Source organism: Somniosus microcephalus, unplaced genomic scaffold (assembly GCF_052327205.1).
Source record: "Somniosus microcephalus isolate GS21.2 unplaced genomic scaffold, FLI_Smic_1.0 unresolved_chr7, whole genome shotgun sequence".
NCBI classification, from domain to species: domain Eukaryota; kingdom Metazoa; phylum Chordata; class Chondrichthyes; order Squaliformes; family Somniosidae; genus Somniosus; species Somniosus microcephalus.
This window is the reverse complement of record NW_028225185.1, coordinates 161,275-231,660: the sequence shown is the minus strand read 5'-3', so window position 1 is coordinate 231,660 and position 70,386 is coordinate 161,275.

Sequence of the window (70,386 nt, the reverse complement as noted above, 5' to 3'; positions counted from 1 at the left end):
ATTCACCCTCCAGACTTCACCTTCACCTTCTCCTTCTTCTGCTTCTTCTGATTCACCCTCCAGACTTCACCTTCTCCTTCTCCTTCTTCTGCTTCTTCTGATTCACCCTCCAGACTTCACCTGCTCCTTCTCCTTCTTCTACTTCTTCTGATTCACCCTCCAGACTTCACCTTCTCCTTCTCCTTCTTCTGCTTCTTCTGATTCACCCTCCAGACTTCACCTTCTCCTTCTCCTTCTTCTGCTTCTTCTGATTCACCCTCCAGACTTCATCTTCTCCTTCTCCTTCTTCTACTTCTTCTGATTCACCCTCCAGACTTCACCTTCTCCTTCTCCTTCTTCTGCTTCTTCTGATTCACCCTCCTGACTTCACCTTCTCCTTCTCCTTCTTCTGCTTCTTCTGATTCACCCTCCTGACTTCACCTTCTCCTTCTCCTTCTTCTGCTTCTCCCTCCAGACTTCACCTTCTCCTTCTCCTTCTTCTGCCTCTTCTGATTCACCCTCCAGTCTTCACCTTCTCCTTCTCCTTCTTCTGCTTTTCTGATTCACCCTCCAGACTTCACCTTCTCCTTCTCCTTCTTCTATTTCTTCTGATTCACCCTCCAGACTTCACCTTCTCCTTCTCCTTCTTCTGCTTCTTCTGATTCACCCTCCAGACTTCACCTTCACCTTATCCTTCTTCTGCTTCTTCCGATTCACCCTCCTGACTTCACCTTCTCCTTCTCCTTCTTCTACTTCTTCTGCTTCTCCCTCCAGACTTCACCTTCTCCTTCTCCTTCTTCTGCTTCTTCTGATTCACCCTCCAGACTTCATCTTCTCCTTCTCCTTCTTCTACTTCTTCTGATTCACCCTCCAGACTTCACCTTCTCCTTCTCCTTCTTCTGCTTCTTCTGATTCACCCTCCTGACTTCACCTTCTCCTTCTCCTTCTTCTGCTTCTTCTGATTCACCCTCCTGACTTCACCTTCTCCTTCTCCTTCTTCTGCTTCTCCCTCCAGACTTCACCTTCTCCTTCTCCTTCTTCTGCTTCTTCTGATTCACCCTCCAGTCTTCACCTTCTCCTTCTCCTTCTTCTGCTTTTCTGATTCACCCTCCAGACTTCACCTTCTCCTTCTCCTTCTTCTACTTCTTCTGATTCACCCTCCAGACTTCACCTTCTCCTTCTCCTTCTTCTGCTACTTCTGATTCACCCTCCAGACTTCACCTTCTCCTTATCCTTCTTCTGCTTCTTCCGATTCACCCTCCTGACTTCACCTTCTCCTTCTCCTTCTTCTACTTCTTCTGCTTCTCCCTCCAGACTTCACCTTCTCCTTCTCCTTCTTCTGCTTCTTCTGATTCACCCTCCAGACTTCAGCTTCTCCTTCTCCTTCTTGTGCTTCTTCTGATTCACCCTCCTGACTTCACCTTCTCCTTCTCCTTCTTCTACTTCTTCTGCTTCACCCTCCAGACTTCACCTTCTCCTTCTCCTTCTTCTGCTTCTTCTAATTCACCCTCCTGACTTCACCTTCTCCTTCTCCTTCTTCTGCTTCTTCTGCTTCGCCCTCCAGACTTCACCTTCTACTTCTCCTGATTCTACTTCTTCTGATTCACCCTCCAGACTCCAACCTCTCCTTCTCCTTCTTCTGCTTCTTCTGATTCACCCTCCAGACTTCACCTTCTCCTTCTCCTTCTTCTGCTTCTTCTGATTCACCCTCCAGACTTCACCTTCTCCTTCTCCTTCTTCTGCATCCTCTGATTCACCCTCCAGACTTCTCCTTCTCCTTCTCCTTCTTCTGCTTCTTCTGCTTCACCCTCCAGACTTCACCTTCTCCTTCTCCTTCTTCTGCTTCTTCTGATTCACCCTCCAGAATTCACCTTCTCCTTCTCCTTCTTCTACTTCTTCTGATTCACCCTCCAGACTTCACCTTCTCCTTCTCCTTCTTCTGCTTCTTCTGCTTCACCCTCCAGACTTCACCTTCTCCTTCTCTTTCTTCTGCTTCTTCTGATTCACCCTCCAGACTTCAGCTTCTCCTTCTCCTTCTTCTGCTTCATCTGATTCACCCTCCAGACGTCACCTTCTCATTCTCCTTCTTCTGCTTCTTCTGATTCACCCTCCAGACTTCACCTTCTCCATCTCCTTCTTCTGCTCCTTCTCATTCACCCTCCTGACTTCACCTTCGCATTCTCCTTCTTCTGCTTCTTCTGATTCACCCTCCTAGACTTCCCCTTCTCCTTCTCCTTCTTCTGCTTCTTCTGATTCACCCTACAGACTTCACCTTCCCCTTCTCCTTCTTCTACTCCTGCAGCTTCACCCTCCAGACTTCACCTTCACCTTCTCCTTCATCTACTTCTTCTGCTTCACCCTCCTGACTTCACCTTCTCCTTCTCCTTCATCTGCTTCTTCTGATTCACCCTCCAGACTTCACCTTCTCCTTCTCCTTCTTCTGCTTCTTCTGCTTCAGCCTCCAGACTTCATCTTCGCCTTCTGCTTCTTCTGCTTCTTCTGCTTCACCCTCCAGACTTCACCTCCTCCTTCTCCTTCTTCTGCTTCTTCTGATTCACCCTCCAGACTTCACCTTCTCCTTCTCCTTCTTCTGTTTCTTCTGATTCACCCTCCAAACTTCACCTTCTCCTTCTCCTTCTTCTACTTCTTCTGCTTCACCCTCCTGACTTCACCTTCTCCTTCTCCTTCTTCTGCTTCTTCTGCTTCACCCTCCTGACTTCACCTTCTCCTTCTCCTTCTTCTGCTTCTTCTGATTCACCCTCCTGACTTCACCTTCTCCTTATCCTTCTTCTGCTTCTTCCGATTCACCCTCCTGACTTCACCTTCTCCTTCTCCTTCTTCTACTTCTTCTGCTTCTCCCTCCAGACTTCACCTTCTCCTTCTCCTTCTTCTGCTTCTTCTGATTCACCCTCCAGACTTCATCTTCTCCTTCTCCTTCTTCTACTTCTTCTGATTCACCCTCCAGACTTCACCTTCTCCTTCTCCTTCTTCTGCTTCTTCTGATTCACCCTCCTGACTTCACCTTCTCCTTCTCCTTCTTCTGCTTCTCCCTCCAGACTTCACCTTCTCCTTCTCCTTCTTCTGCTTCTTCTGATTCACCCTCCAGTCTTCACCTTCTCCTTCTCCTTCTTCTGCTTTTCTGATTCACCCTCCAGACTTCACCTTCTCCTTCTCCTTCTTCTATTTCTTCTGAGTCACCCTCCAGACTTCACCTTCTCCTTCTCCTTCTTCTGCTTCTTCTGATTCACCCTCCAGACTTCACCTTCTCCTTATCCTTCTTCTGCTTCTTCCGATTCACCCTCCTGACTTCACCTTCTCCTTCTCCTTCTTCTACTTCTTCTGCTTCTCCCTCCAGACTTCACCTTCTCCTTCTCCTTCTTCTGCTTCTTCTGATTCACCCTCCAGACTTCATCTTCTCCTTCTCCTTCTTCTACTTCTTCTGATTCACCCTCCAGACTTCACCTTCTCCTTCTCCTTCTTCTGCTTCTTCTGATTCACCCTCCTGACTTCACCTTCTCCTTCTCCTTCTTCTGCTTCTTCTGATTCACCCTCCTGACTTCACCTTCTCCTTCTCCTTCTTCTGCTTCTCCCTCCAGACTTCACCTTCTCCTTCTCCTTCTTCTGCTTCTTCTGATTCACCCTCCAGTCTTCACCTTCTCCTTCTCCTTCTTCTGCTTTTCTGATTCACCCTCCAGACTTCACCTTCTCCTTCTCCTTCTTCTACTTCTTCTGATTCACCCTCCAGACTTCACCTTCTCCTTCTCCTTCTTCTGCTACTTCTGATTCACCCTCCAGACTTCACCTTCTCCTTATCCTTCTTCTGCTTCTTCCGATTCACCCTCCTGACTTCACCTTCTCCTTCTCCTTCTTCTACTTCTTCTGCTCCTCCCTCCAGACTTCACCTTCTCCTTCTCCTTCTTCTGCTTCTTCTGATTCACCCTCCAGACTTCAGCTTCTCCTTCTCCTTCTTGTGCTTCTTCTGATTCACCCTCCTGACTTCACCTTCTCCTTCTCCTTCTTCTACTTCTTCTGCTTCACCCTCCAGACTTCACCTTCTCCTTCTCCTTCTTCTGCTTCTTCTGATTCACCCTCCTGACTTCACCTTCTCCTTCTCCTTCTTCTGCTTCTTCTGCTTCGCCCTCCAGACTTCACCTTCTCCTTCTCCTGATTCTACTTCTTCTGATTCACCCTCCAGACTCCAACCTCTCCTTCTCCTTCTTCTGCTTCTTCTGATTCACCCTCCAGACTTCACCTTCTCCTTCTCCTTCTTCTGCTTCTTCTGATTCACCCTCCAGACTTCACCTTCTCCTTCTCCTTCTTCTGCATCCTCTGATTCACCCTCCAGACTTATCCTTCTCCTTCTCCTTCTTCTGCTTCACCCTCCAGACTTCACCTTCTCCTTCTCCTTCTTCTGCTTCTTCTGATTCACCCTCCAGAATTCACCTTCTCCTTCTCCTTCTTCTACTTCTTCTGATTCACCCTCCAGACTTCACCTTCTCCTTCTCCTTCTTCTGCTTCTTCTGCTTCACCCTCCAGACTTCACCTTCTCCTTCTCTTTCTTCTGCTTCTTCTGATTCACCCTCCAGACTTCAGCTTCTCCTTCTCCTTCTTCTGCTTCATCTGATTCACCCTCCAGACGTCACCTTCTCCTTCTCCTTCTTCTGCTTCTTCTGATTCACCCTCCAGACTTCACCTTCGCATTCTCCTTCTTCTGCTTCTTCTGATTCACCCTCCTAGACTTCCCCTTCTCCTTCTCCTTCTTCTGCTTCTTCTGATTCACCCTCCAGACTTCACCTTCCCCTTCTCCTTCTTCTACTTCTTCAGCTTCACCCTCCAGACTTCACCTTCACCTTCTCCTTCATCTACTTCTTCTGCTTCACCCTCCTGACTTCACCTTCTCCTTCTCCTTCATCTGCTTCTTCTGATTCACCCTCCAGACTTCACCTTCTCCTTCTCCTTCTTCTGCTTCTTCTGCTTCAGCCTCCAGACTTCATCTTCGCCTTCTGCTTCTTCTGCTTCTTCTGCTTCACCCTCCAGACTTCACCTTCTCCTTCTCCTTCTTCTGCTTCTTCTGATTCACCCTCCAGACTTCACCCTCTCCTTCTCCTTCTTCTGTTTCTTCTCATTCACCCTCCAGACTTCACCTTCTCCTTCTCCTTCTTTTACTTCTTCTGCTTCACCCTCCTGACCTCACCTTCGCCTTCTCCTTCTTCTGCTTCTTCTGATTCACCCTCCTGACTTCACGTTCTCCTTCTTCTACTTCTTCTGCTTCACCCTCCTGACTTCACCTTCTCCTTCTCCTTCTTCAGCTTCTTCTGCTTCACCCTCCTGACTTCACCTTCTCCTTCTCCTTCTTCTGCTTCTTCTGATTCACCCTCCTGACATCACCTTCTCCTGCTCCTTCTTCTGCTTCTTCTGCTTCACCCTCCAGACTTCACCTTCTCCTTCTCCTTCTTCTACTTATTCTGCTTCACCCTCCAGACTTCACCTTCTCCTTCTCCTTCTTCTGCTTCTTCTGCTTCACCCTCCAGACTTCATCTTCGCCTTCTCCTTCTTCTACTTCTTCTGCTTCACCTTCCTGACTTCACCTTCTCCTTCTCCTTCTTCTGCTTCTTCTGCTTCACCCTCCAGACTTCACCTTCTCCTTCTCCTTCTTCTGCTTCTTCTGCTTCACCCTCCTGACTTCACCTTCTCCTTCTCCTTCTTCTGCTTCTTCTGATTCACCCTCCTGACTTCACCTTCTCCTTCTCCTTCTTCTTCTTCTGATTCACCCTCCAGACTTCACCTGCTCCTTCTCCTTCTTCTACTTCTTCTGATTCACCCTCCAGACTTCACCTTCTCCTTCTCCTTCTTCTGCTTCTTCTGATTCACCCTCCAGACTTCACCTTCTCCTTCTCCTTCTTCTGCTTCTTCTGATTCACCCTCCAGACTTCATCTTCTCCTTCTCCTTCTTCTACTTCTTCTGATTCACCCTCCAGACTTCACCTTCTCCTTCTCCTTCTTCTGCTTCTTCTGATTCACCCTCCTGACTTCACCTTCTCCTTCTCCTTCTTCTGCTTCTTCTGATTCACCCTCCTGACTTCACCTTCTCCTTCTCCTTCTTCTGCTTCTCCCTCCAGACTTCACCTTCTCCTTCTCCTTCTTCTGCCTCTTCTGATTCACCCTCCAGTCTTCACCTTCTCCTTCTCCTTCTTCTGCTTTTCTGATTCACCCTCCAGACTTCACCTTCTCCTTCTCCTTCTTCTATTTCTTCTGATTCACCCTCCAGACTTCACCTTCTCCTTCTCCTTCTTCTGCTTCTTCTGATTCACCCTCCAGACTTCACCTTCACCTTATCCTTCTTCTGCTTCTTCCGATTCACCCTCCTGACTTCACCTTCTCCTTCTCCTTCTTCTACTTCTTCTGCTTCTTCTACTTCTTCTGCTTCTCCCTCCAGACTTCACCTTCTCCTTCTCCTTCTTCTGCTTCTTCTGATTCACCCTCCAGACTTCATCTTCTCCTTCTCCTTCTTCTACTTCTTCTGATTCACCCTCCAGACTTCACCTTCTCCTTCTCCTTCTTCTGCTTCTTCTGATTCACCCTCCTGACTTCACCTTCTCCTTCTCCTTCTTCTGCTTCTTCTGATTCACCCTCCTGACTTCACCTTCTCCTTCTCCTTCTTCTGCTTCTCCCTCCAGACTTCACCTTCTCCTTCTCCTTCTTCTGCTTCTTCTGATTCACCCTCCAGTCTTCACCTTCTCCTTCTCCTTCTTCTGCTTTTCTGATTCACCCTCCAGACTTCACCTTCTCCTTCTCCTTCTTCTACTTCTTCTGATTCACCCTCCAGACTTCACCTTCTCCTTCTCCTTCTTCTGCTACTTCTGATTCACCCTCCAGACTTCACCTTCTCCTTATCCTTCTTCTGCTTCTTCCGATTCACCCTCCTGACTTCACCTTCTCCTTCTCCTTCTTCTACTTCTTCTGCTTCTCCCTCCAGACTTCACCTTCTCCTTCTCCTTCTTCTGCTTCTTCTGATTCACCCTCCAGACTTCAGCTTCTCCTTCTCCTTCTTGTGCTTCTTCTGATTCACCCTCCTGACTTCACCTTCTCCTTCTCCTTCTTCTACTTCTTCTGCTTCACCCTCCAGACTTCACCTTCTCCTTCTCCTTCTTCTGCTTCTTCTAATTCACCCTCCTGACTTCACCTTCTCCTTCTCCTTCTTCTGCTTCTTCTGCTTCGCCCTCCAGACTTCACCTTCTACTTCTCCTGATTCTACTTCTTCTGATTCACCCTCCAGACTCCAACCTCTCCTTCTCCTTCTTCTGCTTCTTCTGATTCACCCTCCAGACTTCACCTTCTCCTTCTCCTTCTTCTGCTTCTTCTGATTCACCCTCCAGACTTCACCTTCTCCTTCTCCTTCTTCTGCATCCTCTGATTCACCCTCCAGACTTCTCCTTCTCCTTCTCCTTCTTCTGCTTCTTCTGCTTCACCCTCCAGACTTCACCTTCTCCTTCTCCTTCTTCTGCTTCTTCTGATTCACCCTCCAGAATTCACCTTCTCCTTCTCCTTCTTCTACTTCTTCTGATTCACCCTCCAGACTTCACCTTCTCCTTCTCCTTCTTCTGCTTCTTCTGCTTCACCCTCCAGACTTCACCTTCTCCTTCTCTTTCTTCTGCTTCTTCTGATTCACCCTCCAGACTTCAGCTTCTCCTTCTCCTTCTTCTGCTTCATCTGATTCACCCTCCAGACGTCACCTTCTCCTTCTCCTTCTTCTGCTTCTTCTGATTCACCCTCCAGACTTCACCTTCTCCATCTCCTTCTTCTGCTCCTTCTCATTCACCCTCCTGACTTCACCTTCGCATTCTCCTTCTTCTGCTTCTTCTGATTCACCCTCCTAGACTTCCCCTTCTCCTTCTCCTTCTTCTGCTTCTTCTGATTCACCCTACAGACTTCACCTTCCCCTTCTCCTTCTTCTACTCCTGCAGCTTCACCCTCCAGACTTCACCTTCACCTTCTCCTTCATCTACTTCTTCTGCTTCACCCTCCTGACTTCACCTTCTCCTTCTCCTTCATCTGCTTCTTCTGATTCACCCTCCAGACTTCACCTTCTCCTTCTCCTTCTTCTGCTTCTTCTGCTTCAGCCTCCAGACTTCATCTTCGCCTTCTGCTTCTTCTGCTTCTTCTGCTTCACCCTCCAGACTTCACCTCCTCCTTCTCCTTCTTCTGCTTCTTCTGATTCACCCTCCAGACTTCACCTTCTCCTTCTCCTTCTTCTGTTTCTTCTGATTCACCCTCCAAACTTCACCTTCTCCTTCTCCTTCTTTTACTTCTTCTGCTTCACCCTCCTGACCTCACCTTCGCCTTCTCCTTCTTCTGCTTCTTCTGATTCACCCTCCTGACTTCACCTTCTCCTTCTCCTTCTTCTACTTCTTCTGCTTCACCCTCCTGACTTCACCTTCTCCTTCTCCTTCTTCTGCTTCTTCTGCTTCACCCTCCTGACTTCACCTTCTCCTTCTCCTTCTTCTGCTTCTTCTGATTCACCCTCCTGACTTCACCTTCTCCTTATCCTTCTTCTGCTTCTTCCGATTCACCCTCCTGACTTCACCTTCTCCTTCTCCTTCTTCTACTTCTTCTGCTTCTCCCTCCAGACTTCACCTTCTCCTTCTCCTTCTTCTGCTTCTTCTGATTCACCCTCCAGACTTCATCTTCTCCTTCTCCTTCTTCTACTTCTTCTGATTCACCCTCCAGACTTCACCTTCTCCTTCTCCTTCTTCTGCTTCTTCTGATTCACCCTCCTGACTTCACCTTCTCCTTCTCCTTCTTCTGCTTCTCCCTCCAGACTTCACCTTCTCCTTCTCCTTCTTCTGCTTCTTCTGATTCACCCTCCAGTCTTCACCTTCTCCTTCTCCTTCTTCTGCTTTTCTGATTCACCCTCCAGACTTCACCTTCTCCTTCTCCTTCTTCTATTTCTTCTGAGTCACCCTCCAGACTTCACCTTCTCCTTCTCCTTCTTCTGCTTCTTCTGATTCACCCTCCAGACTTCACCTTCTCCTTATCCTTCTTCTGCTTCTTCCGATTCACCCTCCTGACTTCACCTTCTCCTTCTCCTTCTTCTACTTCTTCTGCTTCTCCCTCCAGACTTCACCTTCTCCTTCTCCTTCTTCTGCTTCTTCTGATTCACCCTCCAGACTTCATCTTCTCCTTCTCCTTCTTCTACTTCTTCTGATTCACCCTCCAGACTTCACCTTCTCCTTCTCCTTCTTCTGCTTCTTCTGATTCACCCTCCTGACTTCACCTTCTCCTTCTCCTTCTTCTGCTTCTTCTGATTCACCCTCCTGACTTCACCTTCTCCTTCTCCTTCTTCTGCTTCTCCCTCCAGACTTCACCTTCTCCTTCTCCTTCTTCTGCTTCTTCTGATTCACCCTCCAGTCTTCACCTTCTCCTTCTCCTTCTTCTGCTTTTCTGATTCACCCTCCAGACTTCACCTTCTCCTTCTCCTTCTTCTACTTCTTCTGCTTCACCCTCCAGACTTCACCTTCTCCTTCTCCTTCTTCTGCTACTTCTGATTCACCCTCCAGACTTCACCTTCTCCTTATCCTTCTTCTGCTTCTTCCGATTCACCCTCCTGACTTCACCTTCTCCTTCTCCTTCTTCTACTTCTTCTGCTCCTCCCTCCAGACTTCACCTTCTCCTTCTCCTTCTTCTGCTTCTTCTGATTCACCCTCCAGACTTCAGCTTCTCCTTCTCCTTCTTGTGCTTCTTCTGATTCACCCTCCTGACTTCACCTTCTCCTTCTCCTTCTTCTACTTCTTCTGCTTCACCCTCCAGACTTCACCTTCTCCTTCTCCTTCTTCTGCTTCTTCTGATTCACCCTCCTGACTTCACCTTCTCCTTCTCCTTCTTCTGCTTCTTCTGCTTCGCCCTCCAGACTTCACCTTCTCCTTCTCCTGATTCTACTTCTTCTGATTCACCCTCCAGACTCCAACCTCTCCTTCTCCTTCTTCTGCTTCTTCTGATTCACCCTCCAGACTTCACCTTCTCCTTCTCCTTCTTCTGCTTCTTCTGATTCACCCTCCAGACTTCACCTTCTCCTTCTCCTTCTTCTGCATCCTCTGATTCACCCTCCAGACTTATCCTTCTCCTTCTCCTTCTTCTGCTTCTTCTGCTTCACCCTCCAGACTTCACCTTCTCCTTCTCCTTCTTCTGCTTCTTCTGATTCACCCTCCAGAATTCACCTTCTCCTTCTCCTTCTTCTACTTCTTCTGATTCACCCTCCAGACTTCACCTTCTCCTTCTCCTTCTTCTGCTTCTTCTGCTTCACCCTCCAGACTTCACCTTCTCCTTCTCTTTCTTCTGCTTCTTCTGATTCACCCTCCAGACTTCAGCTTCTCCTTCTCCTTCTTCTGCTTCATCTGATTCACCCTCCAGACGTCACCTTCTCCTTCTCCTTCTTCTGCTTCTTCTGATTCACCCTCCAGACTTCACCTTCGCATTCTCCTTCTTCTGCTTCTTCTGATTCACCCTCCTAGACTTCCCCTTCTCCTTCTCCTTCTTCTGCTTCTTCTGATTCACCCTCCAGACTTCACCTTCCCCTTCTCCTTCTTCTACTTCTTCAGCTTCACCCTCCAGACTTCACCTTCACCTTCTCCTTCATCTACTTCTTCTGCTTCACCCTCCTGACTTCACCTTCTCCTTCTCCTTCATCTGCTTCTTCTGATTCACCCTCCAGACTTCACCTTCTCCTTCTCCTTCTTCTGCTTCTTCTGCTTCAGCCTCCAGACTTCATCTTCGCCTTCTGCTTCTTCTGCTTCTTCTGCTTCACCCTCCAGACTTCACCTTCTCCTTCTCCTTCTTCTGCTTCTTCTGATTCACCCTCCAGACTTCACCCTCTCCTTCTCCTTCTTCTGTTTCTTCTGATTCACCCTCCAGACTTCACCTTCTCCTTCTCCTTCTTTTACTTCTTCTGCTTCACCCTCCTGACCTCACCTTCGCCTTCTCCTTCTTCTGCTTCTTCTGATTCACCCTCCTGACTTCACCTTCTCCTTCTTCTACTTCTTCTGCTTCACCCTCCTGACTTCACCTTCTCCTTCTCCTTCTTCAGCTTCTTCTGCTTCACCCTCCTGACTTCACCTTCTCCTTCTCCTTCTTCTGCTTCTTCTGATTCACCCTCCTGACATCACCTTCTCCTGCTCCTTCTTCTGCTTCTTCTGCTTCACCCTCCAGACTTCACCTTCTCCTTCTCCTTCTTCTACTTATTCTGCTTCACCCTCCAGACTTCACCTTCTCCTTCTCCTTCTTCTGCTTCTTCTGCTTCACCCTCCAGACTTCATCTTCGCCTTCTCCTTCTTCTACTTCTTCTGCTTCACCTTCCTGACTTCACCTTCTCCTTCTCCTTCTTCTGCTTCTTCTGCTTCACCCTCCAGACTTCACCTTCTCCTTCTCCTTCTTCTGCTTCTTCTGCTTCACCCTCCTGACTTCACCTTCTCCTTCTCCTTCTTCTGCTTCTTCTGATTCACCCTCCTGACTTCACCTTCTCCTTCTCCTTCTTCTTCTTCTGATTCACCCTCCAGACTTCACCTTCTCCTTCTCCTTCTTCTACTTCTTCTGATTCACCCTCCAGACTTCTCCTTCTCCTTCTCCTTCTTCTGCTTCTTCTGATTCACCCTCCTGACTTCACCTTCTCCTTCTCCTTCTTCTGCTTATTCTGATTCACCCTCCAGACTTCAGCTTCTCCTTCTCCTTCTTCTACTTCTTCTGATTCACCCTCCAGACTTCACCTTCTCCTTCTCCTTCTTCTACTTCTTCTGATTCACCCTCCAGACTTCACCTTCTCCTTCTCCTTCTTCTACTTCTTCTGATTCACCCTCCAGACTTCAACTTCTCCTTCTCCTTCTTCTGCTTCTTCTGCTTCACCCTCCTGACTTCACCTTCTCCTTCTCCTTCTTCTGCTTCTTCTGATTCACCCTCCAGACTTCACCTTCTCCTTCTCCTTCTTCTACTTCTTCTGATTCACCCTCCAGACTTCACCTTCTCCTTCTCCTTCTTCTGCTTCTTCTGCTTCACCCTCCTGACTTCACCTTCTCCTTCTCCTTCTTCTGCTTCTTCTGATTCACCCTCCAGACTTCACCTTCTCCTTCTCCTTCTTCTGCTTCTTCTGATTCACCCTCCAGAATTCACCTTCTACTTCTCCTTCTTCTACTTCTTCTGCTTCCCCCTCCAGACTTCACCTTCTCCTTCTCCTTCTTCTACTTCTTCTGCTTCTCCCTCCAGACTTCACTTTCTCCTTCTCCTTCTTCTACTTCTTCTGATTCACCCTCCGGACTTCACCTTCTCCTTCTCCGTCTTCTGCTTCTTCTGCTTCTCCCTCCAGACTTCAGCTTCTCCTTCTCCTTCTTCTACTTCTTCTGATTCACCCTCCAGACTTCACCTTCTCCTTCTCCTTCTTCTGTTTCTTCTGCTTCTCCCTCCAGACTTCACCTTCTCCTTCTCCTTCTTCTACTTCTTCTGATTCACCCTCCAGACTCCACCTTCTCCTTCTCCTTCTTCTACTTCTTCTGATTCACACTCCAGACTTCACCTTCTCCTTCTCCTTCTTCTACTTCTTCTGATTCAACCTCCTGACCACCTTCTCCTTCTCCTTCTTCTGCTTCTTCTGCTTCACCCTCCAGACTTCACCTTCTCCTTCTCCTTCTTCTGCTTCTTCTGATTCACCCTCCTGACTTCACCTTCTCCTTCTCCTTCTTCTGCTTCTGCTGATTCACCCTCCAGACTTCACCTTCTCCTTCTCCTTCTTCTGCTTCTTCTGCTTCACCCTCCAGACTTCAGCTTCTCCTTCTCCTTCTTCTGCTTCTTCTGATTCACCCTCCAGACTTCACCTTCTCCTTCTGCTTCTTCTGCTTCTTCTGATTCACCCTCCAGACTTCACCTTCTCCTTTTCCTTCTTCTGCTTCTTCTGATTCACCCTCCTGACTTCACCTTCTCCTTCTCCTTCTTCTGCTTCTTCTGATTCACCCTGCCGACTTCACCTTCTCCTTCTCCTTCTTCTGCATCTTCTGATTCAACCTCCAGACTTCACCTTCTCCTTCTCCTGCTTCTTCTGATTCACCCTCCTGACTTCACCTTCTCCTTCTCCTTCTTCTGCGTCTTCTGATTCACCCTCCTGACTTCACCTTCTCCGTCTCCTTCTTCTGCTTCTTCTGCTTCACCCTCCAGACTTCACCTTCTCCTTCTCCTTCTTATACTTCTTCTGCTTCGCCCTCCAGACTTCACCTTCTCCTTCTCCTTCTTCTGCTTCTTCTGCTTCATCCTCCAGACTTCATCTTCGCCTTCTCCTTCTTCTACTGCTTCTGCTTCACCTTCCTGACTTCACCTTCTTCTTCTCCTTCTTCTGCTTCTTCTGATTCACCCTCCAGACTTCACCTTCTCCTTCTCCTTCTTCTACTTCTTCTGCTTCACCCTGCTGACTTCACCTTCTCCTTCTCCTTCTTCTACTTATTCTGATTCACCCTCCAGACTTCACCTTCTCCTTCTCCTTCTTCTCCTTCTTCTGCTTCACCCTCCAGACTTCACCTTCTCCTTCTCCTTCTTCTACTTCTTCTGATTCGCCCTCCAGACTTCACCTTCTCCTTCTCCTTCTTCTGCTTCTTCTGCTTCCCCCTCCAGGCTTCACCTTCTCCTTCTCCTTCTTCTGCTTCTTCTGATTCACCCTCCAGACTTCACCTTCTCCTTCTCCTTCTTCTGCTTCTTCTGCTTCACCCTCCAGACTTCACCTTCTCCTTCTCCTTCTTCTGCTTCTTCTGATTCACCCTCCTGACTTCACCTTCTCCTTCTCCTTCTTCTGCTTCTTCTGATTCACCCTCCAGGCTTCACCTTCTCCTTCTCCTTCTTCTACTTCTTCTGATTCACCCTCCAGACTTCACCTTCTCCTTCTCCTTCTTCTACTTCTTCTGGTTCACCCTCCAGACTTCACCTTCTCCTTCTCCTGATTCTACTTCTTCTGATTCACCCTCCAGACTCCAACCTCTCCTTCTCCTTCTTCTGCTTCTTCTGATTCACCCTCCAGACTTCACCTTCTCCTTCTCCTTCTTCTGCTTCTTCTGATTCACCCTCCAGACTTCACCTTCTCCTTGTTCTGCTTCTTCTGATTCACCCTGCAGAATTCACCTTCTCCTTCTCCTTCTTCTGCTTCTTCTGATTCACCCTCCAGACTTCACCTTCTCCTTCTCCTTCTTCTGCTTCTTCTGATTCACCCTCCAGAATTCACCTTCTCCTTCTCCTTCTTCTACTTCTTCTGATTCACCGTCCAGACTTCACCTTCTCCTTCTCCTTCTTCTGCTTCTTCTGCTTCACCCTCCAGACTTCACCTTCTCCTTCTCCTGATTCTACTTCTTCTGATTCACCCTCCAGACTCCAACCTCTCCTTCTCCTTCTTCTGCTTCTTCTGATTCACCCTCCAGACTTCACCTTCTCCTTCTCCTTCTTCTGCTTCTTCTGATTCACCCTCCAGACTTCACCTTCTCCTTCTCCTTCTTCTGCATCCTTTGATTCACCCTCCAGACTTCACCTTCTCCTTCTCCTTCTTCTGCATCTTCTGCTTCACCCTCCAGACTTCACCTTCTCCTTCTCCTTCTTCTGCTTCTTCTGATTCACCCTCCAGAATTCACCTTCTCCTTCTCCTTCTTCTACTTCTTCTGATTCACCCTCCAGACTTCACCTTCTCCTTCTCCTTCTTCTGCTGCTTCTTCTTCACCATCCAGAGTTCACCTTCTCCTTCTCTTTCTTCTGCTTCTTCTGATTCACCCTCCAGACTTCAGCTTCTCCTTCTCCTTCTTCTGCTTCATCTGATTCACCCTCCAGACGTCACCTTCTCCTTCTCCTTCTTCTACTTCTTCTGCTTCTCCCTCCAGACTTCACTTTCTCCTTCTCCTTCTTCTACTTCTTCTGATTCACCCTCCGGACTTCACCTTCTCCTTCTCCGTCTTCTGCTTCTTCTGCTTCTCCCTCCAGACTTCAGCTTCTCCTTCTCCTTCTTCTACATCTTCTGATTCACCCTGCAGACTTCACCTTCTCCTTCTTCTGTTTCTTCTGCTTCTCCCTCCAGACTTCAGCTTCTCCTTCTCCTTCTTCTGCTTCATCTGATTCACCCTCCAGACGTCACCTTCTCCTTCTCCTTCTTCTGCTTCTTCTGATTCACCCTCCAGACTTCACCTTCTCCTTCTCCTTCTTCTACTTCTTCTGATTCACCCTCCAGACTCCACCTTCTCCTTCTCCTTCTTCTACTTCTTCTGATTCACACTCCAGACTTCACCTTCTCCTTCTCCTTCTTCTACTTCTTCTGATTCAACCTCCTGACTTCACCTTCTCCTTCTCCTTCTTCTGCTTCTTCTGCTTCACCCTCCAGACTTCACCTTCTCCTTCTCCTTCTTCTGCTTCTTCTGATTCACCCTCCTGACTTCACCTTCTCCTTCTCCTTCTGCTGCTTCTGCTGATTCACCCTCCAGACTTCACCTTCTCCTTCTCCTTCTTCTGCTTCTTCTGCTTCACCCTCCAGACTTCAGCTTCTCCTTCTGCTTCTTCTGCTTCTTCTGATTCACCCTCCAGACTTCACCTTCTCCATCTCCTTCTTCTGCTCCTTCTGATTCACCCTCCTGACTTCACCTTCGCATTCTCCTTCTTCTGCTTCTTCTGATTCACCCTCCTAGACTTCCCCTTCTCCTTCTCCTTCTTCTGCTTCTTCTGATTCACCCTCCAGACTTCACCTTCCCCTTCTCCTTCTTCTACTTCTTCTGCTTCACCCTCCAGACTTCACCTTCCCCTTCTCCTTCATCTACTTCTTCTGCTTCACCCTCCTGACTTCACCTTCTCCTTCTCCTTCATCTGCTTCTTCTGATTCACCCTCCAGACTTCACCTTCTCCTTCTCCTTCTTCTGCTTCACCCTCCAGACTTCATCTTCGCCTTCTGCTTCTTCTGCTTCACCCTCCAGGCTTCACCTTCTCCTTCTCCTTCTTCTGCTTCTTCTGATTCACCCTCCAGACTTCACCTTCTCCTTCTCCTTCTTCTGTTTCTTCTGATTCACCCTCCAGACTTCACCTTCTCCTTCTCCTTCTTTTACTTCTTCTGCTTCACCCTCCTGACCTCACCTTCGCCTTCTCCTTCTTCTGCTTCTTCTGATTCACCCTCCTGACTTCACCTTCTCCTTCTCCTTCTTCTAATTCTTCTGCTTCACCCTCCTGACTTCACCTTCTCCTTCTTCTTCTTCTGCTTCTTCTGCTTCACCCTCCTGACTTCACCTTCTCCTTCTCCTTCTTCTGCTCCTTCTGATTCACCCTCCTGACTTCACCTTCTCCTGCTCCTTCTTCTGCTGCTTCTGCTTCACCCTCCAGACTTCACCTTCTCCTTCTCCTTCTTCTACTTCTTCTGCTTCACCCTCCAGACTTCACCTTCTCCTTCTCCTTCTTCTGCATCTTCTGCTGCACCCTCCAGACTTCATCTTCGCCTTCTCCTTCTTCTACTTCTTCTGCTTCACCTTCCTGACTTCACCTTCTCCTTCTCCTTCTTCTGTTTCTTCTGCTTCACCCTCCAGACTTCACCTTCTCCTTCTCCTTCTTCTGCTTCTTCTGATTCACCCTCCTGACTTCACCTTCTCCTTCTCCTTCTTCTGCTTCTGCTGATTCACCCTCCAGACTTCACCTTCTCCTTCTCCTTCTTCTGCTTCTTCTGCTTCACCCTCCAGACTTCAGCTTCTCCTTCTGCTTCTTCTGCTTCTTCTGATTCACCCTCCAGACTTCACCTTCTCCTTTTCCTTCTTCTGCTTCTTCTGATTCACCCTCCTGACTTCACCTTCTCCTTCTCCTTCTTCTGCTTCTTCTGATTCACCCTGCCGACTTCACCTTCTCCTTCTCCTTCTTCTGCATCTTCTGATTCAACCTCCAGACTTCACCTTCTCCTTCTCCTGCTTCTTCTGATTCACCCTCCTGACTTCACCTTCTCCTTCTCCTTCTTCTGCTTCTTCTGATTCACCCTCCTGACTTCACCTTCTCCGTCTCCTTCTTCTGCTTCTTCTGCTTCACCCTCCAGACTTCACCTTCTCCTTCTCCTTCTTATACTTCTTCTGCTTCGCCCTCCAGACTTCACCTTCTCCTTCTCCTTCTTCTGCTTCATCCTCCAGACTTCATCTTCGCCTTCTCCTTCTTCTACTGCTTCTGCTTCACCTTCCTGACTTCACCTTCTTCTTCTCCTTCTTCTGCTTCTTCTGATTCACCCTCCAGACTTCACCTTCTCCTTCTCCTTCTTCTACTTCTTCTGCTTCACCCTCCTGACTTCACCTTCTCCTTCTCCTTCTTCTACTTATTCTGATTCACCCTCCAGACTTCGCCTTCTCCTTCTCCTTCTTCTCCTTCTTCTGCTTCACCCTCCAGACTTCACCTTCTCCTTCTCCTTCTTCTACTTCTTCTGATTCGCCCTCCAGACTTCACCTTCTCCTTCTCCTTCTTCTGCTTCTTCTGCTTCCCCCTCCAGGCTTCACCTTCTCCTTCTCCTTCTTCTGCTTCTTCTGATTCACCCTCCAGACTTCACCTTCTCCTTCTCCTTCTTCTGCTTCTTCTGCTTCACCCTCCAGACTTCACCTTCTCCTTCTCCTTCTTCTGCTTCTTCTGATTCACCCTCCTGACTTCACCTTCTCCTTCTCCTTCTTCTGCTTCTTCTGATTCACCCTCCAGGCTTCACCTTCTCCTTCTCCTTCTTCTACTTCTTCTGATTCACCCTCCAGACTTCACCTTCTCCTTCTCCTTCTTCTACTTCTTCTGGTTCACCCTCCAGACTTCACCTTCTCCTTCTCCTGATTCTACTTCTTCTGATTCACCCTCCAGACTCCAACCTCTCCTTCTCCTTCTTCTGCTTCTTCTGATTCACCCTCCAGACTTCACCTTCTCCTTCTCCTTCTTCTGCTTCTTCTGATTCACCCTCCAGACTTCACCTTCTCCTTGTTCTGCTTCTTCTGATTCACCCTGCAGAATTCACCTTCTCCTTCTCCTTCTTCTGCTTCTTCTGATTCACCCTCCAGACTTCACCTTCTCCTTCTCCTTCTTCTGCTTCTTCTGATTCACCCTCCAGAATTCAACTTCTCCTTCTCCTTCTTCTACTTCTTCTGATTCACCGTCCAGACTTCACCTTCTCCTTCTCCTTCTTCTGCTTCTTCTGCTTCACCCTCCAGACTTCACCTTCTCCTTCTCCTGATTCTACTTCTTCTGATTCACCCTCCAGACTCCAACCTCTCCTTCTCCTTCTTCTGCTTCTTCTGATTCACCCTCCAGACTTCACCTTCTCCTTCTCCTTCTTCTGCTTCTTCTGATTCACCCTCCAGACTTCACCTTCTCCTTCTCCTTCTTCTGCATCCTCTGATTCACCCTCCAGACTTCACCTTCTCCTTCTCCTTCTTCTGCTTCTTCTGCTTCACCCTCCAGACTTCACCTTCTCCTTCTCCTTCTTCTGCTTCTTCTGATTCACCCTCCAGAATTCACCTTCTCCTTCTCCTTCTTCTACTTCTTCTGATTCACTCTCCAGACTTCACCTTCTCCTTCTCCTTCTTCTGCTGCTTCTTCTTCACCATCCAGACTTCACCTTCTCCTTCTCTTTCTTCTGCTTCTTCTGATTCACCCTCCAGACTTCAGCTTCTCCTTCTCCTTCTTCTGCTTCATCTGATTCACCCTCCAGACGTCACCTTCTCCTTCTCCTTCTTCTACTTCTTCTGCTTCTCCCTCCAGACTTCACTTTCTCCTTCTCCTTCTTCTACTTCTTCTGATTCACCCTCCGGACTTCACCTTCTCCTTCTCCGTCTTCTGCTTCTTCTGCTTCTCCCTCCAGACTTCAGCTTCTCCTTCTCCTTCTTCTACATCTTCTGATTCACCCTGCAGACTTCACCTTCTCCTTCTTCTGTTTCTTCTGCTTCTCCCTCCAGACTTCAGCTTCTCCTTCGCCTTCTTCTGCTTCATCTGATTCACCCTCCAGACGTCACCTTCTCCTTCTCCTTCTTCTGCTTCTTCTGATTCACCCTCCAGACTTCACCTTCTCCATCTCCTTCTTCTGCTCCTTCTGATTCACCCTCCTGACTTCACCTTCGCATTCTCCTTCTTCTGCTTCTTCTGATTCACCCTCCTAGACTTCCCCTTCTCCTTCTCCTTCTTCTGCTTCTTCTGATTCACCCTCCAGACTTCACCTTCCCCTTCTCCTTCTTCTACTTCTTCTGCTTCACCCTCCAGACTTCACCTTCCCCTTCTCCTTCATCTACTTCTTCTGCTTCACCCTCCTGACTTCACCTTCTCCTTCTCCTTCATCTGCCTCTTCTGATTCACCCTCCAGACTTCACCTTCTCCTTCTCCTTCTTCTGCTTCACCCTCCAGACTTCATCTTCGCCTTCTGCTTCTTCTGCTTCACCCTCCAGGCTTCACCTTCTCCTTCTCCTTCTTCTGCTTCTTCTGATTCACCCTCCAGACTTCACCTTCTCCTTCTCCTTCTTCTGTTTCTTCTGATTCACCCTCCAGACTTCACCTTCTCCTTCTCCTTCTTTTACTTCTTCTGCTTCACCCTCCTGACCTCACCTTCGCCTTCTCCTTCTTCTGCTTCTTCTGATTCACCCTCCTGACTTCACCTTCTCCTTCTCCTTCTTCTAATTCTTCTGCTTCACCCTCCTGACTTCACCTTCTCCTTCTCCTTCTTCTGCTTCTTCTGCTTCACCCTCCTGACTTCACCTTCTCCTTCTCCTTCTTCTGCTCCTTCTGATTCACCCTCCTGACTTCACCTTCTCCTGCTCCTTCTTCTGCTGCTTCTGCTTCACCCTCCAGACTTCACCTTCTCCTTCTCCTTCTTCTACTTCTTCTGCTTCACCCTCCAGACTTCACCTTCTCCTTCTCCTTCTTCTGCATCTTCTGCTGCACCCTCCAGACTTCATCTTCGCCTTCTCCTTCTTCTACTTCTTCTGCTTCACCTTCCTGACTTCACCTTCTCCTTCTCCTTCTTTTGCTTCTTCTGCTTCACCCTCCAGACTTCACCTTCTCCTTCTCCTTCTTCTGCTTCTTCTGCTTCACCATCCTGACTTCACCTTCTCCTTCTCCTTCTTCGACTTATTCTGATTCACGCTCCAGACTTGACATTCTCCTTCTCCTTCTTCTACTTCTTCTGCTTCACCCTCCAGACTTCACCTTCTCCATCTCCTTCTTCTACTTCTTCTGATTCACCCTCCAGACTTCACCTTCTCCTTCTCCTTCTTCTGCTTCTTCTGCTTCACCCTCCAGACTTCACCTTCTCCTTCTCCTTCTTCTGCTTCTTCTGATTCACCCTCCAGACTTCACCTTCTCCTTCTCATTCTTCTGCTTCTTCTGCTTCACCCTCCAGACTTCACCTTCTCCTTCTCCTTCTTCTGCTTCTTCTGATTCACCCTCCTGACTTCACCTTCTCCTTCTCCTTCTTCTGCTTCTTCTGTTTCACCGTCCAGACTTCACCTTCCCGTTCTCCTTCTTCTACTTCTTCTGATTCACACTCCAGACTTCACCTTCTCCTTCTCCTTCTTCTGCTTCTTCTGATTCACCCTCCAGACTTCACCTTCTCCGTCTCCTTCTTCTGCTTCTTCTGATACACCCTCCTGACTTCACCTTCTCCTTCTCCTTCTTCTACTTCTTCTGCTTCACCCTCCAGACTTCACCTTCTCCATCTCCTTCTTCTGCTTCTTCTGATTCACCCTCCAGACTTCACCTTCTCCTTCTCCTTCTTCTACTTCTTCTGCTTCACCCTCCAGACTTCACCTTCGCGTTCTCCTTCTTCTACTTCTTCTGATTCACCCTCCAGACTTCATCTTCTCCTTCTCCTTCTTCTGCTTCTTCTGATTCACACTCCAGACTTCACCTTCTCCTTCTCCTTCTTCAGCTTCTTCTGATTCACCCTCCAGGCTTCACCATCTCCTTCTCCTTCTTCTACTTCTTCTGCTTCACCCTCCTGACTTCACCTTCTCCTTCTCCTTCTTCTGCTTCTTCTGCTTCACCCTCCTGACTTCACCTTCTCCTCCTCCTTCTTCTGCTTCTTCTGATTCACCCTCCTGACTTCACCTTCTCCTTCTCCCTCTTCTACTTCTTCTGATTCACCCTCCAGACTTCACCTTCTCCTTCTCCTTCTTCTACTTCTTCTGATTCACCCTCCAGACTTCACCTTCTCCTTCTCCTTCTTCTGCTTCTTCTGATTCACCCTCCAGACTTCACCTTCTCCTTCTCCTTCTTCTACTACTTCTGATTCACCCTCCTGACTTCAACATCTCCTTCTCCTTCTTCTGCTTCTTCTGATTCACCCTCCTGACTTCACCTTCTCCTTCTCCTTCTGCTTTTCTGATTCACCCTCTTGACTTCACCTTCTCCTTCTCCTTCTTCTGCTTCCTCTGATTCACCCTCCAGACTTCACCTTCTCCTTCTCCTTCTTCTGCTTCTTCTGATTCACCCTCGTGACTTCACCTTCTCCTTCTCCTTCTTCTGCTTCTTCTGCATCACCCTCCAGACTTCACCTTCTCCTTCTCCTTCTTCTACTTCTTCTGATTCACCCTGCAGACTTCACCTTCTCCTTCTCCTTCTTTTACTTCTTCTGATTCACCCTCCAGACTTCACCTTCTCCTTCTCCTTCTTCTACTTCTTCTGATTCACCCTCCAGACTTCAACTTCTCCTTCTCCTTCTTCTGCTTCTTCTGATTCACCCTCCAGACTTCACCCTCTCCTTCTCCTTCTACTGCTTCTTCTGATACACCTTCCAGACTTCACCTTCTCCTTCTCCTTGTTCTGCTTCTTCTGATTCACCCTCCAGACTTAACCTTCTCCTTCTTCTTCTGTTTCTTCTGATTCACCCTCCAGACTTCACCTTCTCCTTCTCCTTCTTCTACTTCTTCTGATTCACCCTCCAGACTTCACCTTCTCCTTCTCCTTCTTCTGCTTCTTCTGATTCACCCTCCAGACTTCACCTTCTACTTCTCCTTCTTCTGCTTCTTCTGATTCACCCTCCAGACTTCACCTTCTCCTTGTTCTGCTTCTTCTGATTCACCCTGCAGAATTCACCTTCTCCTTCTCCTTCTTCTGCTTCTTCTGATTCACCCTCCAGACTTCACCTTCTCCTTCTCCTTCTTCTGCTTCTTCTGATTCACCCTCCAGAATTCAACTTCTCCTTCTCCTTCTTCTACTTCTTCTGATTCACCGTCCAGACTTCACCTTCTCCTTCTCCTTCTTCTGCTTCTTCTGCTTCACCCTCCAGACTTCACCTTCTCCTTCTCCTGATTCTACTTCTTCTGATTCACCCTCCAGACTCCAACGTCTCCTTCTCCTTCTTCTGCTTCTTCTGATTCACCCTCCAGACTTCACCTTCTCCTTCTCCTTCTTCTGCTTCTTCTGATTCACCCTCCAGACTTCACCTTCTCCTTCTCCTTCTTCTGCATCCTCTGATTCACCCTCCAGACTTCACCTTCTCCTTCTCCTTCTTCTGCTTCTTCTGCTTCACCCTCCAGACTTCACCTTCTCCTTCTCCTTCTTCTGCTTCTTCTGATTCACCCTCCAGAATTCACCTTCTCCTTCTCCTTCTTCTACTTCTTCTGATTCACTCTCCAGACTTCACCTTCTCCTTCTCCTTCTTCTGCTGCTTCTTCTTCACCATCCAGACTTCACCTTCTCCTTCTCTTTCTTCTGCTTCTTCTGATTCACCCTCCAGACTTCAGCTTCTCCTTCTCCTTCTTCTGCTTCATCTGATTCACCCTCCAGACGTCACCTTCTCCTTCTCCTTCTTCTACTTCTTCTGCTTCTCCCTCCAGACTTCACTTTCTCCTTCTCCTTCTTCTACTTCTTCTGATTCACCCTCCGGACTTCACCTTCTCCTTCTCCGTCTTCTGCTTCTTCTGCTTCTCCCTCCAGACTTCAGCTTCTCCTTCTCCTTCTTCTACATCTTCTGATTCACCCTGCAGACTTCACCTTCTCCTTCTTCTGTTTCTTCTGCTTCTCCCTCCAGACTTCAGCTTCTCCTTCGCCTTCTTCTGCTTCATCTGATTCACCCTCCAGACGTCACCTTCTCCTTCTCCTTCTTCTGCTTCTTCTGATTCACCCTCCAGACTTCACCTTCTCCATCTCCTTCTTCTGCTCCTTCTGATTCACCCTCCTGACTTCACCTTCGCATTCTCCTTCTTCTGCTTCTTCTGATTCACCCTCCTAGACTTCCCCTTCTCCTTCTCCTTCTTCTGCTTCTTCTGATTCACCCTCCAGACTTCACCTTCCCCTTCTCCTTCTTCTACTTCTTCTGCTTCACCCTCCGGACTTCACCTTCCCCTTCTCCTTCATCTACTTCTTCTGCTTCACCCTCCTGACTTCACCTTCTCCTTCTCCTTCATCTGCTTCTTCTGATTCACCCTCCAGACTTCACCTTCTCCTTCTCCTTCTTCTGCTTCACCCTCCAGACTTCATCTTCGCCTTCTGCTTCTTCTGCTTCACCCTCCAGGCTTCACCTTCTCCTTCTCCTGCTTCTGCTTCTTCTGATTCACCCTCCAGACTTCACCTTCTCCTTCTCCTTCTTCTGTTTCTTCTGATTCACCCTCCAGACTTCACCTTCTCCTTCTCCTTCTTTTACTTCTTCTGCTTCACCCTCCTGACCTCACCTTCGCCTTCTCCTTCTTCTGCTTCTTCTGATTCACCCTCCTGACTTCACCTTCTCCTTCTCCTTCTTCTAATTCTTCTGCTTCACCCTCCTGACTTCACCTTCTCCTTCTCCTTCTTCTGCTTCTTCTGCTTCACCCTCCTGACTTCACCTTCTCCTTCTCCTTCTTCTGCTCCTTCTGATTCACCCTCCTGACTTCACCTTCTCCTGCTCCTTCTTCTGCTGCTTCTGCTTCACCCTCCAGACTTCACCTTCTCCTTCTCCTTCTTCTACTTCTTCTGCTTCACCCTCCAGACTTCACCTTCTCCTTCTCCTTCTTCTGCATCTTCTGCTGCACCCTCCAGACTTCATCTTCGCCTTCTCCTTCTTCTACTTCTTCTGCTTCACCTTCCTGACTTCACCTTCTCCTTCTCCTTCTTTTGCTTCTTCTGCTTCACCCTCCAGACTTCACCTTCTCCTTCTCCTTCTTCTGCTTCTTCTGCTTCACCATCCTGACTTCACCTTCTCCTTCTCCTTCTTCGACTTATTCTGATTCACGCTCCAGACTTGACATTCTCCTTCTCCTTCTTCTACTTCTTCTGCTTCACCCTCCAGACTTCACCTTCTCCATCTCCTTCTTCTACTTCTTCTGATTCACCCTCCAGACTTCACCTTCTCCTTCTCCTTCTTCTGCTTCTTCTGCTTCACCCTCCAGACTTCACCTTCTCCTTCTCCTTCTTCTGCTTCTTCTGATTCACCCTCCAGACTTCACCTTCTCCTTCTCATTCTTCTGCTTCTTCTGCTTCACCCTCCAGACTTCACCTTCTCCTTCTCCTTCTTCTGCTTCTTCTGATTCACCCTCCTGACTTCACCTTCTCCTTCTCCTTCTCCTGCTTCTTCTGTTTCACCGTCCAGACTTCACCTTCCCGTTCTCCTTCTTCTACTTCTTCTGATTCACACTCCAGACTTCACCTTCTCCTTCTCCTTCTTCTGCTTCTTCTGATTCACCCTCCAGACTTCACCTTCTCCGTCTCCTTCTTCTGCTTCTTCTGATACACCCTCCTGACTTCACCTTCTCCTTCTCCTTCTTCTACTTCTTCTGCTTCACCCTCCAGACTTCACCTTCTCCATCTCCTTCTTCTGCTTCTTCTGATTCACCCTCCAGACTTCACCTTCTCCTTCTCCTTCTTCTACTTCTTCTGCTTCACCCTCCAGACTTCACCTTCGCGTTCTCCTTCTTCTACTTCTTCTGATTCACCCTCCAGACTTCATCTTCTCCTTCTCCTTCTTCTGCTTCTTCTGATTCACACTCCAGACTTCACCTTCTCCTTCTCCTTCTTCAGCTTCTTCTGATTCACCCTCCAGGCTTCACCATCTCCTTCTCCTTCTTCTACTTCTTCTGCTTCACCCTCCTGACTTCACCTTCTCCTTCTCCTTCTTCTGCTTCTTCTGCTTCACCCTCCTGACTTCACCTTCTCCTCCTCCTTCTTCTGCTTCTTCTGATTCACCCTCCTGACTTCACCTTCTCCTTCTCCCTCTTCTACTTCTTCTGATTCACCCTCCAGACTTCACCTTCTCCTTCTCCTTCTTCTACTTCTTCTGATTCACCCTCCAGACTTCACCTTCTCCTTCTCCTTCTTCTGCTTCTTCTGATTCACCCTCCAGACTTCACCTTCTCCTTCTCCTTCTTCTACTACTTCTGATTCACCCTCCTGACTTCAACATCTCCTTCTCCTTCTTCTGCTTCTTCTGATTCACCCTCCTGACTTCACCTTCTCCTTCTCCTTCTGCTTTTCTGATTCACCCTCTTGACTTCACCTTCTCCTTCTCCTTCTTCTGCTTCCTCTGATTCACCCTCCAGACTTCACCTTCTCCTTCTCCTTCTTCTGCTTCTTCTGATTCACCCTCGTGACTTCACCTTCTCCTTCTCCTTCTTCTGCTTCTTCTGCATCACCCTCCAGACTTCACCTTCTCCTTCTCCTTCTTCTACTTCTTCTGATTCACCCTGCAGACTTCACCTTCTCCTTCTCCTTCTTTTACTTCTTCTGATTCACCCTCCAGACTTCACCTGCTCCTTCTCCTTCTTCTACTTCTTCTGATTCACCCTCCAGACTTCAACTTCTCCTTCTCCTTCTTCTGCTTCTTCTGATTCACCCTCCAGACTTCACCCTCTCCTTCTCCTTCTACTGCTTCTTCTGATACACCCTCCAGACTTCACCTTCTCCTTCTCCTTGTTCTGCTTCTTCTGATTCACCCTCCAGACTTAACCTTCTCCTTCTTCTTCTGTTTCTTCTGATTCACCCTCCAGACTTCACCTTCTCCTTCTCCTTCTTCTACTTCTTCTGATTCACCCTCCAGACTTCACCTTCTCCTTCTCCTTCTTCTGCTTCTTCTGATTCACCCTCCAGACTTCTCCTTCTCCTTCTCCTTCTTCTACTTCTTCTCCTTCACCCTCCAGACTTCACCTTCTCCTTCTCCTTCTTCTACTTCTTCTACTTCACCCTCCTGACTTCACATTCTCCTTCTCCTTCTTCTGCTTCTTCTGATTCACCCTCCAGACTTCACCTTCTCCTTCTCCTTCTTCTGCTTCGTCTGCTTCACCCTTCGGACTTCATCTTCGCCTTCTCCTTCTTCTCTTCTTCTGCTTCAACCTCCAGAGTTCACCTTCTCCTTCTCCTTCTTCTGCTTCTTCTGATTCACCCTCCAGACTTCACCTTCTCCTTCTCCTTCTTCTGCTTCTTCTGATTCACCCTCCAGACTTCACCTTCTCCTTCTCCTTCTTCTACTTCTTCTGCTTCACCCTCCTGATCTCACATTCGCCTTCTCCTTCTTCTGCTTCTTCTGATTCACCCTCCTGATTTTACCTTCTCCTTCTCCTTCTTCTACTTCTTCTGCTTCACCCTCCTGACTTCACCTTCTCCTTCTCCTTCTTCTGCTTCTTCTGCTTCACCCTCCTGACTTCACCTTCTCCTTCTCCTTCTTCTGCTTCTTCTGATTCACCCTCCTGACTTCACCTTCTCCTTCTCCTTCTTCTGCTTCTTCTGCTTCACCCTCCAGACTTCACCTTCTCCTTCTCCTTCTTCTACTTCTTCTGCTTCACCCTCCAGACTTCACCTTCTCCTTCTGCTTCTTCTGCTTCTTCTCCTTCACCCTCCAGACTTCATCTTCGACTTCTCCTTCTTCTACTTCTTCTGCTTCACCTTCCTGAATTCACCTTCTCCTTCTCCTTCTTCTGCTTCTTCTGATTCACCCTCCAGACTTCAACTTCTCCTTCTCCTTCTTCTACTTCTTCTGCTTCACCCTCCTGACTTAACCTTCTCCTTCTCCTTCTTCTACTTATTCCGATTCACCCTCCATACTTCACCTTCTCCATTTCCTTCTTCTGCTTCTTCTGATTCACCCTCCTGACTTCACCTTCGCCTTCGCCTTCTTCTGCTTCTTCTGATTCACCCTCCAGACTTCACCTTCTCCTTCTCCTTCTTCTACTTCTTCTGCTTCACCCTCCAGACTTCACCTTCTCCTTATCCTTCTTCTACTTCTTCTGCTTCACCCTCCTGACTTCACCTTCTCCTTCTCCTTCGTCTGCTTCTTCTGATTCACCCTCCAGACTTCACCATCTCCTTCTCCTTCTTCTGCTTCTTCTGCTTCACCCTCCAGACTTCATCTTCGCCTTCTCCTTCTTCTGCTTCTTCTGCTTCAACCTCCAGACTTCACCTTCTCCTTCTCCTTCTTCTGCTTCTTCTGATTCACCCTCCAGACTTCACCTTCTCCTTCTCCTTCTTCTACTTCTTCTGCTTCACCCTCCTGACCTCACATTCGCCTTCTCCTTCTTCTGCTTCTTCTGATTCACCCTCCTGACTTTACCTTCTCCTTCTCCTTCTTCTGCTTCTTCTGCTTCACCCTCCGGACTTCACCTTCTCCTTCTCCTTCTTCTGCTTCTTCTGCTTCACACTCCTGACTTCACCTTCTCCTTCTCCTTCTTCTGCTTCTTCTGATTCACCCTCCTGACTACACCTTCTCTTTCTCCTTCTTCTGCTTCTTCTGCTTCACCCTCCAGACTTCACCTTCTCCTTCTCCTTCTTCTACTTCTTCTGCTTCACCCTCCAGACTTCACCTTCTTCTTCTCCTTCTTCTGCTTCTTCTCCTTCACCCTCCAGACTTCATCTTCGCCTTCTCCTTCTTCTACTTCTTCTGCTTCACCTTCCTGACTTCACCTTCTCCTTCTCCTTCTTCTGCTTCTTCTGATTCACCCTCCAGACTTCAACTTCTCCTTTTCCTTCTTCTACTTCTTCTGCTCCACCCTCCTGACTTCACCTTCTCCTTCTCCTTCTTCTACTTATTCCGATTCACCCTCCAGACTTCAGCTTCTCCTTCTCCTTCTTCTACTTCTTCTGCTTCACCCTCCAGACTTCACCTTCTCCTTCTCCTTCTTCTACTTCTTCTACTTCACCCTCCAAACTTCACCTTCTCCTTCTCCTTCTGCTGCTTCTTCTGATTCACCCTCCAGACTTCACCTTCTCCATCTCCTTGTTCTGCTTCTTCTAATTCACCCTCCAGACTTCACCTTCTCCTTCTCCTTCTTCTGCTTCTTCTGATTCACCCTCCAGACTTCACCTTCTCCTTCTCCTTCTTCTGCATCCTCTGATTCACCCTCCAGACTTCACGTTCTCCTTCTCCTTCTTCTGCTTCTGCTGATTCACCCTCCAGAATTCACCTTCTCCTTCTCCTTCTTCTACTTCTTCTGATCCACCCTCCAGACTTCACCTTCTCCTTCTCCTTCTTCTGCTTCTTCTGATTCACCCTCCAGACTTCACCTTCTCCTTCTCCTTCTTCTGCTTTTTCTGATTCACCCTCCCGACTTCACCTTCTCCTTCTCCTTGTTCTGCTTCTTCTGCTTCACCCTCCAGACTTCAACTTCTCCTTCTCCTTCTTCTGCTTCTTCTGATTCACCCTCCAGACTTCAGCTTCTCCTTCTCCTTCTTCTGCTTCTTCTGATTCACCCTCCAGACGTCTCCTTCTCCTTCTCCTTCTTCTGCTTCTTCTGATTCACCCTCCAGACTTCACCTTCTCCATCTCCTTCTTCTGCTTCTTCTGATTCACCCTCCTGACTTCACCTTCGCCTTCTCCTTCTTCTGCTTCTTCTGATTCAACCTCCAGACTTCACCTTCTCCTTCTCCTTCTTCAGCTTCTTCTGATTCACCCTCCAGACTTCACCTTCTCCTTCTCCTTCTTCTACTTCTTCTGCTTGAACCTCCAGACTTCTCCTTCACCTTCTCCTTCTTCTACTTCTTCTGCTTCACCCTCCTGACTTCACCTTCTTCTTCTCCTTCTTCTGCTTCTTCTGATTCACCCTCCAGACTTCACCTTCTCCTTCTCCTTCTTCTGCTTCTTCTGATTCACCCTCCTGACTTCACCTTCTCCTTCTCCTTCTTCTGCTTCTTCTGCTTCACCCTCCAGACGTCACCTTCTCCTTCTCCTTCTTCTACTTCTTCTGCTTCACCCTCCAGACTTCACCTTCTCCTTCTCATTCTTCTGCTTCTTCTGCTTCACCCTCCAGACTTCACCTTCTCCTTCTCCTTCTTCTACTCCTTCTGATTCACCCTCCAGAGTTCACCTTCGTCTTCTCCTTCTTCTGCTTCTTCTACTTCACCCTCCAAACTTCACCTTCTCCTTCTCCTTCTTCTGCTTCTTCTGATTCACCCTCCAGACTTCACCTTCTCCTTCTCCTTCTTCTGCTTCTTCTGCTTCACCCTCCAGACTTCACCTTCTTCTTCTGCTTCTTCTGATTCACCCTCCTGACTTCACCTTCTCCTTCTCCTTCTTCTGCTTCTTCTGATTCACCCTCCAGACTTCACCTTCTCCTTCTCCTTCTTCTACTTCTTCTGATTCACCCTCCAGACTTCACCTTCTCCTTCTCCTTCTTCTACTTCTTCTGATTCACCCTCCAGACTTCACCTTCTCCTTCTCCTGATTCTACTTCTTCTGATTCACCCTCCAGACCTCAACTTCTCCTTCTCCTTCTTCTGCTTCTTCTGATTCACCCTCCAGACTTCACCTTCTCCTTCTCCTTCTTCTGCTTCTTCTGATTCACCCTCCAGACTTCACCTTCTCCACCTCCTTGTTCTGCTTCTTCTAATTCACCCTCCAGACTTCACCTTCTCCTTCTCCTTCTTCTGCTTCTTCTGATTCACCCTCCAGACTTCACCTTCTCCTTCTCCTTCTTCTGCATCCTCTGATTCACCCTCCAGACTTCACCTTCTCCTTCTCCTTCTTCTGCTTCTTCTGATTCACCCTCCAGAATTCACCTTCTCCTTCTCCTTCTTCTACTTCTTCTGATTCACCATCCAGACTTCACCTTCTCCTTCTCCTTCTTCTGCTTCTTCTGATTCACCCTCCAGACTTCACCTTCTCCTTCTCCTTCTTCTGCTTTTTCTGATTCACCCTCCCGACTTCACCTTCTCCTTCTCCTTGTTCTGCTTCTTCTGCTTCACCCTCCAGACTTCAACTTCTCCTTCTCCTTCTTCTGCTTCTTCTGATTCACCCTCCAGACTTCTCCTTCTCCTTCTCCTTCTTCTACTTCTTCTGGTACACCCTCCTGACTTCACCTTCTCCTTCTCCTTCTTCTACTTCTTCTGCTTCACCCTCCAGACTTCACCTTCTCCGTCTCCTTCTTCTGCTTCTTCTGATTCACCCTCCAGACTTCACCTTCTCCTTCTCCTTCTTCTACTTCTTCTGCTTCACCCTCCAGACTTCACCTTCGCGTTCTCCTTCTTCTACTTCTTCTGATTCACCCTCCAGACTTCATCTTCTCCTTCTCCTTCTTCTGCTTCTTCTGATTCACACTCCAGACTTCACCTTCTCCTTCTCCTTCTTCAGCTTCTTCTGATTCACCCTCCAGGCTTCACCATCTCCTTCTCCTTCTTCTACTTCTTCTGCTTTACCCTCCTGACTTCACCTTCTCCTTCTCCTTCTTCTGCTTCTTCTGCTTCACCCTCCTGACTTCACCTTCTCCTCCTCCTTCTTCTGCTTCTTCTGATTCACCCTCCTGACTTCACCTTCTCCTTCTCCCTCTTCTACTTCTTCTGATTCACCCTCCAGACTTCACCTTCTCCTTCTCCTTCTTCTACTTCTTCTGATTCACCCTCCAGACTTCACCTTCTCCTTCTCCTTCTTCTGCTTCTTCTGATTCACCCTCCAGACTTCACCTTCTCCTTCTCCTTCTTCTACTACTTCTGATTCACCCTCCTGACTTCAACATCTCCTTCTCCTTCTTCTGCTTCTTCTGATTCACCCTCCTGACTTCACCTTCTCCTTCTCCTTCTGCTTTTCTGATTCACCCTCTTGACTTCACCTTCTCCTTCTCCTTCTTCTGCTTCCTCTGATTCACCCTCCAGACTTCACCTTCTCCTTCTCCTTCTTCTGCTTCTTCTGATTCACCCTCGTGACTTCACCTTCTCCTTCTCCTTCTTCTGCTTCTTCTGCATCACCCTCCAGACTTCACCTTCTCCTTCTCCTTCTTCTACTTCTTCTGATTCACCCTGCAGACTTCACCTTCTCCTTCTCCTTCTTTTACTTCTTCTGATTCACCCTCCAGACTTCACCTTCTCCTTCTCCTTCTTCTACTTCTTCTGATTCACCCTCCAGACTTCAACTTCTCCTTCTCCTTCTTCTGCTTCTTCTGATTCACCCTCCAGACTTCACCCTCTCCTTCTCCTTCTACTGCTTCTTCTGATTCACCCTCCAGACTTCACCTTCTCCTTCTCCTTGTTCTGCTTCTTCTGATTCACCCTCCAGACTTAACCTTCTCCTTCTTCTTCTGTTTCTTCTGATTCACCCTCCAGACTTCACCTTCTCCTTCTCCTTCTTCTACTTCTTCTGATTCACCCTCCAGACTTCACCTTCTCCTTCTCCTTCTTCTGCTTCTTCTGATTCACCCTCCAGACTTCACCTTCTCCTTCTCCTTCTTCTACTTCTTCTCCTTCACCCTCCAGACTTCACCTTCTCCTTCTCCTTCTTCTACTTCTTCTACTTCACCCTCCTGACTTCACATTCTCCTTCTCCTTCTTCTGCTTCTTCTGATTCACCCTCCAGACTTCACCTTCTCCTTCTCCTTCTTCTGCTTCGTCTGCTTCACCCTTCGGACTTCATCTTCGCCTTCTCCTTCTTCTCTTCTTCTGCTTCAACCTCCAGAGTTCACCTTCTCCTTCTCCTTCTTCTGCTTCTTCTGATTCACCCTCCAGACTTCACCTTCTCCTTCTCCTTCTTCTGCTTCTTCTGATTCACCCTCCAGACTTCACCTTCTCCTTCTCCTTCTTCTACTTCTTCTGCTTCACCCTCCTGATCTCACATTCGCCTTCTCCTTCTTCTTCTTCTTCTGATTCACCCTCCTGATTTTACCTTCTCCTTCTCCTTCTTCTACTTCTTCTGCTTCACCCTCCTGACTTCACCTTCTCCTTCTCCTTCTTCTGCTTCTTCTGCTTCACCCTCCTGACTTCACCTTCTCCTTCTCCTTCTTCTGCTTCTTCTGATTCACCCTCCTGACTTCACCTTCTCCTTCTCCTTCTTCTGCTTCTTCTGCTTCACCCTCCAGACTTCACCTTCTCCTTCTCCTTCTTCTACTTCTTCTGCTTCACCCTCCAGACTTCACCTTCTCCTTCTGCTTCTTCTGCTTCTTCTCCTTCACCCTCCAGACTTCATCTTCGACTTCTCCTTCTTCTACTTCTTCTGCTTCACCTTCCTGACTTCACCTTCTCCTTCTCCTTCTTCTGCTTCTTCTGATTCACCCTCCAGACTTCAACTTCTCCTTCTCCTTCTTCTACTTCTTCTGCTTCACCCTCCTGACTTAACCTTCTCCTTCTCCTTCTTCTACTTATTCCGATTCACCCTCCATACTTCACCTTCTCCATTTCCTTCTTCTGCTTCTTCTGATTCACCCTCCTGACTTCACCTTCGCCTTCGCCTTCTTCTGCTTCTTCTGATTCACCGTCCAGACTTCACCTTCTCCTTCTGCTTCTTCTGCTTCTTCTGATTCACCCTCCAGACTTCACCTTCTCCTTCTCCTTCTTCTACTTCTTCTGCTTCACCCTCCAGACTTCACCTTCTCCTTCTCCTTCTTCTACTTCTTCTGCTTCACCCTCCTGACTTCACCTTCTCCTTCTCCTTCGTCTGCTTCTTCTGATTCACCCTCCAGACTTCACCATCTCCTTCTCCTTCTTCTGCTTCTTCTGCTTCACCCTCCAGACTTCATCTTCGCCTTCTCCTTCTTCTGCTTCTTCTGCTTCAACCTCCAGACTTCACCTTCTCCTTTTCCTTCTTGTGCTTCTTCTGATTCACCCTCCAGACTTCACCTTCTCCTTCTCCTTCTTCTACTTCTTCTGCTTCACCCTCCTGACCTCACATTCGCCTTCTCCTTCTTCTGCTTCTTCTGATTCACCCTCCTGACTTTACCTTCTCCTTCTCCTTCTTCTGCTTCTTCTGCTTCACCCTCCGGACTTCACCTTCTCCTTCTCCTTCTTCTGCTTCTTCTGCTTCACACTCCTGACTTCACCTTCTCCTTCTTCTGCTTCTTCTGATTCACCCTCCTGACTACACCTTCTCTTTCTCCTTCTTCTGCTTCTTCTGCTTCACTCTCCAGACTTCACCTTCTCCTTCTCCTTCTTCTACTTCTTCTGCTTCACCCTCCAGACTTCACCTTCTTCTTCTCCTTCTTCTGCTTCTTCTCCTTCACCCTCTAGACTTCATCTTCGCCTTCTGCTTCTTCTACTTCTTCTGCTTCACCTTCCTGACTTCACCTTCTCCTTCTCCTTCTTCTGCTTCTTCTGATTCACCCTCCAGACTTCACCTTCGTCTTCTCCTTCTTCTGCTTCTTCTACTTCACCCTCCAAACTTCACCTTCTCCTTCTCCTTCTTCTGCTTCTTCTGATTCACCCTCCAGACTTCACCTTCTCCTTCTCCTTCTTCTGCTTCTTCTGCTTTACACTCCAGACTTCACCTTCTTCTTCTGCTTCTTCTGCTTCTTCTGATTCACCCTCCAGATTTCACCTTCTCCTTTTCCTTCTTCTACTTCTTCTGATTCACCCTCCAGACTTCACCTTCTCCTTCTCCTGATTCTACTTCTTCTGATTCACCCTCCAGACTACAACTTCTCCTTCTCCTTCTTCTGCTTCTTCTGATTCACCCTCCAGACTTCACCTTCTCCTTCTCCTTCTGCTGCTTCTTCTGATTCACCCTCCAGACTTCACCTTCTCCATCTCCTTGTTCTGCTCCTTCTAATTCACCCTCCAGACTTCACCTTCTCCTTCTCCTTCTTCTGCTTCGTCTGATTCACCCTCCAGACTTCACCTTCTCCTTCTCCTTCTTCTGCATCCTCTGATTCACCCTCCAGACTTCACCTTCTCCTTCTCCTTCTTCTGCTTCTTCTGATTCACCCTCCAGAATTCACCTTCTCCTTCTCCTTCTTCTACTTCTTCTGATCCACCCTCCAGACTTCACCTTCTCCTTCTCCTTCTTCTGCTTCTTCTGATTCACCCTCCAGACTTCACCTTCTCCTTCTCCTTCTTCTGCTTTTTCTGATTCACCCTCCCGACTTCACCTTCTCCTTCTCCTTGTTCTGCTTCTTCTGCTTCACCCTCCAGACTTCAACTTCTCCTTCTCCTTCTTCTGCTTCTTCTGATTCACCCTCCAGACTTCAGCTTCTCCTTCTCCTTCTTCTGCTTCTTCTGATTCACCCTCCAGACTTCTCCTTCTTCTGCTTCTTCTGATTCACCCTCCAGACTTCACCTTCTCCATCTCCTTCTTCTGCTTCTTCTGATTCACCCTCCTGACTTCACCTTCGCCTTCTCCTTCTTCTGCTTCTTCTGATTCAACCTCCAGACTTCACCTTCTCCTTCTCCTTCTTCAGCTTCTTCTGATTCACCCTCCAGACTTCACCTTCTCCTTCTCCTTCTTCTACTTCTTCTGCTTCAACCTCCAGACTTCTCCTTCACCTTCTCCTTCTTCTACTTCTTCTGCTTCACCCTCCTGACTTCACCTTCTTCTTCTCCTTCTTCTGCTTCTTCTGATTCACCCTCCAGACTTCACCTTCTCCTTCTCCTTCTTCTGCTTCTTCTGATTCACCCTCCTGACTTCACCTTCTCCTTCTCCTTCTTCTGCTTCTTCTGCTTCACCCTCCAGACGTCACCTTCTCCTTCTCCTTCTTCTACTTCTTCTGCTTCACCCTCCAGACTTCACCTTCTCCTTCTCATTCTTCTGCTTCTTCTGCTTCACCCTCCAGACTTCTCCTTCTCCTTCTTCTACTCCTTCTGATTCACCCTCCAGAGTTCACCTTCGTCTTCTCCTTCTTCTGCTTCTTCTACTTCACCCTCCAAACTTCACCTTCTCCTTCTCCTTCTTCTGCTTCTTCTGATTCACCCTCCAGACTTCACCTTCTCCTTCTCCTTCTTCTGCTTCTTCTGCTTCACCCTCCAGACTTCACCTTCTTCTTCTGCTTCTTCTGATTCACCCTCCTGACTTCACCTTCTCCTTCTCCTTCTTCTGCTTCTTCTGATTCACCCTCCAGACTTCACCTTCTCCTTCTCCTTCTTCTACTTCTTCTGATTCACCCTCCAGACTTCAACTTCTCCTTCTCCTTCTTCTGCTTCTTCTGATTCACCCTCCAGACTTCACCTTCTCCTTCTCCTTCTTCTGCTTCTTCTGATTCACCCTCCAGACTTCACCTTCTCCTTCTCCTTCTTCTGCTTCTTCTGATTCACCCTCCAGACTTCACCTTCTCCACCTCCTTGTTCTGCTTCTTCTAATTAACCCTCCAGACTTCACCTTCTCCTTCTCCTTCTTCTGCTTCTTCTGATTCACCCTCCAGACTTCACCTTCTCCTTCTCCTTCTTCTGCATCCTCTGATTCACCCTCCAGACTTCACCTTCTCCTTCTCCTTCTTCTGCTTCTTCTGATTCACCCTCCAGAATTCACCATCTCCTTCTCCTTCTTCTACTTCTTCTGATTCACCATCCAGACTTCACCTTCTCCTTCTCCTTCTTCTGCTTCTTCTGATTCACCCTCCAGACTTCACCTTCTCCTTCTCCTTCTTCTGCTTTTTCTGATTCACCCTCCCGACTTCACCTTCTCCTTCTCCTTGTTCTGCTTCTTCTGCTTCACCCTCCAGACTTCAACTTCTCCTTCTCCTTCTTCTGCTTCTTCTGATTCACCCTCCAGACTTCAGCTTCTCCTTCTCCTTCTTCTGCTTCTTCTGATTCACCCTCCAGACTTCTCCTTCTCCTTCTCCTTCTTCTGCTTCTTCTGATTCACCCTCCAGACTTCACCTTCTCCATCTCCTTCTTCTGCTTCTTCTGATTCACCCTCCTGACTTCACCTTCGCCTTCTCCTTCTTCTGCTTCTTCTGATTCAACTTCCAGACTTCACCTTCTCCTTCTCCTTCTTCAGCTTCTTCTGATTCACCCTCCAGACTTCACCTTCTCCTTCTCCTTCTTCTACTTCATCTGCTTCAACCTCCAGACTTCTCCTTCACCTTCTCCTTCTTCTACTTCTTCTGCTTAACCCTCCTGACTTCACCTTCTTCTTCTCCTTCTTCTGCTTCTTCTGATTCACCCTCCAGACTTCATCTTCTCCTTCTCCTTCTTCTGCTTCTTCTGATTCACCCTCCTGACTTCACCTTCTCCTTCTCCTTCTTCTGCTTCTTCTGTTTCACCCTCCAGACGTCACCTTCTCCTTCTCCTTCTTCTACTTCTTCTGCTTCACCCTCCAGACTTCACCTTCTCCTTCTCATTCTTCTGCTTCTTCTGCTTCACCCTCCAGACTTCATCTTCGCCTTCTCCTTCTTCTACATCTTCTGCTTCACCTTCCTGACTTCAGCTTCTCCTTCTCCTTCATCTGCTTTTTCTGATTCACCCTCCAGACTTCACCTTCTCCTTCTCCTTCTTCTGCTTCATCCTCCAGACTTCATCTTCGCCTTCTCCTTCTTCTACTTCTTCTGCTTCACCTTCCTGCCTTCACCTTCTCCTTCTCCTTCTTCTGCTTCTTCTGATTCACCCTCCAGACTTCACCATCTCCTTCTCCTTCTTCTACTTCTTCTGCTTCACCCTCCTGACTTCACCTTCTCCTTCTCCTTCTTCTACTTATTCTGATTCACCCTCCAGACTTGACCTTCTCCTTCTCCTTCTTCTACTTCCTCTGCTTCACCCTCCAGACTTCACCTTCTCCTTTTCCTTCTTCTGCTTCTTCTGATTCACCCTCCAGACTTCACCTTCTCCTTCTCATTCTTCTGCTTCTTCTGCTTCACCCTCCAGACTTCACCTTCTCCTTCTCCTTCTTCTGCTTCTTCTGATTCACCCTCCTGACTTCACCTTCTCCTTCTCCTTCTTCTGCTTCTTCTGATTCACCGTCCAGACTTCACCTTCCCCTTCTCCTTCTTCTACTTCTTCTGATTCACCCTCCAGACTTCACCTTCTCCTTCTCATTCTTCTGCTTCTTCTGCTTCACCCTCCAGACTTCACCTTCTCCTTCTCCTTCTTCTGCTTCTTCTGATTCACCCTCCTGACTTCACCTTCTCCTTCTCCTTCTTCTGCTTCTTCTGATTCACCGTCCAGACTTCACCTTCCCCTTCTCATTCTTCTACTTCTTCTGATTCACACTCCAGACTCCACCTTCTCCTTCTCCTTCATCTGCTTCTTCTGATTCACCCTCCTGACTTCACCTTCTCCTTCTCCTTCTTCTACTTCTTCTGCTTCACCCTCCAGACTTCACCTTCTCCATCTCCTTCTTCTGCTTCTTCTGATTCACCCTCCAGACATCACCTTCTCCTTCTCCTTCTTCTACTTCTTCTGCTTCACCCTCCAGACTTCACCTTCGCGTTCTCCTTCTTCTACCTCTTCTGATTCACCCTCAAGACTTCACCTTCTCCTTCTCCTTATTCTACTTCTTCTGATTCACCCTCCAGACTTCACCTTCTCCTTCGCCTTCTTCTACTTCTTCTGATTCACCCTCCAGACTTCACCTTCTCTTTCTTCTTCTTCTGCTTCTTCTGCTTCACCCTCCAGACTTCATCTTCTCCTTCTCCTTCTTCTGCTTCTTCTGATTCACCCTCCAGACTTCACCTTCTCCTTCTTCTGCTTCTTCTGCTTCACCCTCCAGACTTCACCTTCTCCTTCTCCTTCTTCTGCTTCTTCTGATTCACCCTCCTGACTTCACCTTCTCCTTCTCCTTCTTCTGGTTCTTCTGATTCACCCTCCAGGCTTCCACTTCTCCTTCTCCTTCTTCTATTTCTTCTGCTTCACCCTCCTGACTTCACCTTCTCCTTCTCCTTCTTCTGCTTCTTCTGCTTCACCCTCCTGACTTCTCCTTCTCCTTCTCCTTCTTCTGCTTCTTCTAATTCACCCTCCTGACTTCACCTTCTACTTCTCCTTCTTCTGCTTCTTCTGATTCACCCTCCTGACTTCACCTTCTCCTTCTCCTTCTTCTACTTCTTCTGATTCACCATCCAGACTCCACCTTCTCCTTCTCCTTCTTCTACTTCTTCTGCTTCACCCTCCAGACTTCACCTTCTCCTTCTCCTTCTTCTGCTTCTTCTGATTCACCCTCCAGACTTCACCTTCTCCTTCTCCTTCTTCTACTACTTCTGATTCACCCTCCAGACTTCACCTTCTCCTTCTCCTTCTTCTACTTCTTCTGATTCACACTCCAGACTTCACCTTCTCCTTCTCCTTCTTCTACTTCTTCTGATTCACCCTCCAGACTTCAACTTCTCCTTCTCCTTCTTCTGCTTCTTCAGATTCACCCTCCAGACTTCACCTTCTCCTTCTCCTTCTTCTGCTTCTTCTGATTCACCCTCCAGACTTCACCTTCTCCTTCTCCTTGTTCTGCTTCTTCTGATTCACCCTCCAGACTTCACCTTCTCCTTCTCCTTCTTCTACTTCTTCTGATTCACCCTCCAGACTTCACCTTCTCCTTCTCCTTCTTCTGCTTCTTCTGATTCACCCTCCAGAATTCACCTTCTCCTCCTCCTTCTTCTGCTTCTCCTGTTGCACCCTCCAGACTTCAACTTCTCCTTCTCCTTCTTCTGCTCTTCTGATTCACCCTCCAGACTTCACCTTCTCCTTCTCCTTCTTCTACTTCTTCTGATTCACCCTCCTGACTTCATCTTCTCCTTCTCCTTCTTCTGCTTCTTCTGATTCACCCTCCAGACTTCACCTTCTCCTTCTCCTTCTTCTGCTTCCTCTGATTCACCCTCCAGACTTCACCTTCTCCTTCTCCTTCTTCTGCTTCTTCTGATTCACCCTCCAGACTTCACCTTCTCCATCTCCTTCTTCTGCTTCTTCTGATTCACCCTCCTGACTTCACCTTCTCCTTCTCCTTCTTCTGCTTCTTCTGCTTCACCCTCCAGACTTCACCTTCTCCTTCTCCTTCTTCTGCTTCTTCTGATTCACCCTCCTGACTTCACCTTCTCCTTCTCCTTCTTCTGATTCACCCTCCAGACTTCACCTTCTCCTTCTCCTTCTTCTACTTCTTCTGCTTCACCCTCCTGATCTCACATTCGCCTTCTCCTTCTTCTGCTTCTTCTGATTCACCCTCCTGATTTTACCTTCTCCTTCTCCTTCTTCTACTTCTTCTGCTTCACCCTCCTGACTTCCCCTTCTCCTTCTCCTTCTTCTGCTTCTTCTGCTTCACCCTCCTGACTTCACCTTCTCCTTCTCCTTCTTCTGCTTCTTCTGATTCACCGTCCTGACTTCACCTTCTCCTTCTCCTTCTTCTGCTTCTTCTGCTTCACCCTCCAGACTTCACCTTCTCCTTCTCCTTCTTCTACTTCTTCTGCTTCACCCTCCAGACTTCACCTTCTCCTTCTGCTTCTTCTGCTTCTTCTCCTTCACCCTCCAGACTTCATCTTCGACTTCTCCTTCTTCTACTTCTTCTGCTTCACCTTCCTGACTTCACCTTCTCCTTCTCCTTCTTCTGCTTCTTCTGATTCACCCTCCAGACTTCACCATCTCCTTCTCCTTCTTCTACTTCTTCTGCTTCACCCTCCTGACTTCACCTTCTCCTTCTCCTTCATCTACTTATTCTGATTCACCCTCCAGACTTGACCTTCTCCTTCTCCTTCTTCTACTTCCTCTGCTTCACCCTCCAGACGTCACCTTCTCCTTCTCCTTCTTCTACTTCTTCTGATTCACCCTCCAGACTTCACCTTCTCCTTCTCCTTCTTCTGCTTCTTCTGCTTCACCCTCCAGACTTCACCTTCTCCTTTTCCTTCTTCTGCTTCTTCTGATTCACCCTCCAGACTTCACCTTCTCCTTCTCATTCTTCTGCTTCTTCTGCTTCACCCTCCAGACTTCACCTTCTCCTTCTCCTTCTTCTGCTTCTTCTGATTCACCCTCCTGACTTCACCTTCTCCTTCTCCTTCTTCTGCTTCTTCTGATTCACCGTCCAGACTTCCCCTTCCCCTTCTCCTTCTTCTACTTCTTCTGATTCACACTCCAGACTCCACCTTCTCCTTCTCCTTCATCTGCTTCTTCTGATTCACCCTCCTGACTTCACCTTCTCCTTCTCCTTCTTCTACTTCTTCTGCTTCACCCTCCAGACTTCACCTTCTCCATCTCCTTCTTCTGCTTCTTCTGATTCACCCTCCAGACATCACCTTCTCCTTCTCCTTCTTCTACTTCTTCTGCTTCACCCTCCAGACTTCACCTTCGCGTTCTCCTTCTTCTACCTCTTCTGATTCACCCTCAAGACTTCACCTTCTCCTTCTCCTTATTCTACTTCTTCTGATTCACCCTCCAGACTTCACCTTCTCCTTCGCCTTCTTCTACTTCTTCTGATTCACCCTCCAGACTTCACCTTCTCTTTCTTCTTCTTCTGCTTCTTCTGCTTCACCCTCCAGACTTCATCTTCTCCTTCTCCTTCTTCTGCTTCTTCTGATTCACCCTCCAGACTTCACCTTCTCCTTCTTCTGCTTCTTCTGCTTCACCCTCCAGACTTCACCTTCTCCTTCTCCTTCTTCTGCTTCTTCTGATTCACCCTCCTGACTTCACCTTCTCCTTCTCCTTCTTCTGGTTCTTCTGATTCACCCTCCAGGCTTCCACTTCTCCTTCTCCTTCTTCTATTTCTTCTGCTTCACCCTCCTGACTTCACCTTCTCCTTCTCCTTCTTCTGCTTCTTCTGCTTCACCCTCCTGACTTCTCCTTCTCCTTCTCCTTCTTCTGCTTCTTCTAATTCACCCTCCTGACTTCACCTTCTACTTCTCCTTCTTCTGCTTCTTCTGATTCACCCTCCTGACTTCACCTTCTCCTTCTCCTTCTTCTACTTCTTCTGATTCACCATCCAGACTCCACCTTCTCCTTCTCCTTCTTCTACTTCTTCTGCTTCACCCTCCAGACTTCACCTTCTCCTTCTCCTTCTTCTGCTTCTTCTGATTCACCCTCCAGACTTCACCTTCTCCTTCTCCTTCTTCTACTACTTCTGATTCACCCTCCAGACTTCACCTTCTCCTTCTCCTTCTTCTACTTCTTCTGATTCACACTCCAGACTTCACCTTCTCCTTCTCCTTCTTCTACTTCTTCTGATTCACCCTCCAGACTTCAACTTCTCCTTCTCCTTCTTCTGCTTCTTCAGATTCACCCTCCAGACTTCACCTTCTCCTTCTCCTTCTTCTGCTTCTTCTGATTCACCCTCCAGACTTCACCTTCTCCTTCTCCTTGTTCTGCTTCTTCTGATTCACCCTCCAGACTTCACCTTCTCCTTCTCCTTCTTCTACTTCTTCTGATTCACCCTCCAGACTTCACCTTCTCCTTCTCCTTCTTCTGCTTCTTCTGATTCACCCTCCAGAATTCACCTTCTCCTCCTCCTTCTTCTGCTTCTCCTGTTGCACCCTCCAGACTTCAACTTCTCCTTCACCTTCTTCTGCTCTTCTGATTCACCCTCCAGACTTCACCTTCTCCTTCTCCTTCTTCTACTTCTTCTGATTCACCCTCCTGACTTCATCTTCTCCTTCTCCTTCTTCTGCTTCTTCTGATTCACCCTCCAGACTTCACCTTCTCCTTCTCCTTCTTCTGCTTCCTCTGATTCACCCTCCAGACTTCACCTTCTCCTTCTCCTTCTTCTGCTTCTTCTGATTCACCCTCCAGACTTCACCTTCTCCATCTCCTTCTTCTGCTTCTTCTGATTCACCCTCCTGACTTCACCTTCTCCTTCTCCTTCTTCTGCTTCTTCTGCTTCACCCTCCAGACTTCACCTTCTCCTTCTCCTTCTTCTGCTTCTTCTGATTCACCCTCCTGACTTCACCTTCTCCTTCTCCTTCTTCTGATTCACCCTCCAGACTTCACCTTCTCCTTCTCCTTCTTCTACTTCTTCTGCTTCACCCTCCTGATCTCACATTCGCCTTCTCCTTCTTCTGCTTCTTCTGATTCACCCTCCTGATTTTACCTTCTCCTTCTCCTTCTTCTACTTCTTCTGCTTCACCCTCCTGACTTCCCCTTCTCCTTCTCCTTCTTCTGCTTCTTCTGCTTCACCCTCCTGACTTCACCTTCTCCTTCTCCTTCTTCTGCTTCTTCTGATTCACCGTCCTGACTTCACCTTCTCCTTCTCCTTCTTCTGCTTCTTCTGCTTCACCCTCCAGACTTCACCTTCTCCTTCTCCTTCTTCTACTTCTTCTGCTTCACCCTCCAGACTTCACCTTCTCCTTCTGCTTCTTCTGCTTCTTCTCCTTCACCCTCCAGACTTCATCTTCGACTTCTCCTTCTTGTACTTCTTCTGCTTCACCTTCCTGACTTCACCTTCTCCTTCTCCTTCTTCTGCTTCTTCTGATTCACCCTCCAGACTTCACCATCTCCTTCTCCTTCTTCTACTTCTTCTGCTTCACCCTCCTGACTTCACCTTCTCCTTCTCCTTCATCTACTTATTCTGATTCACCCTCCAGACTTGACCTTCTCCTTCTCCTTCTTCTACTTCCTCTGCTTCACCCTCCAGACGTCACCTTCTCCTTCTCCTTCTTCTACTTCTTCTGATTCACCCTCCAGACTTCACCTTCTCCTTCTCCTTCTTCTGCTTCTTCTGCTTCACCCTCCAGACTTCACCTTCTCCTTTTCCTTCTTCTGCTTCTTCTGATTCACCCTCCAGACTTCACCTTCTCCTTCTCATTCTTCTGCTTCTTCTGCTTCACCCTCCAGACTTCACCTTCTCCTTCTCCTTCTTCTGCTTCTTCTGATTCACCCTCCTGACTTCACCTTCTCCTTCTCCTTCTTCTGCTTCTTCTGATTCACCGTCCAGACTTCACCTTCCCCTTCTCCTTCTTCTACTTCTTCTGATTCACACTCCAGACTCCACCTTCTCCTTCTCCTTCATCTGCTTCTTCTGATTCACCCTCCTGACTTCACCTTCTCCTTCTCCTTCTTCTACTTCTTCTGCTTCACCCTCCAGACTTCACCTTCTCCATCTCCTTCTTCTGCTTCTTCTGATTCACCCTCCAGACATCACCTTCTCCTTCTCCTTCTTCTACTTCTTCTGCTTCACCCTCCAGACTTCACCTTCGCGTTCTCCTTCTTCTACCTCTTCTGATTCACCCTCAAGACTTCACCTTCTCCTTCTCCTTATTCTACTTCTTCTGATTCACCCTCCAGACTTCACCTTCTCCTTCGCCTTCTTCTACTTCTTCTGATTCACCCTCCAGACTTCACCTTCTCTTTCTTCTTCTTCTGCTTCTTCTGCTTCACCCTCCAGACTTCATCTTCTCCTTCTCCTTCTTCTGCTTCTTCTGATTCACCCTTCGGACTTCACCTTCTCCTTCTTCTGCTTCTTCTGCTTCACCCTCCAGACTTCACCTTCTCCTTCTCCTTCTTCTGCTTCTTCTGATTCACCCTCCTGCCTTCACCTTCTCCTTCTCCTTCTTCTGCTTCTTCTGATTCACCCTCCAGGCTTCCACTTCTCCTTCTCCTTCTTCTATTTCTTCTGCTTCACCCTCCTGACTTCACCTTCTCCTTCTCCTTCTTCTGCTTCACCCTCCTGACTTCTCCTTCTCCTTCTCCTTCTTCTGCTTCTTCTAATTCACCCTCCTGACTTCACCTTCTACTTCTCCTTCTTCTGCTTCTTCTGATTCACCCTCCTGACTTCACCTTCTCCTTCTCCTTCTTCTACTTCTTCTGATTCACCATCCAGACTTCACCTTCTCCTTCTCCTTCTTCTACTTCTTCTGATTCACCCTCCAGACTTCACCTTCTCCTTCTCCTTCTTCTGCTTCTTCTGATTCACCCTCCAGACTTCACCTTCTCCTTCTCCTTCTTCTACTACTTCTGATTCACCCTCCTGATTTTACCTTCTCCTTCTCCTTCTTCTACTTCTTCTGCTTCACCCTCCTGACTTCCCCTTCTCCTTCTCCTTCTTCTGCTTCTTCTGCTTCACCCTCCTGACTTCACCTTCTCCTTCTCCTTCTTCTGCTTCTTCTGATTCACCGTCCTGACTTCACCTTCTCCTTCTCCTTCTTCTGCTTCTTCTGCTTCACCCTCCAGACTTCACCTTCTCCTTCTCCTTCTTCTACTTCTTCTGCTTCACCCTCCAGACTTCACCTTCTCCTTCTGCTTCTTCTGCTTCTTCTCCTTCACCCTCCAGACTTCATCTTCGACTTCTCCTTCTTCTACATCTTCTGCTTCACCTTCCTGACTTCACCTTCTCCTTCTCCTTCTTCTGCTTCTTCTGATTCACCCTCCAGACTTCACCATCTCCTTCTCCTTCTTCTACTTCTTCTGCTTCACCCTCCTGACTTCACCTTCTCCTTCTCCTTCATCTACTTATTCTGATTCACCCTCCAGACTTGACCTTCTCCTTCTCCTTCTTCTACTTCCTCTGCTTCACCCTCCAGACGTCACCTTCTCCTTCTCCTTCTTCTACTTCTTCTGATTCACCCTCCAGACTTCACCTTCTCCTTCTCCTTCTTCTGCTTCTTCTGCTTCACCCTCCAGACTTCACCTTCTCCTTTTCCTTCTTCTGCTTCTTCTGATTCACCCTCCAGACTTCACCTTCTCCTTCTCATTCTTCTGCTTCTTCTGCTTCACCCTCCAGACTTCACCTTCTCCTTCTCCTTCTTCTGCTTCTTCTGATTCACCCTCCTGACTTCACCTTCTCCTTCTCCTTCTTCTGCTTCTTCTGATTCACCGTCCAGACTTCACCTTCCCCTTCTCCTTCTTCTACTTCTTCTGATTCACACTCCAGACTCCACCTTCTCCTTCTCCTTCATCTGCTTCTTCTGATTCACCCTCCTGACTTCACCTTCTCCTTCTCCTTCTTCTACTTCTTCTGCTTCACCCTCCAGACTTCACCTTCTCCATCTCCTTCTTCTGCTTCTTCTGATTCACCCTCCAGACATCACCTTCTCCTTCTCCTTCTTCTACTTCTTCTGCTTCACCCTCCAGACTTCACCTTCGCGTTCTCCTTCTTCTACCTCTTCTGATTCACCCTCAAGACTTCACCTTCTCCTTCTCCTTATTCTACTTCTTCTGATTCACCCTCCAGACTTCACCTTCTCCTTCGCCTTCTTCTACTTCTTCTGATTCACCCTCCAGACTTCACCTTCTCTTTCTTCTTCTTCTGCTTCTTCTGCTTCACCCTCCAGACTTCATCTTCTCCTTCTCCTTCTTCTGCTTCTTCTGATTCACCCTTCGGACTTCACCTTCTCCTTCTTCTGCTTCTTCTGCTTCACCCTCCAGACTTCACCTTCTCCTTCTCCTTCTTCTGCTTCTTCTGATTCACCCTCCTGCCTTCACCTTCTCCTTCTCCTTCTTCTGCTTCTTCTGATTCACCCTCCAGGCTTCCACTTCTCCTTCTCCTTCTTCTATTTCTTCTGCTTCACCCTCCTGACTTCACCTTCTCCTTCTCCTTCTTCTGCTTCACCCTCCTGACTTCTCCTTCTCCTTCTCCTTCTTCTGCTTCTTCTAATTCACCCTCCTGACTTCACCTTCTACTTCTCCTTCTTCTGCTTCTTCTGATTCACCCTCCTGACTTCACCTTCTCCTTCTCCTTCTTCTACTTCTTCTGATTCACCATCCAGACTTCACCTTCTCCTTCTCCTTCTTCTACTTCTTCTGATTCACCCTCCAGACTTCACCTTCTCCTTCTCCTTCTTCTGCTTCTTCTGATTCACCCTCCAGACTTCACCTTCTCCTTCTCCTTCTTCTACTACTTCTGATTCACCCTCCAGACTTCACCTTCTCCTTCTCCTTCTTCTACTTCTTCTGATTCACACTCCAGACTTCACCTTCTCCTTCTCCTTCTTCTACTTCTTCTGATTCACCCTCCAGACTTCAACTTCTCCTTCTCCTTCTTCTGCTTCTTCAGATTCACCCTCCAGACTTCACCTTCTCCTTCTCCTTCTTCTGCTTCTTCTGATTCACCCTCCAGACTTCAACTTCTCCTTCTCCTTGTTCTGCTTCTTCTGATTCACCCTCCAGACTTCACCTTCTCCTTCTCCTTCTTCCACTTCTTCTGATTCACCCTCCAGACTTCACCCTCTCCTTCTCCTTCTTCTGCTTCTTCTGATTCACCCTCCAGAATTCACCTTCTCCTTCTCCTTCTTCTGCTTCTCCTGTTTCACCCTCCAGACTTCAACTTCTCCTTCTCCTTCTTCTGCTCTTCTGATTCACGCTCCAGACATCACCTTCTCCTTCTCCTTCTTCTGCTTCTTCTGATTCACCCTCCAGACTTCACATTCTCCTTCCCCTTCTTCTGCTTCCTCTGATTCACCCTCCAGACTTCACCTTCTCCTTCTCCTTCTTCTACTTCTTCTGATTCACCCTCCTGACTTCACCTTCTCCTTCTCCTTCTTCTGCTTCTTCTGATTCACCCTCCAGACTTCACCTTCTCCTTCTCCTTCTTCTGCTTCCTCTGATTCACCCTCCAGACTTCACCTTCTCCTTCTCCTTCTTCTGCTTCTTCTGATTCACCCTCCAGACTTCACCTTCTCCATCTCCTTCTTCTGCTTCTTCTGATTCACCCTCCTGACTTCACCTTCTCCTTCTCCTTCTTCTGCTTCTTCTGCTTCACCCTCCAGACTTCACCTTCTCCTTCTCCTTCTTCTGCTTCTTCTGATTCACCCTCCTGACTTCACCTTCTCCTTCTCCTTCTTCTGATTCACCCTCCAGACTTCACCTTCTCCTTCTCCTTCTTCTACTTCTTCTGCTTCACCCTCCTGATCTCACATTCGCCTTCTCCTTCTTCTGCTTCTTCTGATTCACCCTCCTGATTTTACCTTCTCCTTCTCCTTCTTCTACTTCTTCTGCTTCACCCTCCTGACTTCACCTTCTCCTTCTCCTTCTTCTGCTTCTTCTGCTTCACCCTCCTGACTTCACCTTCTCCTTCTCCTTCTTCTGCTTCTTCTGATTCACCCTCCTGACTTCACCTTCTCCTTCTCCTTCTTCTGCTTCTTCTGCTTCACCCTCCAGACTTCACCTTCTCCTTCTCCTTCTTCTACTTCTTCTGCTTCACGCTCCAGACTTCACCTTCTCCTTCTGCTTCTTCTGCTTCTTCTCCTTCACCCTCCAGACTTCATCTTCGACTTCTCCTTCTTCTACTTCTTCTGCTTCACCTTCCTGACTTCACCTTCTCCTTCTCCTTCTTCTGCTTCTTCTGATTCACCCTCCAGACTTCAACTTCTCCTTCTCCTTCTTCTACTTCTTCTGCTTCACCCTCCTGACTTAACCTTCTCCTTCTCCTTCTTCTACTTATTCCGATTCACCCTCCATACTTCACCTTCTCCATTTCCTTCTTCTGCTTCTTCTGATTCACCCTCCTGACTTCACCTTCGCCTTCGCCTTCTTCTGCTTTTTCTGATTCACCGTCCAGACTTCACCTTCTCCTTCTGCTTCTTCTGCTTCTTCTGATTCACCCTCCAGACTTCACCTTCTCCTTCTCCTTCTTCTACTTCTTCTGCTTCACCCTCCAGACTTCACCTTCTCCTTCTCCTTCTTCTACTTCTTCTGCTTCACCCTCCTGACTTCACCTTCTCCTTCTCCTTCGTCTGCTTCTTCTGATTCACCCTCCAGACTTCACCATCTCCTTCTCCTTCTTCTGCTTCTTCTGCTTCACCCTCCAGACTTCATCTTCGCCTTCTCCTTCTTCTGCTTCAACCTCCAGACTTCACCTTCTCCTTCTCCTTCTTCTGCTTCTTCTGATTCACCCTCCAGACTTCACCTTCTCCTTCTCCTTCTTCTACCTCTTCTGCTTCACCCTCCTGACCTCACATTCGCCTTCTCCTTCTTCTGCTTCTTCTGATTCACCCTCCTGACTTTACCTTCTCCTTCTCCTTCTTCTGCTTCTTCTGCTTCACCCTCCGGACTTCACCTTCTCCTTCTCCTTCTTCTGCTTCTTCTGCTTCACACTCCTGACTTCACCTTCTCCTTCTCCTTCTTCTGCTTCTTCTGATTCACCCTCCTGACTACACCTTCTCTTTCCCCTTCTTCTGCTTCTTCTGCTTCACCCTCCAGACTTCACCTTCTCCTTCTCCTTCTTCTACTTCTTCTGCTTCACCCTCCAGACTTCACCTTCTCCTTCTCCTTCTTCTGCTTCTTCTCCTTCACCCTCCAGACTTCATCTTCGCCTTCTCCTTCTTCTACTTCTTCTGCTTCACCTTCCTGACTTCACCTTCTCCTTCTCCTTCTTCTGCATCCTCTGATTCACCCTCCAGACTTCACCTTCTCCTTCTCCTTCTTCTGCTTCTTCTGATTCACCCTCCAGAATTCACCTTCTCCTTCTCCTTCTTCTACTTCTTCTGATTCACCCTCCAGACTTCACCTTCTCCTTCTCCTTCTTCTGCTTCTTCTGATTCACCCTCCAGACTTCACCTTCTCCTTCTCCTTCTTCTGCTTTTTCTGATTCACCCTCCCGACTTCACCTTCTCCTTCTCCTTGTTCTGCTTCTTCTGCTTCACCCTCCAGACTTCAACTTCTCCTTCTCCTTCTTCTGCTTCTTCTGATTCACCCTCCAGACTTCAGCTTCTCCTTCTCCTTCTTCTGCTTCTTCTGATTCACCCTCCAGACTTCTCCTTCTCCTTCTCCTTCTTCTGCTTCTTCTGATTCACTCTCCAGACTTCACCTTCTCCATCTCCTTCTTCTGCTTCTTCTGATTCACCCTCCTGACTTCACCTTCGCCTTCTCCTTCTTCTGCTTCTTCTGATTCAACCTCCAGACTTCACCTTCTCCTTCTCCTTCTTCAGCTTCTTCTGATTCACCCTCCAGACTTCACCTTCTCCTTCTCCTTCTTCTACTTCTTCTGCTTCAACCTCCAGACTTCTCCTTCACCTTCTCCTTCTTCTACTTCTTCTGCTTCACCCTCCTGACTTCACCTTCTTCTTCTCCTTCTTCTGCTTCTTCTGATTCACCCTCCAGACTTCACCTTCTCCTTCTCCTTCTTCTGCTTCTTCTGATTCACCCTCCTGACTTCACCTTCTCCTTCTCCTTCTTCTGCTTCTTCTGCTTCACCCTCCAGACGTCACCTTCTCCTTCTCCTTCTTCTACTTCTTCTGCTTCACCCTCCAGACTTCACCTTCTCCTTCTCATTCTTCTGCTTCTTCTGCTTCACCCTCCAGACTTCACCTTCTCCTTCTCCTTCTTCTACTCCTTCTGATTCACCCTCCAGACTTCACCTTCGTCTTCTCCTTCTTCTGCTTCTTCTACTTCACCCTCCAAACTTCACCTTCTCCTTCTCCTTCTTCTGCTTCTTCTGATTCACCCTCCAGACTTCACCTTCTCCTTCTCCTTCTTCTGCTTCTTCTGCTTCACCCTCCAGACTTCACCTTCTTCTTCTGCTTCTTCTGCTTCTTCTGATTCACCCTCCTGACTTCACCTTCTCCTTCTCCTTCTTCTACTTCTTCTGATTCACCCTCCAGACTTCACCTTCTCCTTCTCCTTCTTCTACTTCTTCTGATTCACCCTCCAGACTTCACCTTCTCCTTCTCCTGATTCTACTTCTTCTGATTCACCCTCCAGACTTCAACTTCTCCTTCTCCTTCTTCTGCTTCTTCTGATTCACCCTCCAGACTTCACCTTCTCCTTCTCCTTCTTCTGCTTCTTCTGATTCACCCTCCAGACTTCACCTTCTCCACCTCCTTGTTCTGCTTCTTCTAATTCACCCTCCAGACTTCACCTTCTCCTTCTCCTTCTTCTGCTTCTTCTGATTCACCCTCCAGACTTCACCTTCTCCTTCTCCTTCTTCTGCATCCTCTGATTCACCCTCCTGACTTCACCTTCTCCTTCTCCTTCTTCTGCTTCTTCTGATTCACCCTCCAGAATTCACCTTCTCCTTCTCCTTCTTCTACTTCTTCTGATTCACCCTCCAGACATCACCTTCTCCTTCTCCTTCTTCTGCTTCTTCTGATTCACCCTCCAGACTTCACCTTCTCCTTCTCCTTCTCCTGCTTTTTCTGATTCACCCTCCCGACTTCACCTTCTCCTTCTCCTTGTTCTGCTTCTTCTGCTTCACCCTCCAGACTTCACCTTCTCCTTCTCCTTCTTCTGCTTCTTCTGATTCACCCTCCAGACTTCAGCTTCTCCTTCTCCTTCTTCTGCTTCTTCTGATTCACACTCCAGACTTCTCCTTCTCCTTCTCCTTCTTCTGCTTCTTCTGATTCACCCTCCAGACTTCACCTTCTCCATCTCCTTCTTCTGCTTCTTCTGATTCACCCTCCTGACTTCACCTTCGCCTTCTCCTTCTTCTGCTTCTTCTGATTCACCCTCCAGACTTCACCTTCTCCTTCTCCTTCTTCTGCTTCTTCTGATTCACCCTCCTGACTTCACCTTCTCCTTCTCCTTCTTCTGCTTCTCTGCTTCACCCTCCAGACGTCACCTTCTCCTTCTCCTTCTTCTACTTCTTCTGCTTCACCCTCCAGACTTCACCTTCTCCTTCTCATTCTTCTGCTTCTTCTGCTTCACCCTCCAGACTTCATCTTCGCCTTCTCCTTCTTCTACATCTTCTGCTTCACCTTCCTGACTTCACCTTCTCCTTCTCCTTCATCTGCTTTTTCTGATTCACCCTCCAGACTTCACCTTCTCCTTCTCCTTCTTCTGCTTCACCCTCCAGACTTCATCTTCGCCTTCTCCTTCTTCTAATTCTTCTGCTTCACCTTCCTGACTTCACCTTCTCCTTCTCCTTCTTCTGCTTCTTCTGATTCACCCTCCAGACTTGCCCATCTCCTTCTCCTTCTTCTACATCTTCTGCTTCACCCTCCTGACTTTACCTTCTCCTTCTCCTTCTTCTACTTATTCTGATTCACCCTCCAGACTTGACCTTCTCCTTCTCCTTCTTCTACTTCCTCTGCTTCACCCTCCAGACGTCACCTTCTCCTTCTCCTTCTTCTACTTCTTCTGATTCACCCTCCAGACTTCACCTTCTCCTTCTCCTTCTTCTGCTTCTTCTGATTCACCCTCCAGACTTCACCTTCTCCTTCTCGTTCTTCTGCTTCTTCTGCTTCACCCTCCAGACTTCACCTTCTCCTTCTCCTTCTTCTGCTTCTTCTGATTCACCCTCCTGACTTCACCTTCTCCTTCTCCTTCTTCTGCTTCTTCTGATTCACCGTCCAGACTTCACCTTCCCCTTCTCCTTCTTCTACTTCTTCTGATTCACACTCCAGACTCCACCTTCTCCTTCTCCTTCATCTGCTTCTTCTGATTCACCCTCCTGACTTCACCTTCTCCTTCTCCTTCTTCTACTTCTTCTGCTTCACCCTCCAGACTTCACCTTCTCCATCTCCTTCTTCTGCTTCTTCTGATTCACCCTCCAGACATCACCTTCTCCTTCTCCTTCTTCTACTTCTTCTGCTTCACCCTCCAGACTTCACCTTCGCGTTCTCCTTCTTCTACCTCTTCTGATTCACCCTCAAGACTTCACCTTCTCCTTCTCCTTATTCTACTTCTTCTGATTCACCCTCCAGACTTCACCTTCTCCTTCGCCTTCTTCTACTTCTTCTGATTCACCCCCCAGACTTCACCTTCTCTTTCTCCTTCTTCTGCTTCTTCTGCTTCACCCTCCAGACTTCATCTTCTCCTTTTCCTTCTTCTGCTTCTTCTGATTCACCCTCCAGACTTCACCTTCTCCTTCTTCTGCTTCTTCTGCTTCACCCTCCAGACTTCACCTTCTCCTTCTCCTTCTTCTGCTTCTTCTGATTCACCCTCCTGACTTCACCTTCTCCTTCTCCTTCTTCTGCTTCTTCTGATTCACCCTCCAGGCTTCCACTTCCCCTTCTCCTTCTTCTATTTCTTCTGCTTCACCCTCCTGACTACACCTTCTCCTTCTCCTTCTTCTGCTTCTTCTGCTTCACCCTCCTGACTTCTCCTTCTCCTTCTCCTTCTTCTGCTTCTTCTAATTCACCCTCCTGACTTCACCTTCTACTTCTCCTTCTTCTGCTTCTTCTGATTCACCCTCCTGACTTCACCTTCCCCTTCTCCTTCTTCTACTTCTTCTGATTCACCATCCAGACTTCACCTTCTCCTTCTCCTTCTTCTACTTCTTCTGATTCACCCTCCAGACTTCACCTTCTCCTTCTCCTTCTTCTGCTTCTTCTGATTCACCCTCCAGACTTCACCTTCTCCTTCTCCTTCTTCTACTACTTCTGATTCACCCTCCAGACTTCACCTTCTCCTTCTCCTTCTTCTACTACTTCTGATTCACCCTCCAGACTTCACCTTCTCCTTCTCCTTCTTCTACTTCTTCTGATTCACACTCCAGACTTCACCTTCTCCTTCTCCTTCTTCTACTTCTTCTGATTCACCCTCCAGACTTCACCTTCTCCTTCTCCTTCTTCTGCTTCTTCTGATTCACCCTCCAGACTTCACCTTCTCCTTCTCCTTGTTCTGCTTCTTCTGATTCACCCTCCAGACTTCACCTTCTCCTTCTCCTTCTTCTACTTCTTCTGATTCACCCTCCAGACTTCACCTTCTCCTTCTCCTTCTTCTGCTTCTTCTGATTCACCCTCCAGAATTCACCTTCTCCTTCTCCTTCTTCTGCTTCTCCTGTTTCACCCTCCAGACTTCAACTTCTCCTTCTCCTTCTTCTGCTCTTCTGATTCACCCTCCAGACTTCACCTTCTCCTTCAACTTGTTCTGCTTCTTCTGATTCACGCTCCAGACATCACCTTCTCCTTCTCCTTCTTCTGCTTCTTCTGATTCACCCTCCAGACTTCACATTCTCCTTCCCCTTCTTCTGCTTCCTCTGATTCACCCTCCAGACTTCACCTTCTCCTTCTCCTTCTTCTACTTCTTCTGATTCACCCTCCTGACTTCACCTTCTCCTTCTCCTTCTTCTGCTTCTTCTGATTCACCCTCCAGACTTCACCTTCTCCTTCTCCTTCTTCTGCTTCTTCTGCTTCACCCTCCAGACTTCACCTTCTCCTTCTCCTTCTTCTGCTTCTTCTGATTCACTCTCCTGACTTCACCTTCTCCTTCTCCTTCTTCTGATTCACCCTCCTGACTTCACCTTCTCCTTCTCCTTCTTCTGCTTCTTCTGATTCACCCTCCAGACTTCACCTTCTCCTTCTTCTGCTTCCTCTGATTCACCCCCCAGACTTCACCTTCTCCTTCTCCTTCTTCTGCTTCTTCTCATTCACCCTCCTGACTTCACCTTCTCCATGTCCTTCTTCTGCTTGTTCTGCTTCACCCTCCTGACTTCACCTTCTCCTTCTCCTTCTTCTGCTTCTTCTGATTCACCCTCCAGACTTCACCTTCTCCTTCTCCTTCTTCTGCTTCCTCTGATTCGCCCTCCAGACTTCACCTTCTCCTTCTCCTTATCTGCTTCTTCTGCTTCACCCTGCAGACTTCACCTTCTCCTTCTCCTTCTTCTACTTCTTCTGATTCACCCTCCAGACTTCACCTTCTACTTCTCCTTCTTCTACTTCTTCTGACTCACCCTCCAGACTTCACCTTCTCCATTTCCTTCTTCTGCTTCTTCTGATTCACCCTCCTGACTTCACCTTCTCCTTCTCCTTCTTCTGATTCGCGCTGCAGACTTCACCTTCTCCTTCTCCTTCTTCTGCTTCTTCTGATTCACCCTCCAGGCTTCCCCTTCTCCTTCTCCTTCTTCTATTTCTTCTGCTTCACCCTCCTGACTTCACCTTCTCCTTCTCCTTCTTCTGCTTCTTCTGCTTCACCCTCCTGACTTCACCTTCTCCTTCTCCTTCTTCTGCTTCTTCTGATTCACCCTCCTGACTTCACCTTCTACTTCTCCTTCTTCTGCTTCTTCTGATTCACCCTCCTGACTTCACCTTCTCCTTCTCCTTCTTCTACCTCTTCTGATTCACCATCCAGACTTCTCCTTCTCCTTCTTCTACTTCTTCTGATTCACCCTCCAGACTTCACCTTCTCCTTCTCCTTCTTCTGCTTCTTCTGATTCACCCTCCAGACTTCACCTTCTCCTTCTCCTTCTTCTACTACTTCTGATTCACGCTCCAGCCTTCACCTTCTCCTTCTCCTTCTTCTACTTCTTCTGATTCACACTCCAGACTTCACCTTCTCCTTCTCCTTCTTCTACTTCTTCTGATTCACCCTCCAGACTTCAACTTCTCCTTCTCCTTCTTCTGCTTCTTCTGATTCACCCTCCAGACTTCACCTTATCCTTCTCCTTCTTCTGCTTCTTCTGATTCACCCTCCAGACTTCACCTTCTCCTTCTCCTTGTTCTGCTTCTTCTGATTCACCCTCCAGACTTCACCTTCTCCTACTCCTTCTTCTGCTTCTTCTGATTCACCCTCCAGACTTCACCTTCTCCTTCTCCTTCTTCTGCTTCTTCTGATTCACCCTCCAGAATTCACCTTCTCCTTCTCCTTCTTCTGCTTCTCCTGATTCACCCTCCAGACTTCAACTTCTCCTTCTCCTTCTTCTGCTCTTCTGGTTCACCCTCCAGACTTCACCTTCTCCTTCAACTTTTTCTGCTTCTTCTGATTCACCCTCCAGACATCACCTTCTCCTTCTCCTTCTTCTGCTTCTTCTGATTCACCCTCCAGACTTCACATTCTCCTTCCCCTTCTTCTGCTTCCTCTGATTCACCCTCCAGACTTCACCTTCTCCTTCTCCTTCTTCCACTTCTTCTGATTCACCCTCCTGACTTCACCTTCTCCTTCTCCTTCTTCTGCTTCTTCTGATACACCCTCCAGACTTCACGTTCTCCTTCTCCTTCTTCTGCTTCCTCTGATTCACCCTCCAGACTTCACCTTCTCCTTCTCCTTCTTCTGCTTCTTCTGATTCACCCTCCAGACTTCACCTTCTCCATCTCCTTCTTCTGCTTCTTCTGATTCACCCTCCTGACTTCACCTTCTCCTTCTCCTTCTTCTGCTTCTTCTGATTCACCCTCCAGACTTCACCTTCTCCTTCTCCTTCTTCTGCTTCCTCTGATTCACCCTCCAGACTTCACCTTCTCCTTCTCCTTCTTCTGCTTCTTCTGATTCACCCTCCAGACTTCACATTCTCCTTCCCCTTCTTCTGCTTCCTCTGATTCACCCTCCAGACTTCACCTTCTCCTTCTCCTTCTTCCATTTCTTCTGATTCACCCTCCTGACTTCACCTTCTCCTTCTCCTTCTTCTGCTTCTTCTGATTCACCCTCCAGACTTCACCTTCTCCTTCTCCTTCTTCTGCTTCCTCTGATTCACCCTCCAGACTTCACCTTCTCCTTCTTCTGCTTCTTCTGATTCACCCTCCAGACTTCACCTTCTCCATCTCCTTCTTCTGCTTCTTCTGATTCACCCTCCTGACTTCACCTTCTCCTTCTCCTTCTTCTGCTTCTTCTGCTTCACCCTCCAGACTTCACCTTCTCCTTCTCCTTCTTCTGCTTCTTCTGATTCACCCTCCTGACTTCACCATCTCCTTCTCCTTCTTCTGATTCACCCTCCTGACTTCACCTTCTCCATCTCCTTCTTCTGCTTCTTCTGATTCACCCTCCAGACTTCACCTTCTCCTTCTTCTGCTTCGTCTGATTCACCCTCCAGACTTCACCTTCTCCTTCTCCTTCTTCTGCTTCTTCTGATTCACCCTCCTGACTTCACCTTCTCCATCTCCTTCTTCTGATTGTTCTGATTCACCCTCCTGACTTCACCTTCTCCTTCTCCTTCTTCTGCTTCATCTGATTCACCCTCCAGACTTCACCTTCTCCTTCTCCTTCTTCTGCTTCCTCTGATTCGCCCTCCAGACTTCACCTTCTCCTTCTCCTTATCTGCTTCTTCTGCTTCACCCTCCAGACTTCACCTTCTCATTGTCCTTCTTCTACTTCTTCTGATTCACCCTCCAGACTTCACCTTCTACTTCTCCTTCTTCTACTTCTTCTGACTCACCCTCCAGACTTCACCTTCTCCATTTCCTTCTTCTGCTTCTTCTGATTCACCCTCCTGACTTCACCTTCTCCTTCTCCTTCTTCTGATTCGCCCTGCAGACTTCACCTTCTCCTTCTCCTTCTTCTGCTTCTTCTGCTTCACCCTCCAGACTTCACCTTCTGCTTCTCCTTCTTCTACTTCTTCTGATTCACCCTCCAGACTTCACCTTCTCCTTCTCCTTCTTCTACTTCTTCTGACTCACCCTCCAGACATCACCTTCTCCTTCTCCTTCTTCTGCTTCTTCTGCTTCTCCCTCCAGACTTCACCTTCTCTATCTCCTTCTTCTGCTTCTTCTGCTTCACCCTCCAGTCTTCACCTTCTCCTTCTCCTTCTTCTGCTTCTTCTGATTCACCCTCCTGACTTCACCTTCTCCTTCTCCTTCTTCTGCTTCTTCTGATTCACCCTCCAGACTTCACCTTCTCCTTCTCCTTCTTCTACTTCTTCTGTTTCACCCTCCAGACTTCACCTTCTCCTTCTTCTACTTCTTCTGATTCACCCTCCAGACTTCACCTTCTCCTTCTCCTTTATCTGCTTCCTCTGATTCACCCTCCAGACTTCACCTTCACCTTCTCCTTCTTCTGCTTCTTCTGATTCACCCTCCTGACTTCACCTTCTCCTTCTCCTTCTTCTGCTTCTTCTGATTCACCCTCCAGACTTCACCTTCTCCTTCTCCTTCTTCTGCTTCTTCTGATTCACCCTCCAGACTTCACCTTCGCCTTCCCCTTCTTCTTCTTCTTCTGATTCACACTCCAGACTCCACCTTCTCCTTCTCCTTCATCTGCTTCTTCTGATTCACCCTCCTGACTTCACCTTCTCCTTCTCCTTCTTCTACTTCTTCTGCTTCACCCTCCAGACTTCACCTTCTCCATCTCCTTCTTCTGCTTCTTCTGATTCACCCTCCAGACATCACCTTCTCCTTCTCCTTCTTCTACTTCTTCTGCTTCACCCTCCAGACTTCACCTTCGCGTTCTCCTTCTTCTACCTCTTCTGATTCACCCTCAAGACTTCACCTTCTCCTTCTCCTTATTCTACTTCTTCTGATTGACCCTCCAGACTTCACCTTCTCCTTCGCCTTCTTCTACTTCTTCTGATTCACCCTCCAGACTTCACCTTCTCTTTCTCCTTCTTCTGCTTCTTCTGCTTCACCCTCCAGACTTCATCTTCTCCTTCTCCTTCTTCTGCTTCTTCTGATTCACCCTCCAGACTTCACCTTCTCCTTCTTCTGCTTCTTCTGCTTCACCCTCCAGACTTCACCTTCTCCTTCTCCTTCTTCTGCTTCTTCTGATTCACCCTCCTGACTTCACCTTCTCCTTCTCCTTCTTCTGCTTCTTCTGATTCACCCTCCAGGCTTCCACTTCCCCTTCTCCTTCTTCTATTTCTTCTGCTTCACCCTCCTGACTACACCTTCTCCTTCTCCTTCTTCTGCTTCTTCTGCTTCACCCTCCTGACTTCTCCTTCTCCTTCTCCTTCTTCTGCTTCTTCTAATTCACCCTCCTGACTTCACCTTCTACTTCTCCTTCTTCTGCTTCTTCTGATTCACCCTCCTGACTTCACCTTCTCCTTCTCATTCTTCTACTTCTTCTGATTCACCATCCAGACTTCACCTTCTCCTTCTCCTTCTTCTACTTCTTCTGATTCACCCTCCAGACTTCACCTTCTCCTTCTCCTTCTTCTGCTTCTTCTGATTCACCCTCCAGACTTCACCTTCTCCTTCTCCTTCTTCTACTACTTCTGATTCACCCTCCAGACTTCACCTTCTCCTTCTCCTTCTTCTAGTTCTTCTGATTCACACTCCAGACTTCACCTTCTCCTTCTCCTTCTTCTACTTCTTCTGATTCACCCTCCAGACTTCAACTTCTCCTTCTCCTTCTTCTGCTTCTTCAGATTCACCCTCCAGACTTCACCTTCTCCTTCTCCTTCTTCTGCTTCTTCTGATTCACCCTCCAGACTTCACCTTCTCCTTCTCCTTGTTCTGCTTCTTCTGATTCACCCTCCAGACTTCACCTTCTCCTTCTCCTTCTTCTACTTCTTCTGATTCACCCTCCAGACTTCACCTTCTCCTTCTCCTTCTTCTGCTTCTTCTGATTCACCCTCCAGAATTCACCTTCTCCTTCTCCTTCTTCTGCTTCTCCTGTTTCACCCTCCAGACTTCAACTTCTCCTTCTCCTTCTTCTGCTCTTCTGATTCACCCTCCAGACTTCACCTTCTCCTTCAACTTGTTCTGCTTCTTCTGATTCACGCTCCAGACATCACCTTCTCCTTCTCCTTCTTCTGCTTCTTCTGATTCACCCTCCAGACTTCACATTCTCCTTCCCCTTCTTCTGCTTCCTCTGATTCACCCTCCAGACTTCACCTTCTCCTTCTCCTTCTTCTGCTTCTTCTGATTCACCCTCCAGACTTCACCTTCTCCATCTCCTTCTTCTGCTTCTTCTGATTCACCCTCCTGACTTCACCTTCTGCTTCTCCTTCTTCTGCTTCTTCTGCTTCACCCTCCAGACTTCACCCTCTCCTTCTCCTTCTTCTGCTTCTTCTGATTCACCCTCCTGACTTCACCTTCTCCTTCTCCTTCTTCTGATTCACCCTCCTGACTTCACCTTCTCCTTCTCCTTCTTCTGCTTCTTCTGATTCACCCTCCAGACTTCACCTTCTCCTTCTCCTTCTTCTACTTCTTCTGATTCACCCTCCAGACTTCACCTTCTCCTTCTCCTTCTTCTGCTTCTTCTGATTCACCCTCCAGAATTCACCTTCTCCTTCTCCTTCTTCTGCTTCTCCTGTTTCACCCTCCAGACTTCAACTTCTCCTTCTCCTTCTTCTGCTCTTCTGATTCACCCTCCAGACTTCACCTTCTCCTTCAACTTGTTCTGCTTCTTCTGATTCACGCTCCAGACATCACCTTCTCCTTCTCCTTCTTCTGCTTCTTCTGATTCACCCTCCAGACTTCACATTCTCCTTCCCCTTCTTCTGCTTCCTCTGATTCACCCTCCAGACTTCACCTTCTCCTTCTCCTTCTTCTGCTTCTTCTGATTCACCCTCCAGACTTCACCTTCTCCATCTCCTTCTTCTGCTTCTTCTGATTCACCCTCCTGACTTCACCTTCTCCTTCTCCTTCTTCTGCTTCTTCTGCTTCACCCTCCAGACTTCACCTTCTCCTTCTCCTTCTTCTGCTTCTTCTGATTCACCCTCCTGACTTCACCTTCTCCTTCTCCTTCTTCTGATTCACCCTCCTGACTTCACCTTCTCCTTCTCCTTCTTCTGCTTCTTCTGATTCACCCTCCAGACTTCACCTTCTCCTTCTTCTGCTTCCTCTGATTCACCCCCCAGACTTCACCTTCTCCTTCTCCTTCTTCTGCTTCTTCTCATTCACCCTCCTGACTTTACCTTCTCCATGTCCTTCTTCTGCTTGTTCTGCTTCACCCTCCTGACTTCACCTTCTCCTTCTCCTTCTTCTGCTTCTTCTGATTCACCCTCCAGACTTCACCTTCTCCTTCTCCTTCTTCTGCTTCCTCTGATTCGCCCTCCAGACTTCACCTTCTCCTTCTCCTTATCTGCTTCTTCTGCTTCACCCTCCAGACTTCACCTTCTACTTCTCCTTCTTCTACTTCTTCTGACTCACCCTCCAGACTTCACCTTCTCCATTTCCTTCTTCTGCTTCTTCTGATTCACCCTCCTGACTTCACCTTCTCCTTCTCCTTCTTCTGATTCGCCCTGCAGACTTCACCTTCTCCTTCTCCTTCTTCTGCTTCTTCTGATTCACCCTCCAGGCTTCCCCTTCTCCTTCTCCTTCTTCTATTTCTTCTGCTTCACCCTCCTGACTTCACCTTCTCCTTCTCCTTCTTCTGCTTCTTCTGCTTCACCCTCCTGACTTCACCTTCTCCTTCTCCTTCTTCTGCTTCTTCTGATTCACCCTCCTGACTTCACCTTCTACTTCTCCTTCTTCTGCTTCATCTGATTAACCCTCCTGACTTCACCTTCTCCTTCTCCTTCTTCTACCTCTTCTGATTCACCATCCAGACTTCACCTTCTCCTTCTCCTTCTTCTACTTCTTCTGATTCACCCTCCAGACTTCACCTTCTCCTTCTCCTTCTTCTGCTTCTTCTGATTCACCCTCCAGACTTCACCTTCTCCTTCTCCTTCTTCTACTTCTTCTGCTTCACCCTCCTGACTTCACCTTCTCCTTCTCCTTCTTCTACTTATTCCGATTCACCCTCCAGACTTCAGCTTCTCCTTCTCCTTCTTCTACTTCTTCTGCTTCACCCTCCAGACTTCACCTTCTCCTTCTCCTTCTTCTACTCCTTCTGATTCACCCTCCAGACTTCACCTTCGTCTTCTCCTTCTTCTGCTTCTTCTACTTCACCCTCCAAACTTCACCTTCTCCTTCTCCTTCTTCTGCTTATTCTGATTCACCCTCCAGACTTCACCTTCTCCTTCTCCTTCTTTTGCTTCTTCTGCTTCACCCTCCAGACTTCACCTTCTTCTTCTGCTTCTTCTGCTTCTTCTGATTCTCCCTCCAGACTTCACCTTCTCCTTCTCCTTCTTCTACTTCTTCTGATTCACCCTCCAGACTTCACCTTCTCCTTCTCCTTCTTCTACTTCTTCTGATTCACCCTCCAGACTTCACCTTCTCCTTCTCCTGATTCTACTTCTTCTGATTCACCCTCCAGACTTCAACTTCTCCTTCTCCTTCTTCTGCTTCTTCTGATTCACCCTCCAGACTTCACCTTCTCCTTCTCCTTCTGCTGCTTCTTCTGATTCACCCTCCAGACTTCACCTTCTCCATCTCCTTGTTCTGCTTCTTCTAATTCACCCTCCAGACTTCACCTTCTCCTTCACCTTCTTCTGCTTCTTCTGATTCACCCTCCAGACTTCACCTTCTCCTTCTCCTTCTTCTGCATCCTCTGATTCACCCTCCAGACTTCACCTTCTCCTTCTCCTTCTTCTGATTCTTCTGATTCACCCTCCAGAATTCACCTTCTCCTTCTCCTTCTTCTACTTCTTCTGATTCACCCTCCAGACTTCACCTTCTCCTTCTCCTTCTTCTGCTTCTTCTGATTCACCCTCCACACTTCACCTTCTCCTTCTCCTTCTTCTGCTTTTTCTGATTCACCCTCCCGACTTCACCTTCTCCTTCTCCTTGTTCTGCTTCTTCTGCTTCACCCTCCAGACTTCAACTTTTCCTTCTCCTTCTTCTGCTTCTTCTGATTCACCCTCCAGACTTCAGCTTCTCCTTCTCCTTCTTCTGCTTCTTCTGATTCACCCTCCAGACTTCTCCTTCTCCTTCTCCTTCTTCTGCTTCTTCTGATTCACTCTCCAGACTTCACCTTCTCCATCTCCTTCTTCTGCTTCTTCTGATTAACCCTCCTGAATTCACCTTCGCCTTCTCCTTCTTCTGCTTCTTCTGATTCAACCTCCAGACTTCACCTTCTCCTTCTCCTTCTTCAGCTTCTTCTGATTCACCCTCCAGACTTCACCTTCTCCTTCTCCTTCTTCTACTTCTTCTGCTTCAACCTCCAGACTTCTCCTTCACCTTCTCCTTCTTCTACTTCTTCTGCTTCACCCTCCTGACTTCACCTTCTTCTTCTCCTTCTTCTGCTTCTTCTGATTCACCCTCCAGACTTCACCTTCTCCTTCTCCTTCTTCTGCTTCTTCTGATTCACCCTCCTGACTTCACCTTCTCCTTCTCCTTCTTCTGCTTCTTCTGCTTCACCCTCCAGACGTCACCTTCTCCTTCTCCTTCTTCTACTTCTTCTGCTTCACCCTCCAGACTTCACCTTCTCCTTCTCATTCTTCTGCTTCTTCTGCTTCACCCTCCAGACTTCACCTTCTCCTTCTCCTTCTTCTACTCCTTCTGATTCACCCTCCAGACTTCACCTTCGTCTTCTCCTTCTTCTGCTTCTTCTACTTCACCCTCCAAACTTCACCTTCTCCTTCTCCTTCTTCTGCTTCTTCTGATTCACCCTCCAGACTTCACCTTCTCCTTCTCCTTCTTCTGCTTCTTCTGCTTCACCCTCCAGACTTCACCTTCTTCTTCTGCTTCTTCTGCTTCTTCTGATTCACCCTCCTGACTTCACCTTCTCCTTCTCCTTCTTCTGCTTCTTCTGATTCACCCTCTAGACTTCACCTTCTCCTTCTCCTTCTTCTACTTCTTCTGATTCACCCTCCAGACTTCACCTTCTCCTTCTCCTTCTTCTACTTCTTCTGATTCACCCTCCAGACTTCACCTTCTCCTTCTCCTGATTCTACTTCTTCTGATTCACCCTCCAGACTTCAACTTCTCCTTCTTCTGCTTCTTCTGATTCACCCTCCAGACTTCACCTTCTCCTTCTCCTTCTTCTGCTTCTTCTGATTCACCCTCCAGACTTCACCTTATCCACCTCCTTGTTCTGCTTCTTCTAATTCATCCTCCAGACTTCACCTTCTCCTTCTCCTTCTTCTGCTTCTTCTGATTCACCCTCCAGACTTCACCTTCTCCTTCTCCTTCTTCTGCATCCTCTGATTCACCCTCCTGACTTCACCTTCTCCTTCTCCTTCTTCTGCTTCTTCTGATTCACCCTCCAGAATTCACCTTCTCCTTCTCCTTCTTCTACTTCTTCTGATTCACCCTCCAGACTTCACCTTCTCCTTCTCCTTCTTCTGCTTCTTCTGATTCACCCTCCAGACTTCACCTTCTCCTTCTCCTTCTTCTGCTTTTTCTGATTCACCCTCCCGACTTCACCTTCTCCTTCTCCTTGTTCTGCTTCTTCTGCTTCACCCTCCAGACTTCAACTTCTCCTTCTCCTTCTTCTGCTTCTTCTGATTCACCCTCCAGACTTCAGCTTCTCCTTCTCCTTCTTCTGCTTCTTCTGATTCACACTCCAGACTTCTCCTTCTCCTTCTCCTTCTTCTGCTTCTTCTGATTCACCCTCCAGACTTCACCTTCTCCATCTCCTTCTTCTGCTTCTTCTGATTCACCCTCCTGACTTCACCTTCGCCTTCTCCTTCTTCTCCTTCTTCTGATTCACCCTCCAGACTTCACCTTCTCCTTCTCCTTCTTCTGCTTCTTCTGATTCACCCTCCTGACTTCACCTTCTCCTTCTCCTTCTTCTGCTTCTCTGCTTCACCCTCCAGACGTCACCTTCTCCTTCTCCTTCTTCTACTTCTTCTGCTTCACCCTCCAGACTTCACCTTCTCCTTCTCATTCTTCTGCTTCTTCTGCTTCACCCTCCAGACTTCATCTTCGCCTTCTCCTTCTTCTAATTCTTCTGCTTCACCTTCCTGACTTCACCTTCTCCTTCTCCTTCTTCTGCTTCTTCTGATTGACCCTCCAGACTTCACCATCTCCTTCTCCTTCTTCTACTTCTTCTGCTTCACCCTCCTGACTTCACCTTCTCCTTCTCCTTCTTCTACTAATTCTGATTCACCCTCCAGACTTGACCTTCTCCTTCTCCTTCTTCTACTTCCTCTGCTTCACCCTCCAGACGTCACCTTCTCCTTCTCCTTCTTCTACTTCTTCTGATTCACCCTCCAGACTTCACCTTCTCCTTCTCCTTCTTCTGCTTCTTCTGCTTCACCCTCCAGACTTCACCTTCTCCTTTTCCTTCTTCTGCTTCTTCTGATTCACCCTCCAGACTTCACCTTCTCCTTCTCGTTCTTCTGCTTCTTCTGCTTCACCCTCCAGACTTCACCTTCTCCTTCTCCTTCTTCTGCTTCTTCTGATTCACCCTCCTGACTTCACCTTCTCCTTCTCCTTCTTCTGCTTCTTCTGATTCACCGTCCAGACTTCACCTTCCCCTTCTCCTTCTTCTACTTCTTCTGATTCACACTCCAGACTCCACCTTCTCCTTCTCCTTCATCTGCTTCTTCTGATTCACCCTCCTGACTTCACCTTCTCCTTCTCCTTCTTCTACTTCTTCTGCTTCACCCTCCAGACTTCACCTTCTCCATCTCCTTCTTCTGCTTCTTCTGATTCACCCTCCAGACATCACCTTCTCCTTCTCCTTCTTCTACTTCTTCTGCTTCACCCTCCAGACTTCACCTTCGCGTTCTCCTTCTTCTACCTCTTCTGATTCACCCTCAAGACTTCACCTTCTCCTTCTCCTTATTCTACTTCTTCTGATTCACCCTCCAGACTTCACCTTCTCCTTCGCCTTCTTCTACTTCTTCTGATTCACCCTCCAGACTTCACCTTCTCTTTCTCCTTCTTCTGCTTCTTCTGCTTCACCCTCCAGACTTCATCTTCTCCTTTTCCTTCTTCTGCTTCTTCTGATACACCCTCCAGACTTCACCTTCTCCTTCTTCTGCTTCTTCTGCTTCACCCTGCAGACTTCACCTTCTCCTTCTCCTTCTTCTGCTTCTTCTGATTCGCCCTCCTGACTTCACCTTCTCCTTCTCCTTCTTCTGCTTCTTCTGATTCACCCTCCAGGCTTCCACTTCCCCTTCTCCTTCTTCTATTTCTTCTGCTTCACCCTCCTGACTGCACCTTCTCCTTCTCCTTCTTCTGCTTCTTCTGCTTCACCCTCCTGACTTCTCCTTCTCCTTCTCCTTCTTCTGCTTCTTCTAATTCACCCTCCTGACTTCTCCTTCTACTTCTCCTTCTTCTGCTTCTTCTGATTCACCCTCCTGACTTCACCTTCCCCTTCTCCTTCTTCTACTTCTTCTGATTCACCATCCAGACTTCACCTTCTCCTTCTCCTTCTTCTACTTCTTCTGATTCACCCTCCAGACTTCACCTTCTCCTTCTCCTTCTTCTGCTTCTTCTGATTCACCCTCCAGACTTCACCTTCTCCTTCTCCTTCTTCTACTACTTCTGATTCACCCTCCAGACTTCACCTTCTCCTTCTCCTTCTTCTACTACTTCTGATTCACCCTCCAGACTTCACCTTCTCCTTCTCCTTCTTCTACTTCTTCTGATTCACACTCCAGACTTCACCTTCTCCTTCTCCTTCTTCTACTTCTTCTGATTCACCCTCCAGACTTCACCTTCTCCTTCTCCTTCTTCTACTTCTTCTGATTCACCCTCCAGACTTCACCTTCTCCTTCTCCTTCTTCTGCTTCTTCTGATTCACCCTCCAGACTTCACCTTCTCCTTCTCCTTGTTCTGCTTCTTCTGATTCACACTCCAGACTTCACCTTCTCCTTCTCCTTCTTCTACTTCTTCTGATTCACCCTCCAGACTTCACCTTCTCCTTCTCCTTCTTCTGCTTCTTCTGATTCACCCTCCAGAATTCACCTTCTCCTTCTCCTTCTTCTGCTTCTCCTGTTTCACCCTCCAGACTTCAACTTCTCCTTCTCCTTCTTCTGCTCTTCTGATTCACCCTCCAGACTTCACCTTCTCCTTCAACTTGTTCTGCTTCTTCTGATTCACGCTCCAGACATCACCTTCTCCTTCTCCTTCTTCTGCTTCTTCTGATTCACCCTCCAGACTTCACATTCTCCTTCCCCTTCTTCTGCTTCCTCTGATTCACCCTCCAGACTTCACCTTCTCCTTCTCCTTCTTCTACTTCTTCTGATTCACCCTCCTGACTTCACCTTCTCCTTCTCCTTCTTCTGCTTCTTCTGATTCACCCTCCAGACTTCACCTTCTCCTTCTCCTTCTTCTGCTTCCTCTGATTCACCCTCCAGACTTCACCTTCTCCTTCTCCTTCTTCTGCTTCTTCTGATTCACCCTCCAGACTTCGCCTTCTCCATCTCCTTCTTCTGCTTCTTCTGATTCACCCTCCTGACTTCACCTTCTCCTTCTCCTTCTTCTGCTTCTTCTGCTTCACCCTCCAGACTTCACCTTCTCCTTCTCCTTCTTCTGCTTCTTCTGATTCACCCTCCTGACTTCACCTTCTCCTTCTCCTTCTTCTGCTTCTTCTGATTCACCCTCCAGACTTCAGCTTCTCCTTCTCCTTCTTCTGCTTCTTCTGATTCACCCTCCAGACTTCTCCTTCTCCTTCTCCTTCTTCTGCTTCTTCTGATTCACTCTCCAGACTTCACCTTCTCCATCTCCTTCTTCTGCTTCTTCTGATTAACCCTCCTGAATTCACCTTCGCCTTCTCCTTCTTCTGCTTCTTCTGATTCAACCTCCAGACTTCACCTTCTCCTTCTCCTTCTTCAGCTTCTTCTGATTCACCCTCCAGACTTCACCTTCTCCTTCTCCTTCTTCTACTTCTTCTGCTTCAACCTCCAGACTTCTCCTTCACCTTCTCCTTCTTCTACTTCTTCTGCTTCACCCTCCTGACTTCACCTTCTTCTTCTCCTTCTTCTGCTTCTTCTGATTCACCCTCCAGACTTCACCTTCTCCTTCTCCTTCTTCTGCTTCTTCTGATTCACCCTCCTGACTTCACCTTCTCCTTGTCCTTCTTCTGCTTCTTCTGCTTCACCCTCCAGACGTCACCTTCTCCTTCTCCTTCTTCTACTTCTTCTGCTTCACCCTCCAGACTTCACCTTCTCCTTCTCATTCTTCTGCTTCTTCTGCTTCACCCTCCAGACTTCACCTTCTCCTTCTCCTTCTTCTACTCCTTCTGATTCACCCTCCAGACTTCACCTTCGTCTTCTCCTTCTTCTGCTTCTTCTACTTCACCCTCCAAACTTCACCTTCTCCTTCTCCTTCTTCTGCTTCTTCTGATTCACCCTCCAGACTTCACCTTCTCCTTCTCCTTCTTCTGCTTCTTCTGCTTCACCCTCCAGACTTCACCTTCTTCTTCTGCTTCTTCTGCTTCTTCTGATTCACCCTCCTGACTTCACCTTCTCCTTCTCCTTCTTCTGCTTTTTCTGATTCACCCTCTAGACTTCACCTTCTCCTTCTCCTTCTTCTACTTCTTCTGATTCACCCTCCAGACTTCACCTTCTCCTTCTCCTTCTTCTACTTCTTCTGATTCACCCTCCAGACTTCACCTTCTCCTTCTCCTGATTCTACTTCTTCTGATTCACCCTCCAGACTTCAACTTCTCCTTCTTCTGCTTCTTCTGATTCACCCTCCAGACTTCACCTTCTCCTTCTCCTTCTTCTGCTTCTTCTGATTCACCCTCCAGACTTCACCTTATCCACCTCCTTGTTCTGCTTCTTCTAATTCATCCTCCAGACTTCACCTTCTCCTTCTCCTTCTTCTGCTTCTTCTGATTCACCCTCCAGACTTCACCTTCTCCTTCTCCTTCTTCTGCATCCTCTGATTCACCCTCCTGACTTCACCTTCTCCTTCTCCTTCTTCTGCTTCTTCTGATTCACCCTCCAGAATTCACCTTCTCCTTCTCCTTCTTCTACTTCTTCTGATTCACCCTCCAGACTTCACCTTCTCCTTCTCCTTCTTCTGCTTCTTCTGATTCACCCTCCAGACTTCACCTTCTCCTTCTCCTTCTTCTGCTTTTTCTGATTCACCCTCCCGACTTCACCTTCTCCTTCTCCTTGTTCTGCTTCTTCTGCTTCACCCTCCAGACTTCAACTTCTCCTTCTCCTTCTTCTGCTTCTTCTGATTCACCCTCCAGACTTCAGCTTCTCCTTCTCCTTCTTCTGCTTCTTCTGATTCACACTCCAGACTTCTCCTTCTCCTTCTCCTTCTTCTGCTTCTTCTGATTCACCCTCCAGACTTCACCTTCTCCATCTCCTTCTTCTGCTTCTTCTGATTCACCCTCCTGACTTCACCTTCGCCTTCTCCTTCTTCTGCTTCTTCTGATTCACCCTCCAGACTTCACCTTCTCCTTCTCCTTCTTCTGCTTCTTCTGATTCACCCTCCTGACTTCACCTTCTCCTTCTCCTTCTTCTGCTTCTCTGCTTCACCCTCCAGACGTCACCTTCTCCTTCTCCTTCTTCTACTTCTTCTGCTTCACCCTCCAGACTTCACCTTCTCCTTCTCATTCTTCTGCTTCTTCTGCTTCACCCTCCAGACTTCATCTTCGCCTTCTCCTTCTTCTACATCTTCTGCTTCACCTTCCTGACTTCACCTTCTCCTTCTCCTTCATCTGCTTTTTCTGATTCACCCTCCAGACTTCACCTTCTCCTTCTCCTTCTTCTGCTTCACCCTCCAGACTTCATCTTCGCCTTCTCCTTCTTCTAATTCTTCTGCTTCACCTTCCTGACTTCACCTTCTCCTTCTCCTTCTTCTGCTTCTTCTGATTGACCCTCCAGACTTCACCATCTCCTTCTCCTTCTTCTACTTCTTCTGCTTCACCCTCCTGACTTCACCTTCTCCTTCTCCTTCTTCTACTAATTCTGATTCACCCTCCAGACTTGACCTTCTCCTTCTCCTTCTTCTACTTCCTCTGCTTCACCCTCCAGACGTCACCTTCTCCTTCTCCTTCTTCTACTTCTTCTGATTCACCCTCCAGACTTCACCTTCTCCTTCTCCTTCTTCTGCTTCTTCTGCTTCACCCTCCAGACTTCACCTTCTCCTTTTCCTTCTTCTGCTTCTTCTGATTCACCCTCCAGACTTCACCTTCTCCTTCTCGTTCTTCTGCTTCTTCTGCTTCACCCTCCAGACTTCACGTTCTCCTTCTCCTTCTTCTGCTTCTTCTGATTCACCCTCCTGACTTCACCTTCTCCTTCTCCTTCTTCTGCTTCTTCTGATTCACCGTCCAGACTTCACCTTCCCCTTCTCCTTCTTCTACTTCTTCTGATTCACACTCCAGACTCCACCTTCTCCTTCTCCTTCATCTGCTTCTTCTGATTCACCCTCCTGACTTCACCTTCTCCTTCTCCTTCTTCTACTTCTTCTGCTTCACCCTCCAGACTTCACCTTCTCCATCTCCTTCTTCTGCTTCTTCTGATTCACCCTCCAGACATCACCTTCTCCTTCTCCTTCTTCTACTTCTTCTGCTTCACCCTCCAGACTTCACCTTCGCGTTCTCCTTCTTCTACCTCTTCTGATTCACCCTCAAGACTTCACCTTCTCCTTCTCCTTATTCTACTTCTTCTGATTCACCCTCCAGACTTCACCTTCTCCTTCGCCTTCTTCTACTTCTTCTGATTCACCCTCCAGACTTCACCTTCTCTTTCTCCTTCTTCTGCTTCTTCTGCTTCACCCTCCAGACTTCATCTTCTCCTTTTCCTTCTTCTGCTTCTTCTGATACACCCTCCAGACTTCACCTTCTCCTTCTTCTGCTTCTTCTGCTTCACCCTCCAGACTTCACCTTCTCCTTCTCCTTCTTCTGCTTCTTCTGATTCACCCTCCTGACTTCACCTTCTCCTTCTCCTTCTTCTGCTTCTTCTGATTCACCCTCCAGGCTTCCACTTCCCCTTCTCCTTCTTCTATTTCTTCTGCTTCACCCTCCTGACTGCACCTTCTCCTTCTCCTTCTTCTGCTTCTTCTGCTTCACCCTCCTGACTTCTCCTTCTCCTTCTCCTTCTTCTGCTTCTTCTAATTCACCCTCCTGACTTCTCCTTCTACTTCTCCTTCTTCTGCTTCTTCTGATTCACCCTCCTGACTTCACCTTCCCCTTCTCCTTCTTCTACTTCTTCTGATTCACCATCCAGACTTCACCTTCTCCTTCTCCTTCTTCTACTTCTTCTGATTCACCCTCCAGACTTCACCTTCTCCTTCTCCTTCTTCTGCTTCTTCTGATTCACCCTCCAGACTTCACCTTCTCCTTCTCCTTCTTCTACTACTTCTGATTCACCCTCCAGACTTCACCTTCTCCTTCTCCTTCTTCTACTACTTCTGATTCACCCTCCAGACTTCACCTTCTCCTTCTCCTTCTTCTACTTCCTCTGATTCACACTCCAGACTTCACCTTCTCCTTCTCCTTCTTCTACTTCTTCTGATTCACCCTCCAGACTTCACCTTCTCCTTCTCCTTCTTCTACTTCTTCTGATTCACCCTCCAGACTTCACCTTCTCCTTCTCCTTCTTCTGCTTCTTCTGATTCACCCTCCAGACTTCACCTTCTCCTTCTCCTTGTTCTGCTTCTTCTGATTCACCCTCCAGACTTCACCTTCTCCTTCTCCTTCTTCTACTTCTTCTGATTCACCCTCCAGACTTCACCTTCTCCTTCTCCTTCTTCTGCTTCTTCTGATTCACCCTCCAGAATTCACATTCTCCTTCTCCTTCTTCTGCTTCTCCTGTTTCACCCTCCAGACTTCAACTTCTCCTTCTCCTTCTTCTGCTCTTCTGATTCACCCTCCAGACTTCACCTTCTCCTTCAACTTGTTCTGCTTCTTCTGATTCACGCTCCAGACATCACCTTCTCCTTCTCCTTCTTCTGCTTCTTCTGATTCACCCTCCAGACTTCACATTCTCCTTCCCCTTCTTCTGCTTCCTCTGATTCACCCTCCAGACTTCACCTTCTCCTTCTCCTTCTTCTACTTCTTCTGATTCACCCTCCTGACTTCACCTTCTCCTTCTCCTTCTTCTGCTTCTTCTGATTCACCCTCCAGACTTCACCTTCTCCTTCTCCTTCTTCTGCTTCCTCTGATTCACCCTCCAGACTTCACCTTCTCCTTCTCCTTCTTCTGCTTCTTCTGATTCACCCTCCAGACTTCACCTTCTCCATCTCCTTCTTCTGCTTCTTCTGA